The sequence below is a fragment of the Melopsittacus undulatus genome, chromosome 3 (genome assembly GCF_012275295.1).
Source record: "Melopsittacus undulatus isolate bMelUnd1 chromosome 3, bMelUnd1.mat.Z, whole genome shotgun sequence".
In the NCBI taxonomy this organism is placed as follows: domain Eukaryota; kingdom Metazoa; phylum Chordata; class Aves; order Psittaciformes; family Psittaculidae; genus Melopsittacus; species Melopsittacus undulatus.
Genome location: NC_047529.1, coordinates 106,079,744 through 106,140,691, shown reverse-complemented (window position 1 = coordinate 106,140,691; position 60,948 = coordinate 106,079,744). Strand labels below are relative to the sequence as shown.

Below are 60,948 nucleotides of genomic sequence, written 5' to 3'. Positions count from 1 at the left end.
CATAGCTGAGCCATTCTGGAAAAAAAACCCACAAACCCAAAACAAAAAACCAAACCCAATTGTGAATTCGTGCTCCAGACCCTGGACTTTACACACACCAAAGCACTCCATGGCAAAGCCAGTTGCCAAAAGTGATTTAAAGAAACATGCTCAGCACAGTTTGGTACAAAACTGATTCTGGGGTGGAGGCAGATTTCCAGGATCCAGATGGGAGAAGAAGCAATATTGTTGCTCTGCAATGCACAAGTTTTTTATTCAGAATCCTTTCCTTCTGCCAACATGATGTTTTAAGTCACAAATTAGAAGTACCAACGAAGCTAATGGGGAGAGTGATACCAGGATCTGGTTAACTAGTACTTTCAGTGACTGCTGCATTACTCACAGCTGTAGTAACCCTCTGATCATGCTACCTGCTCTGCCGCACTACTGCGCACACCCACGTAGCCTCCCATGCTTCTGATCCCTCCTGCTTCACCCTTCGCTACCGCCTCTCACCCCACACGCGGAGCAGTGCCAGCCCATCTCGCCCACCCCAGCGGCAGAGGAGCCAGCTCCCCCCGTACTTTCTCGGTCCCTCCGCTCTGACACTTATCCTTCGAGAGCCTGCATCCTCCTTACCGCCCTCAGCCCCTCTCCAGCCGGGCGCGGACAGACCCGTGCGCACCATCAGCTCACTACACACCGAAGTGAGCCCGGCTCCACCAGCCGCCCGGGTCACACCGACAATGAGAGCACCCCCACCAGCCTGTGCACACCCGCGGTCCCCCAGGGCCTGCTCTGAAGGCGACCTCCGCCTTCGTTGAGCCCGAAGGCAGGTACGAGGCGGCGGCGGCAGCACCGACCGGCCTCACCCTACCGGAGCTACCACAGCGACCGGGGCCGCCACTCACGCCCTTCCTGCTCACGTGACCCCACCTCTCCGCCGCGCAGGCGCATGGAGAGATGTCCCTTTTCCATCATGGCGGCGGCATTGCCTACCGCCCCTTTATAGCGGTAAAGACGCGCCTAAGCAAGGCCGGATGCTCCTCCCGGGAGCTCCTCCTTCCAGCGTGTGCGGGGCGGCCGCTGTTAACCCGAGCTCTGTTAGGGATTGGCTGGCTGCTGGTGTTTGGCTGCGGTAGCTCAAGAGTGGCCCGTAGTTTCCCTCGTGGCGAGGTCTGCCTGCCGGGCCAAAGATGGCTGCTGCCCGAAAGATGAATGGTGTCCTGCAGGAGGATGGGGTGGTGAAGAGCTCTGCCCTGCCGGCCAGGAGCGCCCTGCTGCCGCCCTTACACCTGCCCTTCCTGTCGCCGCACTTCTACCGGCCGGGTAAGAGCGGCCCCGACGGCTTCCGCTTGTCCCCGCACTGCCGCGGCTCCCCCTCCTCTGCCCGCCCCGCTCCGGCTCTGAGGGAGGAACGCTCCGCTGTGGCCCACCTGCTCCCCGCCTTCCGCGCTACCTGTCGGTCTGCCTCTGAGGAAGGGGTTGGGGTTCCCGATGTGAGGTGCTTGGAGGCGGCATGAAGGCTACTAGTAAAGTAAAGGCCGGTGAGGTGGCTGATGATAGAAGTTTTGTGGCTGCAAAGCCTTTGGAGAAGGTATTTCAAAGTGGCTTTGTACTGAAGTTTTACTTCCATCCTGTCTACATCGTGTCACTTCTCAGCAACTTGCTTAGTAGGAGGTATTCAAAGCCCGGTTGGACTACGCTTGGATCAACCTGGTCTAGAGGAAGGTGTCCCTGCTTGTGGCAGTGGGTTGGAGCTGGGTGAGCTTTAAGGTCCCTTCAACCCAAACCAGACTGGGATTCTGACTTCCCTGCAGTAGCCATGCTCCTTGTATTTTATCTTATGGTGTTCACTGTGGTGTGTATTATCTTAGTACTTTGAAACCTTTAAGGTTAGAAATAGGCATGAAGACTAAACCTGTAGGTATGTTGGTTACAGGCAGTTTTGTAGAATTATAGAATAGTTAGGGTTGGAAAGGACCTCAAGATCATCTAGTTCCAACCCCCCTGCCATGGTCAGAGACACCTCGCACTAAACCATGCATTGCAATAAAATTGCTCCAAACCAGGATTTAAGTTATCCTTTACCTATAGCATCTAGGTGATTCAGTGAGCCTTGCATGTCCTGTGCTGAACGCTCTTAAGGCTTGAGCATTGTAGGGGCACGTTAGCACGTTAGACCATGGCATACAGATGTGGAAAAGAGGTTTCAGTTTTGTGCTGTAACACACATTTAAACCACTGTCTGCAAAAAAACGTCAAGTGGTTTCTTTCCAGCCTTGTACTCAAATGAGAATAATTCTCTTATGTAGTGGGAGCTGCTTAGCCTTTGATACTGGAGTAGCCTGTTTGTATGTATGCATACAAATCTTCAGCACATATAGATGAAGATTAGTAACAGAAGAGAGTGGTCCCCAAAATACAACAAACTGCTGTGATGTTATCAAGACACCATGATCTTCTGTGGTAGGGCAGTAGTGTGTGTAATATTTGGCTCTTTGCTGTTTCAAGTGTTTGCAGCTGTGTGCTGCTTGTGGAAAATGCCTTTTCATATTTATTTTCAGCTCTAACCATAATCTTGCTGCCTTGGAGATTAGTAGGTGTCTTTAATTCAAAAGCCAGATAGCTGAAGAGCACTTTCTGTAGTGCCTGAGACAAATGGTACAAGAGGGAGACTGAAATGATAGGTGCATTGTTATCTACATAAGGGCTGTGCCAGTTGTGGACTTGTTGATTTGTTTGTTTGTTTAGCATCTTCTCATGAACACAAGTTAAACTTCAGGAAGAGCAAGGAAGCGTGTTTAAGTTACATTCAGGATGCCATGCTACAGAAGCAGTGGAAAAGGGCTGCAGAGTTTCTAACCTCCTATATTGAGTCACTAGAGAAAGACTATTCCACAGAATACATGGGTCCATCAGAGGTAAGCCAATGTCCTTATCAGAGTTCTTTTGCAGTTGAAGAAATACTTGCAAGAATCAGCTATAATACTTCTGGACTAACATTTATCTGAATTAGCTAATCTCAGGCTCATTTTTTTTTCTGTTTTAAAAAGTATTAGAAATAAAGCCAGAAAAGTGCAACTTTTATAAACTAAGCCATTTTCTTTAAAAAAAAAAACCAAAAAAAAGGAGCTTCCAAACTCAAATAAGCAATTATTCAGGTGCTGATGTAGAAACTCATGGATGGCAGGCTGAAGAAAGTCCTCCAGCCCTCATCCCCAGTAGTGTTCCAGGCACCATGCTGTCAACTTACCACAAGTCTGACTCTGCACAGGCCTGCTTTTGCTATGGGGTTAACCAGTCTTGCTGGAGCTGGAGTTCTGCTGAGGGCTCACTTTTAGGGGTGCTAAGAATATGCAGTGCTGTCTGATCTCTTTTCTGAGAGAGGGGAAAAAAGCCTGACTTGGCTTGGTATAAGTTACCTCCAAGTCATTTTAAAGGAGTCCTCTAAACCAGAAAAGCAGTAAGTGTGTTTGCCATTGGTATGCCATCAGACAGAACCTGTTGGAAAGTTAATGGCTTATTTAGGGCTTTACCACCTCCTCCAGTACTTGCAAAACAGCAGGCAGGAGGAAAGGGATCAGAGCCTTAAACAGACTGAGTACTTGAATATGGCTAGTCCGCTGTAGTACTTGGTTACATTGTGTAGGCAGACCTTAAAAAGACAAATGCATGTGGATGGGAAATTATATCTAATTGGAAATAATCTTTATTACTAAGTTCAAAGAATTATATATACTTCATGTCTCAGTAGAGTCATATCAAAGGAAAATATAACTTCTTTAGTAACAGCAGGGGAACCTTCTGACAGCTGCAGTTCTAATAAGCTTTGCTGGAGAGCTGCGTTTGTAATGAGCAACTGTGAAGCACCCTCTGAATGACTGTAAAAGTCCTACTGGTGAGTGTGTAGGATACTATAGCAATAGATAATACTTAGTATTTTTTATTTGCAATTCAAATGCGCCTCTTTTTCATGTGCTACAGTGACTAAATTTGATAACACTCTATATGTGGTGACTTGCCAGTTTTGTACCAAGGTTGTTCCTGAATCTCTCTCTTCCCATTTATAGATGATTTGGAGAATAGGAACTGAAATTTTGTGCCATCATTCCCATAGCAGCATGAAAGAGTTCAACTCTTTCATGGAACAGATGAAGGTTTTAGGAGTAAAAAGGCATTTGAAGGTGAGTGTACTTAATACAGATATGTTGATTTTCCACTTTTAGCTGATCACTTAATTGAGTATTAGTTTCTGAACCTCTCTTTTGAAATATATTGCTGACAATAGTGTCAAAATCGACAGATGACACATTTGAGTTACCAATTGCATGATATTTTAAGGGTTATTCTGTACCTAACCGTATCTCATTTAGTCTATGTGTTTGATCACAGATGTGTATTGTCAGTCCTTAGAAGTGCCTAGACCCTTTAATTTTTGAATTTGAAACAGTTAAATTCTTTCATATGTGCCCCAGTAACATCAAATTACACTTTAGCACTTATCTTCTTGTCCTTAATTTGCTCATTGACTAAACAGCTATCCTTAATTTTTGCTTTTGTTATCCATTAACTTTTCAAGTAGCTAATCCGTGTACAAAACAATAGGCCTTACACTGTGGACCCTGTGTCACCCACGGGTGACACCCTGTGATGGCTCATTCCAACCTGTATTGTTTTGGTTTCCTTGACAGTTACTTGCTTGGGATGAATCTTCTGTCTTTCATTCTATTGTATTTGTTCAAGAGCTTCAACTGATAAACTCTGTTCTAGAGTTTGCTAGAGTTAACTAGAGGTTTAGACTTGTATCCAGTGCCTAATGAGCATGATAGGGTGGGGTGGTAGGACACCCCTCTTTCAGGTGTTCTGCAGTTGGGTAATCACTTTGAAGGTACCTGAATCCCCTCAAGTAATTTCTGGGCCATCTTAAATAGGTACAGTATTTGTTAACAACAAGTGGGTTTTAGAGGCAACTGCTTTCTGCTGCCTTGCCACGTATCATTAACTACCACCTGATGGGTGACTTTCTGCCTCATGGACCTTAATCTGTGAAGCATTATCTGTATATAATATATGCTTTTAATTACTAATGTTTCTCCAACATCTTCAGACAGGAAGCATTACTTAGATTCTTGGCTCATTTCCCTGCCCCCAGTGACACTTGTATTCTCCTATTCCTGCATTTTTCTCCAAAATTCCTTAGAAAGATAATGTTTGGATAAAAGGTGTAAAATGCTTTTCTAATTGAAATACTTTACTACCCATGTTTGCAATAGTTTCTATGCATGTCAGTAATGAGTCTCACCTTTCCCTGCCCAGCTGTGTAGACCTTTGCTGTATTGCTGTGGTATGGTCTGTTTGAATTGCAGATTTGCCTAGAGCATGCCTTTCACCTCCTTTGTCATGGATTCATAGATGAAGCTTACCAAAACCTGTCCCTGGCAGAAAGCTGGAGGTATGGAGAACAAACAATCATTCAGGATAAAGAAATTAAGCTGATTCAGGCTTACAGGGGACTGTTGGACTACTATAAGTGGTCTAAGCAGAAGAACATCTTACTAGAGCACGGTAAGTGTTACTGCATTGAGCTGTAAACTTGCTTGCCTGTGCAGACACTATAGCTTGCAATGGTGCCTTTTCCTTTACTAGACTTCAGAATTGGATGGTAAATAATCAAGTATCATAAATGGTGGTGCCGAAATGGCACAAAGACTTGCACTTTCTTGAAGTGTCCTGAAATGCCTCTCTTCTTAAAAGCTGGCTGGAGTCCTTGCTTAGCAAAATGTCATGATCTTAGGTGCACCACTTCAAGATCCCTTTGGATGAGCAGAGCTAACGGTGGCATTCTTCATGTTTTGGTAGGTGAGGATGGATTTGAAGACTTGTCTGCTGAACAGGAAATGCACAGTTGCTTTCGGAACGCAGCAGTGAACTTAAAGGAGATCATTAAAATACCTGGCATCTGGGATCAGTTTGTGAAATGCTACGTGGATGTAAGAGCATGTTTTACAGATACCTTCCTTTTGTGTTTCCCTACCTAACTTTCATGAAGATGTGTGTGGATGACAGCAAATGTGTACATGTATCTCACTGGCTTTGATTTAGAGCACAGTATACTCCTGGTAGAACTGCAGAGCCTGTACAGTGTACAAAAAGGACTATCTGTGCATTGCCAAGAAAAAGAAATAGCCAGACAGCTTGCATATTTTGTTTTTGTGATGCTAGGATAGAAAGTAAGTGCTTAGAATTTGTAATTAAGAAATACAGTTAATAACTCATCTTTGAAATTATTTACTCCTTGTAAAGGTTGGTAAGTGCAGTGCTGCCAAGTTCTCTCACTGAGCTTTCTTTAAAGGCATGGCTGCTTCAGTGTATTTCCAGTGAGCAAGTGCTGGTAATTCTTTGACAATTAAGTATGTGCTCAAGCAATTTTCTCCTGTAGCAGCTTCTATGTGTGAATTTCCACCCCTGTGTGATGAGAGTAGCAAGTAAAATGAAAATACACTACTCATAGTCTTACCTAATATGCTGCACTCTTAAATCCAGGCTGTTATTGGATTGTTCTGTGACAGCCCAAAATGAGTTATGAGAGTTTGATTGTGATTATGTGGTAAACTAACAACAGACTTAACTTCCCTTAGTTGTTGGAGTTCTACGGAGATCATAACGAAGCCCGCGAAGTATTACGTGACTATGCTTACAACTCCAAGTTTCCTGCTAATCCCAATGCTCATGTTTACCTCTATCAGTTCCTGAAGAGACAAGGTGAATCAAAGAAATCACTCATATCTGCACTGAAGGTATATATTCTATAGTAGAAGCAGTCCATGGTCACTCCTATTGCATGCTGGTCTGAGAGTTTGGTTCAGTTGTAATGCTATTTACCCTCTTTGTTTCTTTGTGGGAAGTAGAGGGTTAGAGGGAAGTTAGTAGAAGGGGTGCTAATAATGAACAATATCCTTTGCTGTCTTTGAATTCAAGTCTTTGTTTTGCCTTTAACTCATATATTATATAACTTCTCAGAGTCAGTAAGTAAGCTCAGAGTGTGTGTTTACACGGTTCCAGAAGTATGTATGAGCAAGTTGGTACATAACATGCACTGATTTCTGTTACAGCTTGATCTTTGCAATACTGAAGATGTTACTAGATGCCTGTTCTTCCACACATTGCAATTAGTTTCTCTGCTTCTGTTCTCTGAGCTGTGCACTTAAGCTAAAATGGAAGTCAGTGTCTGCTGAAGTTGGCAGACAAGGTCTTCCTTTATTAAGCTTTTCTACAGTTGCTTTAAATTCCTGCTTTCCTTGCCCTTGCTCATTGATCTTTGTAGCTTCTTGCAAACAATGTTTTGCAGTCTTGTTTTGCCACTTGATGGCACTAGGTGCTTTCGTTAGGGCAGAGCTTTTAAAACTGCTTCATAAAGTTTAGGCTTTTAAACTGTAGCATAAAAATTGTGATATCTTGTATTACCTACAAGATAGTATCAAATCAAAGAACTGATCTGTGATCCAATGCACAGAGCAGTATACAGGGGAGCTAGAACTGGCCTAGGAAGGAAATACTTTTGCCTCTCAAAATGGGGACACTGGATATGGATTTGGGTTGTTCCTTGAGCATGCTGTATTTGTCACATGCAGTCATCAAGGTGTTTCATCCATTGTATCAGAGTAGGGACACAGATATGCAAGATGAACCTAAATATTCATACTTTATATTAAGGCACTAAGGTATCAGGTTGCTTGTTTCTCCTCAAGAACCCCCAGAACACTGGAGCTTGTGCTTCTCTTGAGTGGGCAGAAGTCTGCAGAAGTCTTCACATTAAAATAATGCATCTGGGTTTTGTGGTTTCCTTTTTCAGATCTTGCATGATACTGTTCCTTCCCATGAACTGATGATAGATTTTAATCTCATGCTTCAAAAATCAAGTGAGTCTTCAAATATCTTTGTTCTTTCATGTTAATCTAGACTAAGGGTCTGAAATTATTCTGCAGTTTCCTTTCTGCCTTTTGAAGTAGTTTTGTTTGTTGAAACCTACCCAAACCCCCAACTTTCCAATCGCAGGAACCATTAAGTTGGATGTGTGAGCAGGCATTTACAAACTTATTTAAACAAATACCTTTTTCATTTTAAAGGTTGATCAAAGCAAACTGTCATAAGGCACAGCCAGGAGCTTAAAAATAGAATCATAGAATAGTTTGGGTTGGAAGGGACCTTAAGATCACCTATTTCCAACCCCTTGCCAGGGTCTTGTTCCCTTTTCGGAACCTCCAATGTAGTGATTCTTTCTCTTCTGAAGGAGCTGAGATGGATCTGTGCTTTAGATCTTTGTTACTGATCAAAGAACAAACTCTTCCTCCTCTTTAAGGGAGTTTTATCTTCAAGCTGGTAGAAAAGTCTTCCCAGTTGGAGACTGTTTTTTCCATGCTGATCAGTTGTAATCCAAGCTGTTTGCTTGCCACCTGGTATGTTCTAGCAGGTCAGCAGATTGGTCCTTGAATGAAGACTGGTTTCTCTTCTCTCCTTTTTTGGGGGGAGGGGAAAAACCAATCTCCTGGCTGAAACCTCCTGTTCATTCATGGTGCATTTACCAACTTTTTATAGCTAACGAGATCAACCTGAATTTTTTTGAAGAAATTTATACTGATAAATGCAACTTTTCCCACTTCTATCTGTTGTGCTACAGGTCAAGTGTTGCTTTAAGAACTCTGCTTGTATGCGGCTACTGCTGTGAAATAGCTGGTTTTTATCAGTCCCACATCTGATCTTTGGCACCTCAAGATCTGAAGTGTTCCAGAGGCACTATGTTCGCTTCCCATGGGATAGAACATGTTGATTAGAAGCACTGGGTAGCGAGCTTTGGAAGCTGACTGTTGTAAACAAGGCAGTGTGAGATAAGTGAGCAGTCCTGTGTGTGCCTCTCTGAGTCAGCAGATTCTGGGCAGGATGGGGATAGGAACAGAGTGTCTCTGATACAAGTTATGCTCTAGAGCTAGGATGTATTCCTTCTTTCTTAGAAGAGAAATCATTGAGGGCTCCCATCCTTGCTAGGAATAGTAGGAGGCAGAATGGAGAACTTTCACTTGTTGGCTACTGATGAGTTAGTTCAGCCTGATGTAAGTAACTTATTATTCAGCCTGATCTTTTTCCAGAGAAGAGGAAAAAACGTCGACTGGGGCTAGAAGTTATTTTTGCAGCCTTGGATTATGCTGGCTGGAAGGAGAATGTAAAAGCATGGAGCTGTTTGGCAAAGCAGATGAAACAAATTGTAATGTAAGTATCTCTGATGCCATGTTCTAAAACCAGTGTGTCAAGTCTCTGTTGGGCAATTGATATAGTGACACTCTGTAGCCTTTCTCTTGCTGCTGGTGAAGGGCAGCCTCATGCCCCATACTGAGTTCAGTGGCAGTGCTTGACTGCAGTGGCTTTCATTGGGAAGAAGAAAAGAATTGGAAATTAGAAATTAGTGAGGAGAATTCCAAATTTCCACTACTGTCATTGGCTGAATACTGTTAGTTCAGGTTTGGGGTTGTTTTTTTCCCAGGTTATGTGTTTATGCAGCAAGAGTTACTCAAGTGTTCAGGTAGTGTTTTCTTCCCATCACTAATCTCTCTCTTTTGGGGAGGGGGGAATAAGTTGTTGAGCCTTCTGCTCTGTTACTGTGTGTGCATTTGGAGCTGGTTTGAGAATTGCTGGGCTGCAGTAAGGGCATGGCTGGTACCATACAGACTGGTGTGTTGTGTGATGCTGGTAACTGTTACAGAATGCAGCCAGTGTATTCTTAAAAGCTGAACCAACATGCCTGGGGATTGATGTGTCCTTGCCAACACTGACAGACATGGCCTCTGGCTTCAAAAGAAGCCATCTCAGGCAGTCTGTGCCTAGAAGGCCTACAGCGTCTGAACTTTATTCTAACCAATGAACAGGGTGTTGTGGTTTTCTCAACTCTATATATTTTCATTGAATTAATTCAGAGTTTAATTTGACTCATTTTGCTGTTATTACTATTTCCATTTCTACAACATAGAATCACAGAATGGTTTGAGTTGGAAGGGATGTTAAAGCTCATCCAGTTCCAACCCCCTGCCACAGGCAGGGACATCTTCCACTAGAGCAGGGTGCTACAAGCTCCTGTGTCCAACCTGGCCTTGAACACTGCCAGGGATGGGGCAGCCACAGCTTCTCTGGGTACCCTGTGCCAGCGCCTCAGCACCCTCACAGGGAAGAATTTCTTCCTAATGTCTCATCTCAATCTCCCCTTTGTCAGGTTAAAGCCATTCCCTCTTGTCCTATCTCTACATGCCCTTGTGCCATCACCAGTTTGTCTGCTGTTAAGGTCTAGAAGCTGGTGAATTACGGCTAGGAATGTTGTTGCACAGAGCTAGTAAAGCCAGTATGGTTCTCTAACTTTGCCTGCAGTTTTGTTTTTGAAGAGACAACTTCAGATGATCTTGAAATACACTGGACATGTTGGCAATTTTATGGGAATACCACTCCCTATTATAGGTAGTTTCTATTTCAAAACGTTTGGTTTAAGGTCTTTATTGCCTAACAGGTCTTGAAATAAGTATTTGGGATAAGTTAGTCTTTGAGTACGCGTAGAGTAACACAAGCCTTTTCGTAAAAACAAGCCAACCCCTTCATACTACTAATCTGTAGACAAACTCGAAGAAACTCTCTCATTAATATTGACAAACTGGCACGCAAGTAAAGGCTGGCTTCATTTCACACTATAATCTGTGTTCTTGCCAAGTCTAAAGATTGCTGGAGCTCATCTCCTGCCTCATTAGTGCTGCCAGTCATTAAATAAAGTTGTTTCTGTTTAGTGTTTGCAGTGTAAGGTCTGTGTGCCTATGCTAGCATCTTACAACACTTGTAGCGAGTTGATTATAAAATCCAGTGTCTCCTAATCATATTTTGATGTCAATTTAGGCTTTTTTGTAACTTTTTTTACCTTTTTCCAGGTCGGAGAAACATCTTGACTGGCTCAAACAAGAGTGGAGCTCCAGAAAGGACTGGTGGCCAGCCTTCCATTTTAGCCGTTACTTGGGAAAAAGGAATTGGCAGGAAAATCAAAGCCTTTCCTATGAAAAAGCTCTGGTGGCTGGAATCTTATTGGGCAAGGGTAACATCAAATGTTCTTTCCTTTTCATTGCACAGAACAGAACAGAACTAATGTTTAGTTCTAGCCCTAATCAGATGGCATGCAGCTGATCTACTTCTTGGAAGAAATGCAGTTTCTTCCTTCTAGGAAAGATTGTCTTTGAAGCATGAAGAACATGAGAAAAATATTTAAAGTGGTTTGATATTTGACAGTGAGGCATATTTTGCATCCTGGTTTAGAATTCTGTTTTATCTGTCTGTGTTGAGCAGTCACAGTACGATTTAGCATGTTGTTTTACCTTCAAACCACAATTTCAAACATGCACAACACGTTTCTGAGTGAACGTTGTTAGGGTTTGCTTTGCTGGATGCAGCTTTGGCAATGTCTCAGCAAATACTGGGGTCAGTAAGGACCATGGAGATGGTGTAATACAGGAGGAAAGGGGTGGTGGTGTCTTGAGTGAAACCACCAGCAGTTTAAGATCATGACCTCTTTAGTAGCATCCTTTTAAAGTGCTGTGAAACTCAAGTGGAGTATCAGGGCCAAAAAGCAGCTGCTACACTAAGAATAAGAGTATGGCATGGAGATAATGGTTCATTCCCTCTTGTGAGCTTTTGGTTGATAAGCAACTTGCTTGTCACCTTTTCTGGAACTTTGTCTTCTGGGCTTCCTAAAACAATCTCATATTGGAAGCATTTTGTCTTTTTTTCCTTTTTTTTTGCTTTCAGTAATATTTTATCAAATGTCCCCCAGTTTTTATTTCCTGATGGCTAATTGTTCCAGCTGTAATCTTGTTTAATGCAGTTTCTATGCTTATTGGTGTCAAAAGCTTCTATTTTCCTTCTCCAACAAAGTAAGTTCATGTAAGAAATCAGTGCTGCTTTACGTTGTCAATTTTCCTTTCTGATCTACATGAAGAGCAAAAATTAGAGAGAAGAAAATATTGAAAACTTCCTGAAATACTTGTGTGTTACTTAAACAGTAAAAGCATTTTGTATTTGCTTATATCATGCTATAACTTACAATATCTTTGTGTTTTCCCCTCAGATGACAAGTACTTTAAATACATATCCCATCAAGGCTGCAAAGCTCAGATGAAAAGATTTCGGATACTGAAGAAGTTTGTGCATAAGCACAATTCCGTCTACCTGAGAATATCTGGTCTTTGAATCTTCTGTACAACCTTGATTAGAAGGCATCCTTAAGGTTCTTGTGCTTTTTCATCTTTGTGAAACTGACTTCTGTAGCTGGCATTCTAGAACTTCCAGGCAGCACCTATTGACTCAGGACTAGACTTTAATATATTTCTGTAAAAAATGCTTTGAGTTTTATTTATTTTATAATAAAATGAATATAAATCAACTGATAAGGTTGGGGAATTTCTTTAAGATTAGTCCCATGAAATGCAAACAGTATTGATTTCCAATACATATTGAAAAATATTTAGTTGTATGGTGTGGAGTTTCTGTGTCAGCAGTATTGTAGGCCTGATCCTCATGTTTAGGTGTGTAGATGGTGACTTAAATGACTGCTGAGATGTAGTTTAAAATCCATTCAGGATTAGCAGTGGCATTCACAGATGTATTGTCTTAACCTAGGAGCATTAAGCATGTGGTGTACTGTAAAAACACCTTGCCCTTTGCAGGTTACATAGGTTGCTGCTTTATGACTGATCATTTCCTGAAATCCATGAAAAATTGAGGTTTTTTTTTGTTCATTGTATATGAGAAGAATTCCATGTCGTGAAGATCTACTGCAGCTTCTTTAAAGAGATGATTCACTTCAGTGTATCCAAAAGCAATATTCCATGTGTCCAGTTCAGGGCTTGTTTTCATATGACTGGTAGGAGAGTTAAGGGTTGCTGTAGCTGCATGGCTGCAGAGAGAAGCTAATGTTGCAATGCTTTGAAGGAGCAAAGGCAAAGAACTACTGCAAACTTCTCTACCTGGTGGAAGAGACTTACTGAATCTTCTTACAGTCTTGCCTATGAGGTGAAATATGCAGTGTTGGTGTGTTTGGAAAGCAGATGTTAATGTATTATCGCAAACTGGTGTTTCAGGTTGCTTGAAAACAGCAACAAAATGGTTTCCAAATACTACTTCTGTTTTAATGACAGGTCTGTAGAACCTTGGTGGATGAACTGCTTGAACTGCTTCTGGGAATGAAATAAAGCTGTCTTTGATAGTGTGGTATTATGTGGATAAGTACAGCTCAGCTTCTAAAAGCTGAGTGTTTATCTGGGATTTTAGGCTGGGTTAATACAGGTCTCATGAAATGTGCCTTAAGACAAAGTGTCTTAAACATTGAGCTATTTGGCATACATGTGTATTGTACCAAAAAAAGGCTATTATTCCTTGCTCCTGACCTGTGCTATTGTGGTGTTCACAGTTTTGACTTCCTAAGACAGCCTTGTTCTATAATAGCTAGGGTTGTTTTTTCCTGAGGATCTTCAACTGAGCTTTGACTATTTTCATGCTGATTGTGAGGTCTCAAAACGCTATTGCCAGCATCCTGTAAGGTGTCCAGCACCCCTCGGAAGCAGTGGCTTCCCCTGAGTCTAAAAGGTGATCCACATTGTTGCTCCCAGTGACTCACCTTGATGGGTTTTCTGCCTGGACAGTGCAGCTAAAGCTGTCCTAGGAGGCAACCAGGCAGGGTATCCCTTCCCTGGAGTCATTTGTCTCCCTGCCTTCCTGCTCTGCTCCTCAACCTGTAAAGATGGAACTTTGATGGGCTGGTGACTCTCATGTGATGGGCTTGGAGCATCCCAGCAGGGTGTATTTGGGTTTCCCCTTCCATTGTATCTTTGTGTTCCTTCGTGGCCATGCAGAGGAGTTTTTATCATAAAACCTAACACAAATAGTATAAAAATGGAATACTAGAGCCCCTGCTGCTTGTTGAGAGCTCTTGTGTTATTTCCCTTCTGTCCCTTAAGATGCCTGTAGGAGGTGCCTGCCTTACAGCAGCTCAGAAACCATCTATTGAGGAAGAAAAGTGAAACAAAGTAGCAGAAATTGAGGTGGAGGTAAGAAGGATGCTGTAAGGACAAAAAGAGGACAAAGAGAAGCTTTATGCCTTTGTAAAAGCTGTTAATCCTTTGTGCTTGCAGTTGTCTCCTGTGACCTCTGAAAGCAGCATTGCTGCCAGGGATCCTGCTCTGTCCTGGTGCTGGAACTACTGTACCACAGTCAGCAAACAGAAGAGCAGCACAGTCCCAGCTTTCATGTAACTATGTTTAGCACTGCTTATTGCTTTCATGTCCTGAGAGAAACTTGCTCTTTCCTGACATCAGAGTACTTACACTTGAGACAAAATTGCACATCACAAGTCCTAAGTGAATTTTCTTGTGCAAACTCTTCAAAGCATACGGACTTTTCAAGCCTGTGTATTGTTCTTGGAATACAGTAACTCTAAGTGGATCAGAGTATTTGGTAACTCTAAGTGGATCAGAGTATTCTGCTTTGGCTCCAAATTCTGCTCTAGGTTTGGGTTTCTGACAAGTTGTGGTCTTCATCCTCTGAAATGCAAAACTTCCATGAGGATTTTCAACCGCCTTCCATGAAACAAATAACATGTCTTGTCTTTGCTGTTCTACTTTATACTGAGGCAAGGAACTTGTTCAGGGAATTGTATTTTCTGCTCAGACCCAGTGTCTGGTCTGTTGTCCCTCTGTTTTCCCACCTCTTGTTCTGGTATTTTTAATACTAAAACCTAATGTAACAAGAAGACAAAATTACAAATCACTTCAGCTCTACTCTGCTTTCTCTATCATATTTTCCATGCTCCTGCTGTGCTTTCCTGTTTTAAGAGTGTCTTTACTGATGTTCAAGAAAAGCAAGCTAATGAAGTATCAGCTGCTTTTTAGACCATGCCAACCCTATATGCTCTATCCCTCTTGCTTTTCCCCACCAGGTTCTCTGTATTCTGAGCAGCTGTCTCATTCTGGAGACCTTGGGAGGATTTGCCTCAGCCTTTAGAGCAGTGTAAGCATATTGTCAGCACAGAACAAGTGTCTACATTACCCTTGGAGTACTCCCTGTGGAATCAGAGGATTGATGTGCTATGGACTGGTTTGAATTTACAGTCCTTCAGGGGTTTCTGTTATGGGTGTTCTGATCCACTGTGGTAAATGCAAAGTTCCACCTGGTCTTTTGTTGCATTTAAAGAATGGCTGGAGATGGTTTGTTGACCAAGCAAAACCAGACTGCCACTGCAAGGAGTCCTTGGATAATGTAAGGAGTAAGCTCTGTGTGTTCTCTCATTGTCAGAATGTGCTTAAGGCTTTGCTGGCTTTTCTGTCCTCATCAGGAGTGCAGAAAGGAGTGTTCTTGCCTCCTGATCAGAAATATCAAGTAACTAGTAATGTCAATTACCCAAATTGCTCTGTAATGCTAAAGGAATTAGAAGGATAGGGAATTCTCAGACTGCAGTTACAAATGAGGAGTATGCAAATATCCTCACTGATCCTGTTTGTTGTGGCTTCAATATAAGACAATTGTTACAGGACACTAATGCCTTAACTTCAGTGATTGTTTGCAAGGTAAGAGAGCAATAACTGAGATAAGCTGATGCTTCAGCAGATTTAAATACTTGGATTTAAAATGCTTTATCTCATGTCTTGTGATTGGTGTGTTTCCAGTTCATTGAAGTCTAAGCAGAGACAGGATTATTGGCAGTGCTGTAAGTTAGAGCCACAGCAAAAGAGAAGCATGTTAAAACCCCAGAGGTTTTTAAAACAAGTATTTCCTAATAACGACTCCATAAAACACAGGTGGTCTCAGCTGTCACATTACACTGGTGGTTGCATTTTGAAACTAGGACTGGGAGTTATGACTTTTTTGAGTTACAGACAGATCCTGTATGCATATCTGTGCATTGGGTTGTTGTAATTTCTCTCAAGATTTGCAGGGAGGAGAGACTCTAATTGCCTTTTCAAAAGTTGCTTTATTCCTCACTGATGTCTCAGAAGCAATAGAACAGATCACAAAGCCTTGCTCTCTAGTAACTTCGGTTGTATGGAAATGTTTAGTGAGTGTGTGCATGCTAAAGCCTCTTCCTAGCAGCATCAGGCTGACAGAGCACTCCAGCAGCTGCAGAGTGAAGATACTCCTCTTCATTGGATCACTGCTCAGCCTGAACTCGTGGTGCAGCAGAGTGGTGAGGAGTGTTCTGTTGGCCTTGTTATAAGTAGTGATGTCTCTGTCAAAGGAAAACATTTGGTTTTGGTGAGTGATAAAGGAGCTTGGTTGTGATTAAACTGTGGGAGAGCAGAGCTGCGGAAGTGTCATTCTCAGACACAGGCTGGGTACAATGTGTACACACATGGCTGTCCTGCACAGAGAGGTGATGCTGTGCTTCACTAACTGCAGGGCTTGCTTGAGCATCCTTCACCAGAGGGGAAAGTGGGCAAGAATCTTATGTGTCCTTAAATCAGTTTAACATCAACTGCAATCAAACCCATTAAAATCAATGAGTTAATTTGGTTGTATTTTATGACCCTTCTTCAGTCCATATGAAACCAAACCCAGGTTCGGTGCATCTTAAAAGCTGAGTAAAATGGTAGTTAGCAATTGAAAACTATTCACTCATGTTTGTAAATGGGGAAGGATTAGAGTGTTCTGTACATAGATATCATAGTTCCTATTTTTATTATTTGTATTTCTTGGTGAAGGATTTCTCAGCCAGTTTAAACCAAGATGTAAGGATTAGACCTGTGAGTGCTTCTAAGTATCTAAGAGATGCCCAGAGAGGAGGGTTCAGCTATGTGACGTGTGAAATACCAGAGAGACAGCCTGGAGGGTTTCTCTCCTGCCAAGTAGTAAACTTCAGAGAGAAAAAGGGAGAGAACGTAAGCAAACCGGAGTGAATGCTGAGCTTTGTGGCTGGCAGTTAATAAAATGCAGAGGATGAATGAACCATACTACGAAGAGGTCCAGGATTTCTATACATCTGACCCCAAGAAAGCTGCATTGAAGGAAGTGAATGTTTGGCCATGCACTGGAAGGAGCAGCAGCAGCTCTGGAGTTTCCTTTCCTTGCCCACATGTCTTGCTTTACCTCTCCTTATTATGCCTCATAAGCTGTCTGCTGGCACATCCTCAGTGTCTGGATTATGGACCACCCTTCCAGCCCTCTTTTCATCTGGAATTCTGCTCTGCCTATGAGAATTTTGGCTGCTGTGACCAGGAGAGAGACAACAGCATTGCAGCAAAATACTGGGATATCATGGATTATATTGATCCCCGGAGGCATAAACTGTGTGGAACATATATCAAAGATATCCTCTGTCAGGTAGGGCAGAAAAACAGTATCTGTATCCTAGGCTTTGGGCTGACTTGGGGGTTAGTTGTGGTTCTGATAGTCTCTTACAGCTAGTTGTGTTGCTGTGGGAAGAGGTGTTGGGAGCAGGGGAAAAGTGGCTGACAGAGTAATGGTCCCTAATCCTCGGCATGCATTTTGCAAAGTGCTTTGTGTGAGGTACATCCCTTTGTGGTATCTGGCGACAGCTGGTGACATTGGTGTGGCTCATGATGGCAATCAGGCAGCTCTGCTCACTCTCATAACGAAGGGGAGTTACAGATCAGTATTTATTTGCTTCTTTTAGCTCCTAGGTGCTGGATTACAAAGTCTACAGGGTCAAATGATAGCTGGGAATTATCAGGCTGAGTGTTTGGATCTCTGGACTGTGTGAAGGATGTATGTTGATTCTGTTCCTGGCAAGGATGCTCCAAATGGTTAAAGTCGAACAAACCTTACCAGGCAGTGGTTTCACACAGCTGAGGCTTCAGACACTGCATTACCATCACTGCCCTATCTTCAGTGTCCAACAAACTCAGGGAAACGGGCATTATGGAGTGAGAAAAGACCAAAGACACTGCTCTTCCTGAGCCTTCCTGGAGTCAGAGAGCAGAACTGAGCTGCCTTTTTAACAACCGTTAGTCATGCAGAGCTGGAGTTACTGCATGACAAAACATACAACAGCCAAAAGACACATTTAATCTTATTAAGGACATGTAAATCTTTTCCAATTAATGTTTCCTTAGCCCTAAAATATTGTCTGTGTACTAAAATGTTTCCACTCTTTTTGGATGCTGGCAAGACTGTGGCATCTCCTCAGGGTAGGTGGGACACTTTTCAGCACCAGGGCTGGAAAAAGCAGCATCAGGGTTGGTTGTTACTTTGCAGTTAGTAAACCAGGAAAAGACAGGTTACAGCTCCTGGCAGAACCACCAGTGTTGGTTTTAGGAAGAGTTTTCTACATGTTGTAAGTAGAAAAAATCCCTCTATGGAAATGACTATTGCTGCATTGCTCATTCTGCAGGATATAATGTATTTAACATTTGTTGTGTATTTTGTAGCAAAAAAACCCTAAGCTACCCTTATATTTTCTTTTGGATTTTTCAAAGTAATAAGTTATTGCTCTTTTCATATTTTTTTTGAGTCTGATTGCTGTTAGGATTTCGAGCTTGTGATTGTGTTGGGTGTTGCTCTTCATGTTCAGGTTGGTGACAGTGAGGTTGGGTTCTCTGGGAGATCTTACTTGGCTGTTAAATCAGTGGAGGAGCAAAGATGTACCAAATGTTTTTGCTTTAATGAAGTTGCTTTGCTCAGTCAAATTCTGACTAAAGGGATGGAAAATGACATCCCTGTTTGATCACCTCCACAGTATCCTAGTAGTTTGTAGTCACTAAGTACATGTTGCCTTAGTGCTGTGTCAAATACAAGAAGGCAGATGTTGATAGGTAATCAGGATATAACTGTGCCAAGTGCTTTTCTGCTGTGTATGGCAGGATTTCAGATAAACTGCTGCTGTAACAAGTGCTTTTGTTGCTGCTTCAGATAAACTGCTGCTGTAACAAGTGCTTTTTATTGCTGTTACTCACATGGAACTTGGGACACAAAGATTAGTCTCAGAAGCAGTGGTAGACAAAACAATAGTAACAGCTTTTGTCTTTAGACCAAAATGAGCTTCAAGAAAGAGGAGGCTTTTTGATAAACCAGAGTTATTAGTTGATGCTCTAATTTAGCAAGAACGGCATTCTATCACATCTTTGGGTGAGATCAGAGCAGTAGCAATGCATTGTAACAAAGCAGCTCATTCAGTTAGGTGGTCCTTCAGTGCCAAAACCAGCAGACCATAAACCCAGACAACTTCCCAGCCTTCCTGGTGGTGCTGAGCCTTGCACAGAGGAACCTGGTTTTGGAGACTGCAGCTAGTCCTGCAGAGCCCAAGAAGGATGCTATGGAGTGCACCTCACCTTGGCCTTGGTGTGTTTAACAAGTAGAAGATGATTAAGTGGGGATGTGTTCTGAAACATGGACTTTCTGCTGTTCACTAGAAACCAGATATGTATCTGCTGAAAACTAACATGCTGGAAGAGGCATCTAAAGCATTCTGGCCCTGCTGGTAGAGCTGCATCTGTTTGCATCAGGCAAGATCTGGGTTTATTTTTGCTAGCTACACTTGTTCTAAGCATTTGCAGGTTAGAGTCTGACCTTCAGCTGAGCTGTTCTAGGATTTAGCCTAAAAACTGAATATTGAACTTTGAATACTGCCTGAAATGTTCTTAAGTAGGTGCTGTACAAGTTGTGTGGCTATAGAATTTCCCTGGGTGCAAACCTTGCTGCATCCACACTAGAACAGCTCTTTGGCTGATGGCTGAGAGGATGCTTCTCTGTTCAGGAAACTGCTACAAGAGAGGCTTAAAAACCCAAAAAGGCCAATTAAATCTTGTTCAAGCTGATTGAAAGCCATAATATTAGCATGGGATAGGAACTAGTGCAGGGGAAGTAACATACTTGTTAAACTGCTTTAACCTGAGGCCCGTGATTGCTGAATGCACACTCTTTGGGGAGATAAACAATTACAAAAGAGCACAAAAGTATCATCTTGATCTTAGCAGCTTCTGCTGCATGTGCTCTGTAAAGTAATAGGATTGTGTTGTTTCATGCACAATGAAATGAAAGCAGACAACAGTGATTGGCAAGGCCATGTCATCCTGGGAGTTTATGTAGATCCTGAGGACTGACCACCATGCCCTGCTAGGTCTGTGTGCTGCAGGCATTGTTTGCCAGGCAAACACCATGTGTGGAGGTGACTCATGTTCTCTGCTTTACTGAGTTTTCACTTTAGTAACCAGTTTGTTTCCATGAAGGTGTCCTGGCTTCTGCTGGATGTGTGTACACAGCCACATATTCCATTTCTTTTACTTCCCAGGAATGTTCTCCATATGCTGCACATCTCTATGATGCAGAAAACCCGCGGACACCTCTGAGAAACATCCCAGGGCTTTGTTTTGACTACTGCTCTGAGTTTCATTTCAACTGCCGCTCTGCCATCAGCCTGCTGACCAGCGATAGGCACATCCAGGAATGCTGCGAGACAAACAGGACACGCTTTTGCAACCTTCTTCACCTCCACGATGAGGACTACTGCTTCCCCAACGTGCTGAAGAACACAGCCCTCAACACCAACCTGGGCTCAGTGGTGGAGGACCACAAAGGCTGCCTCCAGCTTTGCCTAACAGAGGTTGCCAACGGCCTGAGGAACCCAGTGCTCATGGTGCATGCAAATGACCATACCCACCGCATGTTCATAGCGGAGCAAGTGGGAGTCATCTGGGTCTACCTACCTGGTGGTAGTCGGCTGGAGGAGCCCTTTCTGGATGTTAGAAGTCTAGTGCTGGCTACACCATGGCTAGGGGATGAGAGGGGCTTTTTGGGGATGGCTTTCCACCCCAAGTACAAGGACAATGGCAAGTTTTATATCTATTACTCATACATGGATAAGAACCGAGTGGAAAAGATCAGGATTAGTGAACTAAAGGTTTTGGCATCTGATGCCAACAAAGCAGATCCACGCTCAGAAAGGTAAAGTTCATCCTGAATGCTACTGCTTGCCACCAGGAGAAAGTATTTTCCCCTGTCCTTTCCACTTGCAGAACCTTCACATTCCCAGTTGCCCTGGTACAGCTGCATGAAGCTATTGAAGACAAGGTTGGCTCAAGGTCACACAGCAAGCTAGGGATGAAACTGAAAACAGGATTCAGGATCTAGGATTCCAAGTTGTCTTCTCTCCATCTTGTACTTTTGCTTCTAAAGAGCAGCAATAGCCTCAAGCCTATTGTGGAAATAACATCTGCTCTAAAAGTCTTTTGGACTGTAAGAGAACAGGGATGCTTCACTAAAAATAAATGTACTATACATTCATTTAATCTGACACATGCACCTGCCCTAACTCCCCAGGAAGAAGCTAAACCTCAGTTATGGGGAAGAATTTGTTAGTAGCAGACTTATTTCCTCTTGAGTTTCACATCAACACAAGATGGTTCTGAAGCCCTCAAATTCACCAACTGCTTCTCATATAGGAAAGCAGAACTCCCCTGCTGCAATCAAAGATCTATACAGCTGGGAAGTCTTGCTTTCTTCTGTAGAAGCAATGCAGTATTTCTGCAGCCTGATGCAGTATTTCTGCAGCCTGCCTGAATGTTCCCTCCTTTGCAGTAGCTACATCTGGACTTATTTCTCCCTCTTTTTTTAAGGAATCTCCTGGAGCTTGAGGAACCAGCTGCAAATCATAATGGTGGGCAGCTGCTCTTTGGAGTGGATGGCTACATGTATCTGTTCATAGGGGATGGAGGGAAAGCGGGAGACCCTTTTGGAACATTTGGGAATGCTCAGAACAGGTAAGTAGGAGGGCAGGTAAAAGCTTTGAGCTTGTTCACCAACATACAAGGTTTTGCAAATGACACAATGTGAAAGAATAAGAGTGCTTCCTGAAAGTGCTTGTGCATCTGCTCTCTGGTCAATGCAGTAGTTCAACATTAACATTCTGCATTTTGAAAGCTGAGGGAAATCCAAGATGTCAGAGCAGCTTCCAGTGTCTGAAGGGAGCTACAAGGATGCTGGAGAAGGACTTTTCATCAGGGACTGTAGTGACAGGACAAGGGGTGGTGGTTTTAAACTGAAACAGGGGAAGTTCAGGTTAGATGTAAGGAAGAAGCTGTTTACTGTGAGAGTGGTGAGGCACTGGAATGGGTTGCCCAAAGAAATGATGAATGCTTCATCCCTGGCGGTGTTCAAGCCCAGGTTGGATGAAGCCTTGGGTGACATGGTTTAGTGTGAGGTGTCCCTGCCCATGGGACAGATTGGAACTGGATGATCTTAAGGTTCTTTCCAACCCAAACCACTCTATGATTTTATATTTAGAGAGCAGAGAGTCTTCAGGGACTTGAGCAGTTACAAAACATACCAGCCACTGGTTGCTTTATTTGGAGAGAGAACTTTCCCTCTGGAAAAGGAGAATTGTGTTTTCAGTTGGCTCTCATGCTGGGTTTCTTTTTCTGTCATTCTCCTCAGGAGTACTTTGTTGGGGAAAGTCCTGAGAATTGATGTGGATGGAAGGAGCCCTGATGGAAAGCCTTATCGCATCCCTCCTGATAATCCATTTGTGTCTGATCCTAAGGCCCGCCCTGAGGTTTATGCATATGGGGTCAGGAATATGTGGCGTTGTGCAGTTGACAGAGGGGACCCTGTCACAAAGAAGGGAAGAGGAAGGATATTCTGTGGAGATGTTGGGCAGAACAGGTTTGAAGAAATTGACATCATTGTTAAAGGAGGGAACTACGGCTGGAGAGCAAAGGAGGGATTTGAATGCTACGACACAAAGCTTTGCCACAATTCCTCTTTGGGTAAGGAAGAAGTGTCTCATAGAAGATTACTTTATTATACAAATGTATTCAGTGGGCTATAGCACCATTCTTCCAGTGAAGCTAAATAATCCATAGTTATATGTTAAATGGAGACTGTTTACTTCTTAAGAGCAGAAATCCCTTCTCCCCATCCCTGGGGGTATACCATGCTGGTATAAAATGATGCTCTGCTTATTCATGGAATTCCATTCCATACACTGCACTGAACAAGGTGTTTAGGTCAAAGCCCATGCTTTCTGCAGACAGGCAGAGCCTTCCCAGTGAAGTCAGGAAGGCAATGGCTTTGGTGTAAGTAGGGGAGCAACACTGTGTTTTCTTCAGAAGCTCTGAGCCATGGCTATGTTTTTTTCAAAGGCCCAATCCTCATTTACCAACAAATCTGAATTAGATTTTGCTGTTAATCTACAGTTGTTACTGAACTGCATTTGTGGTCTTCGTCCTCATCATTAAAGATCAGAGACTACTTGATCCACAGGAAATAAGTGAGGACAAGACTAGAATTTTGTGGGATCTGATATTCAACCCAAGAAAGGGTTGGATGTTAACATTGATTTTAATGTTGCCAGAGTCAAAGCCTTTATTTTATGAGTCTCATGAGTTATGAGACATAAAGTGGCAGTCACACATGTGTTCTGTGCTGAGAATGTCAGCAAACCCATAAAAATGTTAACTTGTAGTTTGATGTTATTCCTTTTCTATCAATACTGGAATTTGTAAAGACAATCCCTGCTAAAATGATTAGTGCAATAATAGACCTCTAATACTGACTTCCTGCAGGCTGATGCCTTTCTACATTGCTGGCTTGATGCAGAGAATCTTGGTCCTATGTGTTATGAAAGTTCATCATGGACAAGTCTTGATAAGGAAGCTCCTTAAAGCCCCTGGGTCTTTTCTGTCCTGGAGTAAATTACTGTATTGCCACAGAAATTGCCACTAGACTCTTAGAACACCAGTTTGGAAGGGACCTCAAAGGGTCATCTGGTCCAACCTTTCTGGCCAAAGCATGACCTAGACCTGATGTCCCAGCACCCTGCCCAGCCAAATCTTAATTAAATGTGTCCAGTGTTGGGGGATCCACTAGTTCCCTGGGGATACTGTTTGTGCATCTGTACTGGCCCTTCTAGTAATGTTTATGCTTATCAGTGTCATTGACCAATTGGGTTTTGATGCTGGATTTATATCCATACATTTTCTCATTTCTTCTTCTGTGTTTAACAGATGACATTCTTCCAATATTTGCATATGGCCGCAGCGTGGGGAAGTCAGTTACTGGAGGTTATGTGTACAGAGGATGTGAATCACCCAACTTGAATGGTCTTTACATCTTTGGTGATTTCATGAATGGGTGAGACTGTCTTCTCTGCAGCTCCTGTTCTGCACCCACATTTGCCTTATCTGGGTAAATAAGGATATCAGAGTATCCCAAAACCTTCTGAACTGGAGTAAATGAGATTCTTGCATGTCTATGTACTAGGTTAAGTTCTCTGTTTGACTGTTATAACACCATGTTTGTTGGAATCCACATTTCATGGAATCATAGATTGGTTTGGGTTGGAAAGGACCTTAAGATCATCCAGTTCCAACCCCTTGCTGTGGGCAGGGACGTCTCACACAAGACCATGCTAAACCCAAGGCTTTGTCCAACCTGGCCTTGAACACTGCCAGGGATGGAGCATTTACCACTTCTTTGGGCAACCTGTGCCAGTGCCTCACCACCCTCACAGTAAAGAACTTCTTCCTTGTATCTAACCTGAACTTCCCCTGTTTCAGTTTGAACCCATCACCTCTTGTCCTATTGCTGCAGTCCCTGATGAAGAGTCCCTCTCAATCCAATACAGAGTTCTAAGGATAAGTTTGCTTTTGTTCATGTCTGTTTTTCCAAAAGATGATCATTAAAGCAAATCACCTCACTTTTTTCAGTAATAATTTTGACAGGAACTGATCTTGATAATGGAAACGTAAAATGCAGTTTTATTTTTCATCTAGTCGACTTATGGCTTTACAGGAAGATGAGATGAGAAATAAATGGAAGAAGCAGGATATCTGCATTGGCAGCACAAGAACTTGTGCTTTTCCTAGAATGATCAGTTCTTACAGTAAATTCATCATCTCATTTGCTGAGGATGAAGCAGGTAGGTATCGTGCTAGCCATACTTTTACTGGAAACTGTACTGCCAGTTCTTACTGTAGGGCAAATATACAGGGTTATGTTGCTCCTCACATACTGGGAAGCCAGCACTGCAAACAGGTTTGTGTCTAACTCAGCATTACAGGTAGCTTTGGTATGTAGTTCAGAGAGGTCTCCTGCCCTGAGAGGCTATTGCAGACAGGCTTGATGGAGAGCTCAGCAGGCAGATCCTCATGTGAACTTGCAGTCTGAGCACTCCAGGTCCTTTAAGGAGTCTGAACTCCTGTTTCATCCTTTCCCTGTCCTTTTGCTGTGGTTTGTTTATGCTATTTCATTAATGAAAACACTGTATCCTGCAGTTTGTTCTTTAACTCATCCTCAGTTAAATTCCTACAGTTTATCTGAATTTCCCCTACTTGATTAATATGAATTCCTCATTCTTACAACAGCAGCACTTCACACTGGGGATGATTGACCAGGGCTTCTTTTTAGGGGGGGATGAGGAAAAACCACTCATTTTAAAATGCAGTGGAAATGTCTCAGTACATGGGATTATTGCTGTGGTCTTGATGACCAGATGTCTCACCAAGGTAAAAGTACCAAAGTTCACTTTTGTGCAGTCTCCTGACAGAGCTGTGTAACACAAAAGCAGCTGCTGGGGTTTTGAGAACACAAGTGCTTTAGTGAGCTCTGATGCTTCATGATTCAGCAGAAAAGAGATTTGAATGTAGTAAGATCCTGGATCACCTGGCCAGCATATCCCACCAGAGATGCGGGGAGATGCAGGCTGCTTTGAAATACATACAGTTTTTAACTTCCACAACATGTGGAATGGGTGCATGGTAAATGTCTCTTCTACTGGTTGTTCTTTTAGAAACCACTATGGTGTTGTCATGTAACCTCAAAGACAACAACTTTTTCGCCTCTTGCAATCCACTATAGTTTGCCTGGTTATTGTTCTAGTGGGTGCTGAAGGGAAGGCAGCTGAAGGGAAGGCTCTCCTTAGCAACCATACAGGAATAAGAAGCTTCTGTCTTCTGTGGATTAGCTAGTTTGGCTCTTGTGGGATTTTTTTTGATGACTGAGATGGTCAAATATTTGATGTGTATTCTTCCCCTCTATTTGTAGCTTCTGGCTGCTGCTTTGGTACAAACAGGCTTTAAAGAATACATATTTATACAAAGAAAAGTAACCTTTTGGAGGGCTGCTCATGGGAGGTAATAGAGGTCCTGCTCAGGCACTCTGTTTGAGAGCTGCTGGTTCTGTGTGGAGCCCTGCTGCAGCCAAGAGATCATTTGGTGCCCCAGGAGTCCACTTGCATAGGCCAGAGGGAGATCAAACCCCACTTTTTGGAAGTAAGACATGACTGATGGAGTGACTGAAGGAGCTTCCTGATATTCTGACCATGTGAATTAATGAAGAGCCAGGCAAGAGGGAAATGGAGAACTGTGATTTTTCTTGGGCACTTGACCCTGAGGCTGGATTTTCTTTTTTCACTTCCATCTAGGTGAGCTGTATTTTCTGTCTACTTCTTATCCCAGTGCCTATGCACCACATGGATCACTCTACAAGTTTATTGATCCTGCAAGGTTAGTAAAGATGTTTTTCCATGCTGAATTCTTCTATAATCACCATACATTCTCCAGCTATCACAGCAGAAAGAATAAGTATTACTGATAATCTCACTGACCTTCACATCCAGTCCTTGTTTTTTGTTCATCCACCATACACCTGGTGCAACTTCAGTCAGTTTTGGTGAATTTATTCCTCACTCATCATATTTGCTCACCCACAGACAGAATTCAGGTAACTTAAAGGTCTGGGACAATAAGGATCAAAATGATGTCTAAAGTATAGCACAGAGGTGTTTTAAAAATGACAGTCTGTAATGACATCAAATATCTGTGATGCACTTTTATAATACATAAGTAATCTGCAGTCTATAGTTTAGTTTTCACAGAGTGAACCCTAGTTATGCAGTGTTCAAATAATAATTGGAGCCTGAAGCAGAGTTTTTCCAAGCAAAACGTTTCCTCTCCCCATTAAGCAGTTATCCCTGCTAAGGTCTATATTTCCATTAATAAGCATGCTTATGCAAGTGTTTCCCCTCCCCAAGCTTTTGGGTCTTGCTAAAAAGCATTAAATGAATTTCAAATCACCCTGTAATTTAGCTAGAGTGCTCATATGTGTGTCTGTGCTGTTGCTGAGATCTTGGGCACCAACAAAATGAGGAAAACCAGTTCTGTTTTCTTGGGAAGTTAAATCCAAAGCTGCATGTTTAGCTCAGTCCCTGTACCAAGGTGATGGGAATAGGAGATCTGGTCTTTTATTTGTTGCAAGTACTTGAGGAGACTCTTGCCTTTAACAGCTTATTGTCTGCCAGGAAGCTTTTGAACTACACCAACTGGGGCTGCCAAAATGTACTGTTTTCAACTACAGAAGATAAATTTGTGATCTTAAGCACCCTGTGTCACAAAAACCTCAAAATAAAACCCCAAGCCCTCTGCAGTCCCTCTGTCACTCCTTACTGTGCTGTGAAGACTATTGGGGTGATAAATCCTCTCTTTTCCCACTGTAAAGAGAAAAATGCAGCTTTCTCTGTCACAAGCAGCCATGGGAGCCTTTGCTGGAGCCTGCCTACCTGAGGACTGATGTGCAGCAATGCCCTACATCACAGTGATTCCTGCCAGGAGTGCGATGGCTCCAGTGCTGAAAGAGCCTTTGTGGAAAGGAGCCAACTCTTCCCTGTGCTTTTGGAGCTTCATATCCTTCACTTCCTGAGCAGGACCAGGCATTTATTCCCTTGGCTGTTTGGAATTTATTCTTTGGTTCTCCTTGCTTACCTTAGCCTGGATGCTTCTCTGCTCAGCTCTACCCTTGTCTGCTCTCTGAAGCACTTCACAAGCTTGTCCAGGGTGTGCAAAGCACTGATTGCTCCTCTGAGGCCAAGCTTGATTGGCCCTGGAGCAAGGTCCTACACCCTCCAGATCAAAGGTTGTATTCTGGCCTCCTCCTGTTGTATTATAAGCAGAGATTTTCCCTTTCTCCTTTGCATTTTAATGCTGTTTATAGGATTCTTCCATTCTGTCTCACTGTGAGCCTAGGCACTCCCTGCTTCCTGCCTACACTTCAGCAACCATGCTGGCAAGGGCAGCAAGCCACACAATAACCTCCTTCAAAATGCTGGCAGGGCCACTGACAACTACCTAATGGCAACTCAGACTTTCCTAGGAATCTCCCTGGAAAACTGATGGCGGCAGTGCCCTGTTTCCCCACTTCAGCTTGCCTTAGAGACAACAGAATGCCCCCTGCTGGATTAGCATCAAATCCCTTCTGTTAGAATGAAGAAAGTCCTTTAAAAGTTAGAGAGGAGAGGGAGGAACATTCCCTCTTGCCCAAGCATCACAAGCAATGCCAATAACCCTGTTTTGGTAACCTTTTTAATTGAAATGGTATGGAGGACCTACTTGGCTGTTGCTCCTGTCTGAAGGAGAATGCTAATCACAAGAAAACGGGATGCCTTAAGTCATGCTTTGCTTTGTGCTGTCAAGCATGCCAAAGTGGAAGAGCCTATTTTCCTATTTGTCCCACAGCAGTTTCCTTGGTGGGTAACAAAAAGCACAGGTCTGTTAATCTTCTTTGTGCCCCCCCTTCCTGTTGTTTAACACGTGGCAGCTTTACCTCAGGGAAAATGTGCTGTTCTTTGGATGCTTTTGTACTGTGGGAAGTTGTCAGGGAACAGTAGAAGATGAATGTGGATACACTTCCTTTGCAGATGTTGCTTCCTCCCTTTTAGCCTGTTCCTTTTCTACCCCACTGCTCTTGCTGCAGCACTGTGTTGCGTCCAAAGCAGCACCCTCTGAAGGTCACACTAACATTTGTGGGCTGTGTGGGGATATTCCATTGGATGTACAGGGATCCTCATGCTGCACTCTGAGTGAGCAGAAAGCACTGTCATGGACAAGCCTTATGGGCAGGAATGAGACCCCTCCACTTCAAAGTGGGATGCATGAGCCAGTATTGGTGAGGACAACTCAAAGTGACTGGTAGTCTGAAGTTCAGCCAATGCATCCACTAGTTTTCTAGAAGCAGCATTGTGCTGTGCCTCCAGCAGCAGGACATGTAGCTAAACACACCTAATCTGCACCCCTGAATTTGGTGGTGGGTTACGAGTTCATGCAGGCAAGCCCTCATGCCCCACACAAACAAACCAGCTATCCCTGTTGGATCAAGGCATTCTGGCCAACTTTCCTGATAGCAGGAAGTTGGCCAGATGGGTAAGGCAAGAGAAGGTGCAGCATCCCAGATGCTACTGCTAATCAGACAAGGATTTTACGGCTTGCAGCCCTGAGTTACGCTCTTAAATACCATCTATGTTACACTCTGTGTGCCTAAAATGCTTCCATGCCTCTTCCAGCAGAGGCAGAGGACAATGGGGGATTTATGTGTGCCTCTGGAATAAGCAAACTTCCTTAACAATTTCTGATATCTGCATATGGTTTTCTGTTTTTGAAGGAGAGCTCCACCAGGGAAATGTAAATACAAGCCCATTCCAGTGAAAACAAAGAGTAAATGGATACCATTTGTTCCACGTGCAAGTAAGTTGCTAGGCTTTGATTTTACTGTGAAGCAAAACACAGAACCATCTTAGAGGCATGTTACTAAAATCTTCAGCAGAAGACTAAAGCACTGAGCAGGAGTCATGTTGAAGTTAGGTTACCACATGTAATGTGGGCTTCTGACATCTACTACATGCCGTGCTTTTGATTATCTTTTTTTCCCCCAGAGTGTTGCTATGCAATAGTGTAAATGGGCACACAAAGGAACTGATGGCTTTGGTTCAGGCATTGGATTTGGTCTGGGAAGTTTTGAGTGCCTGGCTCTGTGACAAGGTCCTTGAGCCACCTGATCCCTTCTCTGTACATCTAGGGGACTAAATCTTCCTTCTTCCTGGCCTTTTTCCGTCTTATGATCTCTAATGCAATAGAGCAGGGGTTGCATCTTATGGAGTAGACACAGTGTTTAGCAGGTTGAAGTTGTCTTGTATGGGATTTCCAGATACTAGTGTAGCATGAAAAGTTCATATTGTTCAAACGCCAAAAGTGTGCGGGCTTTTGTCATATTCTGTCTGCATTTATTTCCCTTAAATACCCATCAACCATTTCTAAAATTAAACAAATTTTATTTCCTAGAAACCCAGGCCTCTGTTGATGGAAAAGGTTTATACAGTGTGTATGTCTTCTTTCAGAATGTCAGCTACTTCTCCTAACTGCAGCTCTAATAAAGGTTTATATCAATAATAGCTTTGAATGAGCCTTTTGCCTTAAAGCATGGGGATACTGAACCATGTTAATTACTTTCCTCAGAGACAGTTCTTGAGCTGCTTAATGAACCTTCAACAACCAAGCCTCTGAAGAAGTCTTCTGCCCATACTGCAGCCACCCCAGCAGCTGCTCCTCAGAAAGGTAAAAAGACCCCATCCACCAAAATGAAAGCATCAACAGCGAAACCAGCTCCATCTGGTAAAAAGAGACAGAAGGTCAAAGCTAAGGCCAAGCCTCACAAGCCGAAGCAGAAGAAGGTTGCACATGTTGACAGAGCCACATCAGCAGCACCTTCACCAAAGAAGAGCAGCTCCCACCTAACCAGAACCAAGAACCTTCTTCCACAGAAAGCTGCATTCACGAAGGAAAAACGGGAGAGGAGGAAGGAGGGCAGGTTACGAAGTAGCTCTTGAAGCTCAATGATGTCACAATGAAAGCAAGTAGCTTCTAAGATGGGGAGACAAATGTTTTGAATAGTGACCAAATAAAAGAGAATCATCTGCCTTGTTTCAGTGCTCCTGGGGCTGGAGCATCCACGTCAGTGTTAGCAGCCCCTGTCTGTGTCTTAGTAAACCTCAACATCACCAGCCTCCCACCATTAAATGTCTTTGCAAATCCTGCTCTGATGTCCTCTTCTCATGTAAGTAGAGTTTAGGGTGGACATTCACGGGTAGGATTTGGCTGTGTAGGACTGCCCAATAAATCCAAGTGCCTCCAACTTTCAGGACTTGCAGCTTTTTTGGTGAGAATACAAATGGGCATTCCAGTGACCTCACCTTCTTGTGTCTTCTAACTAAAACACAGTGAAGAGTATATGTTAAGAGTAGTTGTCATTCAATCAAATTACCATCTCTTAAGCAATGTTTTCTCCAAGGTATGGGTGATGGGCAGGTTCCAAAGGACGCTGGAAACCATCTCTTGGCCTACACGTGAGAGATGGGTGAGGCCTCTTCCCTAGTGTGGCCTTGGAGCTGAACGGGAGGGGTGCTCCTTCATGTCCTGTGGAATTAACATGCCATGGGCTGCTGCTACCTGCAGAATTGGGGAGCAAGGCCCAGGGGTTGCATTATCCATGCTGGAAGAGGGCAGTAACAGCCCTCAGATGTCCTTTTCCACAGAGGTGTATTTCTTTGGCTTCCTACCCTTGCTCTAAGAGGGACCCAAAGCACATGCCGTCCTTTTGCAGCGCACATTAACGTTTAGCAACGTCCGGTAACGTTTATCTCGTACCGCCACCCTCTGGATGCAGCGTTTTGGCATGCAAAAAGCAGCGGCCTCCTATCGCAGCTGAGACTTTCACCCGGCGGGGAAGGATCCGCGGCTGGCCGCTGTCTCCTCCCCTCTAACCGCCACGCTTCCTCAGGGCAGGAAAAAAGGGGGAAGAGAAATAAAACCAGAGAAAAACTCAAGAGGCCCCAGCGAGGATCGAACTCGCGACCCCTGGTTTACAAGACCAGTGCTCTAACCACTGAGCTATGGAGCCACCTATCACTTCCATGCTTGCCGACAGCCCGTGTCCCTCTGCCGCCGGAGCCGCCTCACGGGGCCGCGGGTCCCGGTGGCACAGCCGCCGTCTCACAGGGCCGGCGGGTGCCGCTGCTGCCGTCTCACGGGGGCTGCAGGTGGCGGTGCCCGTGGGGCTCATCAGCCCTCCTAAGGCACGAACGCACTATGGCGGCTGAGGTTGTTCTGTGCCTCGCTAGGCCTCGGGCCGCACCTCGGGCCTCGGCGGTGAGACTAAGGCCGTGCCCGAGCCGTGTCCCGCTGTCCGCCCGCCTCGGGGCGCCGCCAGCCCCGTTCTCTCGCCCCCATGCAGCGGAGGGCAGGGGCGGCAGGCCCCAGCAGGGCACCTGCCCCATGCGGCTGTGAGGGCTACTTCCCCTGCGGCACCTCCGGCTCAGAGCCCGGCCCCTGGAGCTTCCCCCACACCCGTTTCCTCCATAGGAGAAGCCACAGTGATGGCCGAGGGACGTGTGGGTCCAAATCCCAGGTCTGCTGAGTGTTTCCCCCATTGTCAGGGGTGAGCACACCTGAGGGTAAAACTGCCACTGCACTGAGATGTATTTCAGTGGCCACTTGAGGCTCATGAAAGGATGGCTTCAAGGACTGCTGCTGTGTTCTCCACCAGTGTCTGCAGCAGTTGAACCCTGTAGTAGGATTCAGGATTTGGGAAGGTAAGGCTGTACAACATAGGGGTTTGCACCAAGTGTTTAAAAATAAGTGTGTTTAAACGGAGAGATTATGGTCAAATTGGTAAATCTTCTCAGGTTTTGTGAAATAAAGTTTTACAGAATGGGTGTAATTAAGTTGAAAAGTAGGTTGACTGGGGTATAAACCCAATGGCAGGATAGGCAGTGTGTAGCCTTAGTTTCCCATTACAGCGTAAGAAGGTTCGAAACCAGCGAGGATTCCCTCCTTTTCTCTGCATAAAAGAGCTAGTCTGGCCCATGCAGTCCCCCTTAAAGCTTAGGTGAAGAGGTAAGCTAAGGGGAAACCGAGAGGCAGTCATAAATCAGAGCTGTTCTGCTGCACGCTGCAGGCACGTTCTAGCCCAGCAGGCATGATTTGCTGGGTGCAAGCCTCCAGCTGTGTGTGAGCAGGAGGAAAGCTCCTTGGAATGAGAACGGACAGAAAAAGCTGCATTAAGGAGTTAAAGACCTTTCATCCAGCCCACACTCAACAAATCATGAACTGGGGCAACTTCCTCTTGTTTTACGTCTTAATTCACCTTCTCTTTAAATAGATGTGAGCTCTCTGGACAAAGTAGATTGGTTCTGGTGAACTCTGTCTGGTTGTTTATGTAAAACTCTAAAATGAGTTTAAAATACCTGCTTTTGACCCTAATGTGGCAGCTGATAAACTCGTGAAGTTTCACATTTCTTTGGTTGCTTTTTTCCCCCCTTCACTTTGAAGATGGTGACTCTTTAGAGCCCTTCCTAAAGGGATAAAATGTCTGTGGTGAGTGTTGTGCCTCAGGGAACTGAAATACAAGTGTAGCTTGTTCTGGAAGCTTAAAGTAGTCAGGAGCAGAACTGTCTATGAAATAAACCTACCCTGGTCACTTTCATATGGCTGAGCAACCGGGTGAAATGTATTCTGAGAACAGAACATTGTCAAATTCAAGCTTTCTCTGGTAGTAGGTGTACCTGTTGCTGCTGCTTTTTAACTTGGCTGCACTCTGTAACTAACTGCTGTGGTTGCTTCCAGAGTCCTTCTGCTGCCTGCTTAGATCTCACTACAAGGTGAGCTACACTGTGTAGTGGGGTATGAAGTCCTACACCTTGGGTGGGATTCACGGTGGAGGCATCATGCTGTCAGCAAGCCTTATAACTTCAGTTTGTAATGGAAGCGAGGAAGGGAGACACTTGTAGGGTGCAGTTCAACTCGTCTGAAGTTAAACCTCTAACTCACCTGAATCACGGTCTACAAGTGCTTGTTTCTCAGTTGACTGTGAAAGGAGTCGATGCTGAGGGCGTCAGTGGTTAAGTGAGATGTGTCTCACTTGGTTCCTACCGACCAGGTTTGCTATTGAGCAGACACCCTGCTGGGACCTGGCTGCGGAGGGACCAGCCGCTGCTTTAACAGCTCCATCAACACTGCTTATTGCTTGTCTGCAAGCTCCTGATGCTCTCAGCTAGCCCATACTCGTGGTGCTATTTGCACAACAATAAGCCTTAGTTAAACTTAGTACCCGTGTGCTTTAGATGCTTAAACTAGAGTAAATGTAGCTGGAAAAGTCCCATCGGAGGACCAAGAGAATTTCTGGGGAGATAGCAAGAGAAACTATATATCTAAAGAAGACTGATTCTTTCTGCAGCTAGACACACAGGTTTGAAAATGAAGCGTTTAGGCAATAAAATGCCTATCTAGTCTGCTGTTCATTGCTGTTGAAAGCCACGAGGTGGAACCTAAGTACTGCATGAAGAGATCAGAAAGCCCAGTCTTTGGATGCTGGAAAGTGGATTTTTACCACACTGATTGCATAAATCTAAAAATCTGTAGGATGATTCACCTTTAAAGATAGGCCAGACATGTAGAGATCCACGTTTCTATACGCTGTGTAGAATTCCTTCTGATTTGCAGTGAGATTACACTTGTGTAGTGTGTCCCCCTTGATAAACTAGGGCTTTCTCCAGCACATGTTCTTTCACCTGGTTCTCCACTGGTAAAAGTGGAGAACTAGCAGCAGCTCTTTAGTAAAAGCCCTGTGCAAGCAAGTACGTGCCCTTTGCAAGCTGCATTTCTGATACAACCCATTGGGCTTTTTATTTCAGTTTTGCAAGACATGCTCCCAAGGTAGGAGGGATGCTGAAGGTTGTCAGGAGCAGCATGCAGGAAAGTTTCCCTTTCCTGAGGAAAGTTGTTAAGAAGGAGCAGGATTTGAAAGATATGCCTCAGATCACCTCTATGCCAAGGATAGGCTAAAGCTAGAGAACAGGGTGGGTACTGAAAGAAGGCAAGATACAGCCTTGCACTCAGTCTGGGCCAAGGCTGTTAGAACAGGACTTAGTTGTTCCTGACTAGCTCCTTGCCTGACTTTACCAGCCCCACTGAACAAATATGTGTGTACCTGTATGTAAAGCTGATGTCAGGCCACAGATGTCATACAATCATAGACTAGTTAGAGTTGGAAAGGACCTCAAGATTGTCCGGTTCCAACCCCCTGCCATACATAGGGACACCTCACACTAAACCACGTCACCCAAGGCTCTGCCTAACCTGGCCTTGAACACTGCCAGGGTTGGAGCATTTGCCACTTCTCTGGGCACTCTGTCCATACCTCACAACCCTAACAGTAAAGAACTTTTTCCTTACATCTAACCTGAACTTCCTCTGTTTCAGTTTGAACCCATCACTTCTTGTCCTATCACTACGGTCCCTGATGAAGAGTCCCTCTCCAGCATCCATGTAGGCCCCCTTCAGATACTGAAATATAGCCCATTCTAACTTACAAATGATTTTGTACTGGCTTAGGGGGGTTCATCAGCCACTGCACAACTGAGCTGGTGCTCAGTGTCTTCTTGTACAGCATCACTTCAAATCTGAACAAATAACTTGAGAACTAGGATCAACTGTGTTACCGTGAATTCACATCCGTCTGAAGAACAGTGAGCTAATCTCATGCATATTCCATATGATCTTATTGCCATATCTTGCATTCAAATGCTAACATGAGAAGCAAACAGAGGGAATGACTCTTCAGGCAGCTGGTTCATGAATTAACCCTAGAAATTCTCTTACGCCACAGCATTCTCTTTTCTAAACTCCATTGCCCACCTAGACACCTAGTTCCCTGCTCAATTCAGTTGTACTGGTGTTTTCCAGGGTTCAGTTCTGTTGCACAAACCAGCTACCAGCTTTGGGCTACAGAGTATGAAATAGATAGCAGTGCTGAGTGTCTCCCAAGAGGTTGTTGGGGCTTGCCTGCCTCTGCCCTCTTCACATCTGATCCCTGATCACTGCAGCCTGGTGCACTTGGGCTTATTTCCGCACAAGTACAGAGCAGCAGAATGGGCCTTTCCTTGCCATCCTCTCAGAGAAAGGACTTGCAGCACAGCTCCAGGCCTCTTATGAGTTGGGATGCTCTGTGGGGCTTGTTTGACAGCTTCAGTACTGTTGGGTTTATTTCCTAAAGAAACTCTATAGTAATAAGGGTGTCTTGAGTTTAATGTATTCATTTTACTTAGCAAGGTGGGTTAATTTGTCTTGTACAAATGCAATGTTTTCTTTCGAGTGAAAGGTTACTAAAATCAGGGGGATGCTTCCTGCTGGGTTTGGGTCGCTTTTGGTGCTGGTCCTTGAGGTATTTTAGGCATGGAAGGCTCTCAACATGTGGTTGAGGCCTGCCTTCTCTTCCGCATGTGAATCTTTAAGTCCTGTATGGTTGAGGTGTGCCTGAAGAAATGTCCTGTTGTTCCACAGTTTTGACCCAATCGATGCTTATAAAACCACTGTTTTTGAATTGCACAGGAAGGATCCGCTTGTCCTTGAAACATTGGATACAAAAGGTGAGCTGGAACTAGATTAAAAATCAGCACAAATAACCTGCTGTGACTTTTCCACTAACTGTTGCCATTTGTATCAGAGGCTGGATAAGGTGCTATTCAGGCTGATTCCACCTTTGAGCTTGCATCCCTACTCTATCCTAGCCTGAGATACTGGTGTGCACCCTCCCCTTGCTCTGATACTCTGCTTTTCAGAGGGAAAAGTTCAAACATGCAATAGATTCAGTCCCTTTCAGAGTGATTTTGGTAGTCTCCGTACTCTTCTGGACAAGCATGTGCATGAAGCTAACATTCATTTTGTGTGGTTTTCATAATGTGAGGGATCCAAGCAGAAGGGATGTTGTCTTCACTGCTTTATGATTTGATCTTCCTGAAACAAGAAAGAAAGAATCTGATTTTGTTTGCTTCAGAGTTACTTTTCCAATCCAGATCAGATTTGAAGCTATGTATTATAATAAAGTGTGTCTGATTGTGATAATAAGGTAGCTGGTGATCCTTTGGACCTTTGAAAATTCAAGATACTATTGGCTGCAAGTGAAAGATGTTTTCATGTCTGGGAAAGAGCTCCAATATTTGTTTTTTGTTGCCCTGGATTAAATAAATTGAGTCTATCTGTGTTGCTATCAAAAATATATCTCCTTGTTGAAAACATTTAGGAGGCCTGTGTCTTAGCTGAAGGTGATAATGTTCTTCAGAGCATCCCTGTAAAAGTCCACAAGGAAGGAAAGAGCTGTCCTGTGCATATGCTGGCCGGTTTGTCACTAGACCTGCATGTTGATGTATGTACATACACTTGTATGTACATTGGTGCTGCCAAGCAGAGTGTAGAGCAGCTCTGTTCTCCTTCTCTGAAGACACTAACCATGAACCATTTTCCAAGGAAAACCAAGCTGAAATTGTACTGATCACATTTTCCAAGCAAGTTTTTTAAGTTCCTTGGAAAACAGACCATTCAAGAATGAGTGTGAGGCAGAGGAACCAGGAGATCCAAAGTGCCCATCCTTAACTCCGCTATGGACTCTGCCACTTCACCCTGTGCCCTGTTTCCACAGCTATCCAGCACTTCCTTCCCAGACTCCAAGAGGAATGGCGGATGTGTGTGTTTGTAGCATGCTCTATAAATGCAAAGTATTATTATCAGCATAAAAATAAAAGATGGCAAGTAGGCTGGAATGGAATAAAACCTCCCTGCCTCTTGGCAACAAAACCCAAACAGGTTCATTTCTCTGTTGCTGCTTAATAGGCATCAGAATCCTTGTTTTAAAGAAACCTTCTGTGATGGTTTCTTCCAAGCTGTAGGTACTAAGTTCCTTTAGGTACTTGGTGGAAGGTAGGGAAATGGGAATGTGTCCCCATGTCATCAGCACTGCTGTCCATGGGAGGCTGTTGTCTCAACAAAGGTTTGAATATTTGGCTCATTGAGGGTGCAGCTACCCAAGTGATCACAAATGCTTGGCTCTGCTCTGGGTTTCAATTCCTGGGAAAGGCAAAAGACCTGTCACAGCTATCAGGATCCCTCTTCAAGTGCTCACATTCCCTCTCCTGTGAAACACATTCAAGTCCCAAAGGCAGACAGTCTCTATGCTAATCAAGGAATAAATTGCTATTTGTTCTGGAGCTCTCTTCAGGTAGATGGAGGAATGATGCATGTATGATAAATAATACATAAACTGTGTGTTGTGCTGGGCATGATAACTGAAGCTGGGTGATTTGTTCTTTTCCTCCTGGGATAGATCAATGAACTGAATGTATAGGTTTGTTCCCAGCCCTGTTTCTGATTTTGCCATACGTTTGCTGGTAAAGACAACAGTTTGTGGGTTACAGGTGCAAAAGTGGCCACAAATTAGTCTTCTGTGCTGTTAGTTCAGAGTATCCTGCCCCCATTTCCTGTGTGCTCATGGTCTGAGCTCCAGGCGTTTGGAGACCTGTCCTCACCACCCCAGGATGGGCAGCCTGAGGTACCTCTGCTGAAGCAGAAACGTGCTCTGTAACAGTGACTGGGACCAGGCACTTCAGGCCCCAGGCAGGGAGGCCCTGGAAACCAAATGAGAATGGGAATTTACACATTCCCTTCTCTGGTTTTAGGTCTAAGCTGAATGGACTTGCATGGTCCTACCTACACATAGGCTTAATGGTTGTTCTGTGGGTGAAATGTGTTGCTCAGCAGCTCTCTTCTCTCCCAGGAGAACACAATCATCTTCCCACTTATTGGACTGGACCAACATACGCCACAGAACAAGCTGAAACGTTGGATGGAAGGTTTCTGTGTACTTTCCCACTTGTGAATTGTTGTGTTGTGTTGAAGCCCTCCTCTGCAACCCATTCCCTTGGTTCCCATTGCTGGTTGGGGTTTGGAATGTGGATTGCACAGGCAGTTCTGCATGCTCTGGGTGTGTTGTCTTCAGCTGCCAAACTGCTGAGGGTCCTGTGTACAATCTGATCAAGTTATGAATACCTGCAGCTTATGAACAAAGACAGCAACTAGTAATGCCAGGTTTACAAAGAGGGGAGTAATTGGCTGTTTCCAAGTCCTTCCTTTGCTTCTGAAGGGCCAGACTATCTGCAGGCCCTCGAACTTCCTTTCTTCTGAGTAAGCCTGGACCCAGAGTTCAACTTTGGGATTGGGTTTGGGTTTATGTCTCCTTTGTCATTTTTCCTGCCTTTGATTGCATTGGAAATACTGAGAGTACAGCCTTCTTCGGGGTAATGACTATTGTCTTTGGCTTTCCTGATGTAACACATTGTGCAGAGCTGGAAATGAATGGGAAGAGAATGAATGAAAATGTTTTGGATCTTGAGGATTTACATTAAGCTTTGTGTAAAGCTTTTAGCTTGAGGTTTGTCTCTTTTAAATTAGCTCACTATATAATAGTCCTGATCAGCTAATGAAGGCTAACACAGGTGATACTACATCCTTCTGGTATCCAGCCTGCACTCTAATGGCTTTGACAAATCCCCTCAAGCAGAATTACCAAGATAACTCCATGATCAAATGTGCCCAAAAGCTTTAAAAGCACCATTGAGAATGTCAGACAGGACTGATGAGGTTAAACTCACATCTGCATGAAGGGATAAGTTGTTCCTGAGTGTAATTCACACATCAGAGCATTAGACAATTGTAATCAAACTCCAAGTGAGCCTCTCTGTAGGGCATAAATATCAGCAGCTGTTCTTCATACATGACAGATCTCTTTCAAAGCTTATACATGTGTATTAATTCTTCTCCCAACCAAACTTTAATAAAAGGGTAGCTCAACTTGCCATAGGGCACAGAAGTTGCATCTTAATTCATGGAGGTAACTGGTGTATTAATGCTTTTAGTGTGTTGGGAAATGTCTCAGTTTACTTTGCTATTATGTGAGTAAATTTAGAAGTGACTCATTCGTAACCTCCAGCCAGGACTGGGTGAAGGGCAGTGGATTTGTCAAGCGCATGAGTTCTGCAGTGTGGAGTGGAACTGATTCAACCCCTGTGGAAAGGCTGGGTCAGGATGTGATTAGGGTCAGCGTGCAGAGGTGCTTCTGCCAGATATATGATGAACAGATCAGTGTACAAGTTACATTAGTGTATACGTGAACTTTATCCAGTGGGATGAACTTTATCCAGAAGGTGATAGCCACCTGACCTAGTTGAAGATGTCCCTGCTCATTGGACTAGATGATACTTAAAGGTCTCTGCCAACCCCAGTGTATGCTCTGATTCTATGAAGAGTTTGTCTATATGAATTGAAGCCTGTTTAGAATGCAGAGCAGCAAAATACTAGAGCATTGTCACTTTCAGTAGTGTTCAGAATTGTGCTGAAATATCTGCCTTCTACCGGTCCATAGTCTTTTTCTATGCCTTCTAGTGTGTCTTGATTTGAGTGGTGTAAAGTCTTGCTGCTCTTCAGGAATTTGTTATTGTACCAGTTGGTTTTCCTTTTTCTTGTAATCTCCCACTGACGAGGGAGTCACTCTATTCACTGAAATACAGGCTGTAAACCAGACCTGGATCATCCTCTGTGATCCAGAGCATGAAACCCAGTGTGTTAAGACCACATTCCTTATCAGCAGGGCAATTTGAGTATAGATTATGTGGAATATCCTTTGCCTGGTGTTTGTTAGGTCTTACAGTTGCTTTATACTTTCTGGGTTATCAAAAACATCTTACCTTACAAAGCAGGGAATAATTTAGCAGTTTATCTATGAAATAGAGTCAGTTGGGTTGGAAAAGAACTTTAAGATCATCAAGTCCAACCATCATCCCAGGACTGCCAAGACCACCACTAAACCATGTCACTGAGTTCTTAATCTTCCAGTTAGGACATTACTGAATTGTGGGATTGTGCTGTGTTGTTGTTTTTTTCCTGGAAAAAATACTAATTTTCATTTAGTTCTACAGTTGAGGCAGAATTGTTTTAGGATTGAAGGCATTGGTGCCTTGATATGGTACAAGAGATTACAATTGGGAAATAGATCTTCCAAGCAGTTCTGGAAAGAAAATGGTCACATTTTCAAGTAAATAAAAATTGATCCATTCAGTTTTCTGGTAAATAAATAAGTACTCTATGAAGGAAATAAAGCTAAAAAGAGAAATGCTTTTAAAGACTGACTCAGCTATTATGGTTTTATAGGACAAGTGAATGAAAGTTGTTTGGATTCTTCCCAGGGTAAATATACACACTTTTAAAGTCCTCTGGAGAATAGAAGCAGCAGCAGTAATACAGAAGCACTAGTTTATTCTGTAATCCACCAGATACTTTTGTGTTAATATGCAGTGCACATGGCCAGTCCTAAACCATTCTTTTGCCTCGCACATCTGGAGTCCTTGAATGTGTCTATGAAGCAGGAGTAGAGACCCACATTGTTCTTAGTGCACTAAGTTGGAAGGGAAAGGCGAAGCTTGGGTTTGTTTGTACCCATCCCCTTAGATATGTCCTTGGGCTCAGAGTTCTCTGTAAGGGCTAATGGTATATATTGTGGGATGTCTGGAAAATAGATAGTAATAAATACATCATTTTATATGGAAGATGGATAATGCAGTGCCTGAGAATGTTAACTGGAGAATAAATCAATACAAAGAGACTTTCTGTTCTTCAGTGTTCATTTCTCTTTTTTCTTTCCCCAGTGAATGTTCCTCAGCAATCCCAGCAAAAGGATGGTTTTACAAATATCTTGCTGAAGATCTCAGCTATTACTGCCTTTCCTCATGGGAACTGAGACTTGCAGACCGGAAAGCGGAGCGTCGCAGCTCATATTCAAAGCAGCAAGTAGCAAGTCAAGGTAATTTCAAGACTTACGTTGTTGTTTTGAGCTGAACTGATGGTCACTTGTATATCAGTCAGATGTGCTTAGTGAGAAGTAACAGCACACTGCTGGCTCCTTTGAGCTCCTGAATTTACAGGGGTAATTGTGCAATGTGAATCTAGGTTTAAGTTAATCTCTTTCTACCCCTTCCATTTTCACTTTATGCTTGCTTGCTCTGCAGTGACCCCTTTTAGACTGCTGGTATAAATCCTTGTCACAGAGGGTCACCAGGTTTGAGGAAAAGGAGATAAAAACTGTGAACAAAAAGAAGCCTTATGTTTTTTCCATTAGATACTGTGCTGGAGGTAGGTGTGCTCGCACCAGGCTGATTTAGCTTGTTCAGATGCCATGCTAAATGTATAAACTAAATACAGTCTAGTAGGGCTTTGTTTGTTAGTTTATTTGCAGAAGCACTTACAGAAACAATTTCATACAGCAAGAGATGATCAATCAGACTCTGGCTGAAGATCAGTATGATCAGTATCTGAAGGGAATCTGTAAGGATGTTGGAGAGGGACTCTTCATTGGGAACTGTAGCAATAGGACAAAAAGTGATGGGCTTAAACTGAAACAGGGGAGGTTCAGGTTAGATCTAAGGAAGAAATTCTTTACTGTGAGGGTTGTGATGCACTGGCTCAGGTTGCCCAAAGAAGTGGTGAATGCTCCATCTCTGACAGTGTTCAAGGCCAGGCTGGACAGAGCCTTGGTTGACATGGTCTAGTGTGAGACATCCCTGCCCACGGCAGGGGGTTGGAACTGGATGATCTTAAGGTCCTTTCCAAACCAAACCAGTCTGTGATGCTATGACCCTTTCCACCTGACCTTCTGGGGGACAGGTTAGAAAACATCAATAGCAGCAGCTATTGACTGCTGCAGTGTTTATTTAGTGTACTGTGTGTGTTTGGGGAAAGCAGGGGAGGACTGCATTTTCTACTTTAGTTGTAATACTTCTCCTTTTACAAACACACCTTTGCCAAGAGGAAAAAAAAAAGGCAAACCCTGAAAACTCCCCAGTCTAATAAATTTGAATGTTATGTAGATGAAAATCCCAAAGCCCATGGGCCCTGACCACAGCAATGTTTAGATGAATTAGCAGTCTGAAAACCTTTATCTCATCCCTCTGACCTAGGGTTAGCCCCTTCAATGCCTTCTCCAGGCTCGTCCTTCCAGTTTTCATTTTAGCATTTCTCCTGTGGTGCAGTAGAATGAAGCTTGAAGCTGATGTTCTCTTTAACTGCTGTTTGGGAAAGGAGCATCAGAGGCTGATACTCTTTCTGTGGATCACTATGTTGTGGCTCAGGCTAGGGTGATGTGTAGATGTTTTGGTACATAGCACCCAAATACAAAGCCTCAGAGGCTGGAACAGTGTTTCCAGGAGTGCATGTTCACCTCCCAGCTGTTTTGAATGCTGTATCATTAGTTTTACTCATGTTGGTGGGCACTGCCTGGTGCAAGGAGTCCCACATTCATAGTATCAGTCCTCACTCATGGGACACCTCAGAACTTTGTCCTTCATGTTTCTGCCTTAAGTGCTCCTTATCATAGAATGGTTTGGGTTAGAAAGGACCTTAAGATCATTGAGTTCCAACCCCCCTGCCATGGGCAGGGACACGTCATACTAAACTGTGTCACCCAAGGCTTCATCCAACCTGGGCTTGAACACTGCCAGGGATGGAGCATTCACAACCTCCCTGGGCAACCCATTCCAGTGCCTCACCACACCAACAGTAAAGAACTTATGCTTGGATGCAGCTGTTGAATGTTAGATGATCACTGTATGTGACAGTGTCTGCCTTGCAGGTCCCTGTGGGTGTACCCTAGACTCCAGGTTTTCCTATGACAAGCACAGGTGAAGGCACTTCGTACTCTTGGCAGCATGAATTATGTTGCATTGTGGAATCTTGCACTCAATTAACATTAGAAGTTGAGCTATGCAAAGCTCTTCCAGCTGATCATGAGTTAACCTACTGCCTGTATTGGACACAGAGCTATGGTACATCCAATTGATGTACTTCATGGAGGAGGAGCAGTTTACAGAAGTTGTACAGCAGGTCAGAATAGAAGTGAAGGACATGGAGTTTCTTTCTTCTAGCAGCAAACTGGAGCAAGTTGTCTAGTGTGTTTACACTGGGAAGCCCAGATCCTGCTTTATACTGTGCTGTCCTAATCTAGGCTGGATGATAATAGGCTAGAGTCTGTGACATATAAGATGATGACTTTAAATGACAGTTTGAGCAGTGTAATTCAGTATCTGGACATGCTTTTGAGGTGCTCATATTTCAAACTGGACTCCTTATGTTTAATATCCTTTCTGTGTCTCAGAGCTGCTGTTGGATGGAAAAAATCATCTGATTTGTGGGATGCTGCTAATAAAAATAATTCTTTATGTCTGAATTTATATGCTGTGGTCAGTCCCAGTGAGGAAAATTGGAGGTGATCCCATCAGCAGAATCTTCATCAAGTGCTCCCCTCTGGTTTTTATTTTGCCTCAGGAGCATGCAGATGAAAGTGAGACCTTTTTCAGAGCTCTCATCTGCAAGTGTCCAGTGAAACGATGAGATCCTAATTATGTGCTGAGGTTGAAATGTCATTGTGCAGGAAAGGACATCTTCTGAAACTGTCAAGAGTTGGAATATATAAAACCACACAAGCAATAATTTGTCCAAAGTTGCTATCAGAAAGAGAATGTCAACCAAAATGTCCCACCTTGCAGGTCTAGAGCAGAATGAAGTGATTTTCTGACCCCAATAGTACTCACAGGGGCAGAGTAAGTCTTTCTCCTGTATAATCCCACCTGCCTTTCTCTGACACTCCATCCAGGGCCTGGATGCTAATGTACAGTGTCACTAATCCTCTGGGTCACATACAGAATGAAGCTCAGCGATTGCAGGCTGCTGTCAACACGACACATGATGACTTTATTTGCCTTTTACTATTTGTCTTATCATCCCACTGACTTTCATCAGTAGTTCTGCTGAGTAATATCAGTAAGAAAACATTATGGAAGTGTACCAGGGGACCCTATCTCTGAATTGCCAGTTATACTACCTGATAGATATATCCTTCTGGTAACACAGACTGTTTATCAAAGCATCTGTAGACATGAATTTCTCTGAACTAGCTGTCTAGGGAACGTGTTTTTCATGAGTCTGGGAGCAGAGGGAGTGTAGCAGGTTGAGAGTGGACCTGGGGCTGTGTGTAGGGGTTTTTAACAAATGTTACATGCAGGATGAGATCCTGTGAAACAGGGTAAGTATGTATTGGAGAAATGGGAGAATTTATCTCAGACTCTGCCAAGGGTAACACTAAAGTTCATTATCTCTTGAACTCATTTGTAAATAATCTGCATGTGAACTGTAATGTAACACTGCTTGACAGCTCTAAAGAGTGGCTCAGCTATAATGTTATAAGAGGTCACTTCTCACCCCTTTAAACCTGCCAGCCTAGTACAGCAGTGACTGAAGGAGAAGCATGGAAATGTCTTCTGGTTGGAACAGTGATGCTTCAACTGGTATGGCTGCTGCGTCTGCCAGCTTGAGCAAAGTGTTGTGGATTTGCAGTGTAGGAACTGGAAGGAAGCTTGTATTATGTAATCTTTGAACTATATATAATCTGAGTTTTGAACTATATAATCTGGGACATCTTGGAACTTGTTTGAGCAGGTTTTGACTAGTGACATCATTGCGGGCTCACTGCAGCATCATGCAAGGAGGCATGCAGTGTCCCTGTAAGTGCTCTTCTTGTGTCTCTGTGCACTTGCCTTGCACTCAGCAGTAAATGTAGCACCCTAAACACTGGAAGCTCTGTCATATCCTCCCGGCATTCTGAAAGAGCTATAAAACATTAAATCACTAATGCATGTGATCATTCCTGTTTTGATGTGCCACAACCCCCTGTTTTTTTAGGGCTGAAAAGTACCCTTCACTAGCTCTTTCAGGCTTGGCTATCCTATTTTGCTAAGGTTGTACTGACTGAGCTGGTTTGTGACCTTCAGGACATTTGGCAGATGGGGTCTTCCACCCTAAAATATATTCTATGACCTGTTTGCTCTTTGATTGTACTCTAACATCAGATTCCAGCCTCTATTTTTAGAGGCACAATTTCCGTTTATTATACATATATTATAAATATGTAGCAGGAGGTTTTCACTTGCTTTTAGGTATGTTGTCACATAGTACACAGCCATTTACCCAGCCATAGCTACATCAGGAATCTTGCCCAATGGAAGAGGATATTCTGTGTATCACAGAGGAAAGCCTGAAGCAGAAAAAATGTATGAAAACAAACAGCAGGAGAGTGGTGGTGCAGGAGCTGAAGCTCATCTGGAAGGTGTTAGTTTGTCCATCTGAGCATATGCAGCCAATACAGATCTCAATAGTGTTCTCAATTGCACAGGCACATGGGTTTTTCCTCTCTGGTTGTTGAGCACTGGTAAGTGTGGTACTTGTGTGCCTGCACAGCAGCCACTTTCATGAGCTTCGGGGTCAAAAGAAAGTGTTCTGTGCTGTGAAGCTCAGCCTAGAGAGGAGCCCATGGGTCTTGGCAGAAGAACCTGCACCTTTATGGCAGGATGAGTCAGACCTGTTGCCCTCACAGTGAGTGTGAGGGGTGGAAAGTCACATGTATCTTTTAAAGGCAGATGAGTTTAATTTGGGATGACAATGCCACAATCATTTCCAGCTTTTCGCTCTTGTCTCTGCTTCTCCAATCCTGCTACTGGTGCTGGCACAAGCATGAACCAATACAGCTTGGTGCAGCTCCCAGTTGCTGGTGTGAATGGGAAGGAGTGACAGGAATGGGAAGTGAGAGAGTTGTTTTTTGGCAGCAGCTGGTGGTTCTGTTGGCTTATGGAACCACAGCATATGACTCTAAGCACTCACAGATTGTAGTTGTAGCCATGCAGTTATTATCTAGTCTTTCCAGATTCTTTAAATTGAATATCCTGGATTTTCACTGCTTGTTTTGGAAACACATGTAATATGCTTTCTATACAATGCACCTCAAGTTACTGGAAGGACTCTTAAGTTCTTCTTGTATTTCTGTTTGGAGATCAATGTGGACAAATCCCTACCTGGAGTGCAGGGGTTGATTTGACCTGCCCTGCTATGGTACGGCATTGTGGTCATATCCCTGCTGCCCTTTAACAGATCACAAAGCACACCTAGAAGCAGGCAGTCACCCATGGGTGCTAGTTTTTAGCTTTGACCTATAGCAGCTCAGCCATTCCTCAGCTCCATCCATTTCCTCTCCTTTTTCTGACTCTGGGTTTATGTTTTAGGCAGTAAGTCCCTCCACAGCAGGCAAAATACATGTCAGAGGTGTCACACGTGGAATGGTTGCTACCAGGTACCGAGATGCTCTTGTTGGTGTGATGACTTGAGAAAGGGTACTTAGGGTCATGTGGTGGTGTGGTTGACAGTCACTCCCCAGTGACAAACTTGCAGTGAGAAGTGTGAGCTTGTCCCCTCCACTGGGAGTCCTCTGTCTCTCCTGGTGTCAAAGGCAAACTGTCTTCCTGAGCTTGGGAAGTTGTCAGGGCTTTGGGAACTGCTTCCTTAGGCTGATGGTTGTACAGATGGAAAGCAAAGAAATGGAGAAGAGGGTGAGTAAAAAGGAAAATGCGGGTAGACCCAGTATGTACTGTTCTCTCACCGTCTCCTGGATGGAGACAAGGTATGTAGGGATGTGCCTCACATAGGATGTTTCCTATTTGCACATCAAGTAAAATTGCAAGTCTTTGAAGAGCATAGAGAGAATTAATCTTTCTATTGCTTGGGTGAGAAGCACTATGCACACAAAGTGTTTGCTATTGAGAAACTGATCCTATTTCATGATGCTCATCAGCAGTCAATGTTCTGTTCCTCTTGCTCATTACAGGGGTGAGAAGGCATTAGCAAGCGTTGGGTAACATGGTCTAGTGTGAGATGTCCCTGCCCATGGCAGGGGGGTTGGAACTTGATGATCTTAAGGTCCTTTCCAACCCTAACTATTCTGTGATTGTATTTGCTTCCCTTACTGGCTGATTCCCTTGCTGTTGGCTAAGAAATAATTAAGCTTGTTCAGAAGGAGACTGCAGATTTATTTCTGAAATCTTTATAGAAATATGTGGACAAATTGTCTGAGCCCGGGGCATTTCCAGATTGCATATTCTTAATTGTATTAAACACTTCAGAGCCATCTGATGTACTGTCTCACAGCTCAACCATCTGCTCTGGAAATGTAGGCAAGCTTTGCTTTATGGAGAAACTCTGAGTCACTCATACTGGAGTGTCATTAGATGCCCCCTGGGCTGCTCTTTGATGGAGAAGGCTGCTATAGTGTCACTGCTGATGGTGTGCTGATTGAGAGAAACATAAGGATGTAGGGGCTCATTAGTTTTGATTTATCAGGCTAAAAATGTAGCTCTCTTGCCTTTGGCTTTGCCAAAGTACTAGTTACCCCCCCAGTCCAAACCATTACAAGTGGCATTGTTGTTTCAGTTGCATTGTATTTGTTATAAACCTACAAAGCCCACTCTGCTTTCAGAACATATTCTTGTGGACTTCTAAGGTAAGACCTTTTTACTTAATTACAGCACTTAGAGGCTTTGATGCTTTTCCTCTTGCAAAACCCACATGAGGCTGGGAATATGGTTACCCTCATAATAGTAATGGGAGAATATACAGAGAGATAAGGTTAGGTAGGAGAAGGTGCCTTGCAGTAAGGACTACACCAGCTGCCACTTCAGTGCTGGTTTTATATCTGCTGGTTCCTGTGTGCTCACTCTCTTTCCCCAAGATGAAGAAACTCTGCGAGTAACTTGTTAAGAGATTCTGTGAAGGAGATGGGGTGTTTTGGACATTATTTTGGCCAGTAAACCAAGCATTTATATTTACTAGCAGATTATTTGTGCATTTTTCAGTTGTTAGGTCCAAGAATACGTATTTCCCAGAAATGCTGTGGGTCACAGAGGGTTCTATAGGTCTAAGGCTCAAGAGCATCACACTTACATTTACAGGAGAAGACTAACTTTGATTTGGTTAGAAGTAAAACCCTGAATCTTCCCTGTCTTTGAGCCTGAAACCATATCTGGAGGCCACCCCATTCCTTCCCATTCAAAAATAGGAAGTGAGTCCAAATAAGGAATTAACTGTGCTAAGTTACAACTTGTGCTCCACAATCAGCCTTTCAGCAGTGGCAGAAGGGAGCACTTTTCTCCCTTCTAGGTTTGCCAATAAGCCCTTCACTGGCAGGGTTTAGAATCCAGGAGACTCTTACAGCTTGTGTGGAGCACAGGAGACTTTGCAGCTTCCTGCTTCAGTTCTTGCGTGTGCACTGACACGGGACAAATGTCAAATTGCTTTTTTCCTTCTCTCACCCCTTTTCCAGCTCTTCCCATTGAGAGCATTTATTAAGGAAAAACAGTTTTCTTTACACAGCCAATCTAGTCTATCGGACATGGGCAGTCAGTGTGCTGTGCTTGAGTAAGGTTCATTACTTGTAAGAGGAATTCTTTGGTTGTTACTTGTTTAACCCTCTTCCTCTGACTAGTCAAAGTCCCAGAGTGATTGCTCTGACTATCTGGGCTGATCCCAGGATCACAACTCAAATTGTGATCAGTTCTATATGCTAAGAGGGGTTGACTGCTCCTGCTTTCCTAGGGGTAATTCAAAAGCAATGCCATGGAAATGAAATTACATTATTCAGGAGCAGAGCTGGGATAAACATGATGAGAAACTAAGCCATTTCCCTCTTCCTCATCTTTATTTAGGTGACACAGCAAGCGGTGCCAGCTTGCAGCCGGGCTGCAGCTTTGGGGGTGGTTTTGGTGTCTGTAAAAGGAACTTTGTTGGGTGAAGAGGCTTTGTTCTGCCCAGCTTCATTCCTGGCTCTCTTACAATCTGCTGTTCTTTTTCTGCTGTGCTTCAGAAGGTGCGGTTTCAGGAAGTGAGAGTACAACAGTGGCTTGAGGCCATCTCCGCTTCTATTCCTCAGATTCTCAGCTGCTCAGGGGCCAGTTTAAATTAGAGCAGCCCCTGTGGGGGCTCTTGCAGACGCTTTACCCAGCTGCTTCTTTTCTGGAGCACAGAATGCTTCCATCACACCCCCAGTCCTGGCACTGCCCTTGGGCCAAGGACAGGGATGGTGGCACTGTACAAATACACGCAGGCCCTATGCTGCTCTGTTGCTGCTGTTCTACTGCTGGAGCGGTGTGGGAAGAATGAAAGGGGTCTATATTAGTTCTATACAATGCCTTTATTATTTCTTTGGGGTGTTGCAAGAGTTGGAGTATATGAATTTTGGTGTTACAGAATCCACATTTTAATATATTAGGGGGCAAGATTTGCTGCCTGTCAGTGGTGGAAAAAGCAGGGTGGAGGCATTCCAACTATGCTTGAATCTCCTGTGCTTTTGTACAGCTCAGTATATAACTAAGTCCAGCCTTTTTTTGCAATAGCTGCATTCTTTCTCCTTTCTCATTATATTGCAAGAGAGTGAATGCCTGGGAAAATGGATGAAAATATGGCCCTGAGACACGCTGCTGTTAGGGCGAGATCCTGTTAGACCTTGCCCATTGTATAGGGTTAGCTGAGGAGCACATCAGAACAGTAGCTGGGGTTGACACACTGCAGTGATCACCAAGCAAATCTATAGTGGCAGTGCATGCCTGAGGTTGAATCAGGGTCCAGACTAGTGAGGTACATGGCTGACATGGCTATGTGCAGCATAGCTCTGGCAGGGCCAAGGGTGAAAACCCTGCCTTAAAAGGGGCTCCTATGAGAAAGATGGTTTATACTTCATGATGAATCTAATCATAGAATCACAGACTGGTTTGGATTGGAAAGAACCTTAAGATCATCTAGTTCCAACCCCCTGCCATGGGCAGGGACACCTCACACTAGACCATGTCACCCAAGGCTCTGTCCAGCCTGGCCTTGAACACTGCCAGGGATGGAGCATTCACCACTTCCTTGGTCAGCCTGTATTTCCTTGGCTCATGCATATTCATGGAAAGGGGTCATTGAAAGAGCTGCCAAAACAAGGTGCCTCACCACCCTCACAGTAAAGAACTTATGAAGCTCATGGGGAAAAGAGGGCCTTTTGGTTCTCTGACCAAAAGCAAAGAAAACATGGGAAACGGAGAGACAGACTTTCCTGGAAGTATTTATTAAATTAAAGAAGCCTGAAGCCTCATTTCCTTTCCCTCTCCTTTGGTGTCTCCATTTTGCAGTGCACTGATACTCTCCTGCTCAGACACCTCTTACTTTGCTGGCCACAAAACAGCTATGAGCAGGCAGTAGTAGCAAGGCTACAGGAAAGCTTTTGATTCCTTATACAACTCCTAAGAATAAAGTTGTGTTTGATTCCTGAGTCCTTGTTTGCTGTTAGAAATGCACAATCTCATGCCAGTGTTTAAAATAGCTGATGGTCCGGAAGTACAGAATTCAGGTTCCAGTTGCAGGTCTGACTCACAGTCTCATTGCACACTGCAGCATAGTGTTTCAGTGTATAAATGGGTGGTACAGCTTGTCCTATTTTGGGATTTCTTCTTCCAGTTCCAGATGCCAAGAGTGGAATAGAAGTGATAAATAATTAAAATTAGAATTAATAGAAACAACAACACTGACTATGTCTAAACTTTGGCATGTTTGAGTCCAAATCTGGAGCTGGGTTTGGCTGTGACCCAACATGAATGAATATTCTGTGAACATCTTTTATATTACATTGTTCTATCAGTTCCTCTATATCATTGAAAAGCACTTAAATAAAACCAGAGTTTGAGTTGCTCTTTAGACCCATTTCTGGTAAGCTTTAAAGAAAAAAGAAAATGACTACATTGCTCCAGTGGGAACATTTGGTTTAGTTTGGTCTGATTTGTACATGACCTTTTCATCCCCATCAGCTGAGCTGGTGTTTGTCCTTGTCACTGATGTTTTCAGGGGCTTCAGTCTATATTTTCCTTTTTGTCCTAGCACATTAAATACCTTATGTGAAAATAAAATGCATCAAGCATTGCTGTACATTCATTCTGTAAACTGCATGTATTTGTGATGTCCGTTTTTTGTTGCAGAGGGATAAGACTGCTGTTAAACTTAAACCTCAAAGTCAGAATTCCATTTAAGGGCACTTTTCTTAACCTGTGAGGGTGAAAATCTAGTACAGACACACCAGTGGTGCTAGGTTTCATTCCTGATGGAAAACATTAACTTCTTCAAAGGATGCCTTTGCTGTTGTTACAGAATCATAGAAGGGTTTGTGTATGTACTACAGAGCAAAAGGTTTACAATGTTGGGAGTTCTCAAATGGGTGAATATGACCCTTAGGCTGAGTTTGACCATGTTTACAAGTGCAGAGCTGAGAGCAGAGGTAGCCCTGTGTAACTCTAGGTTACTGTTCCCTGTCCTTTTTCAGCTGAGCACTACATTAGAGCGTTGGGGGGTTTGCTGCAATAATTGACATAATTTGTATCTGTGGAAGAGTAAGATAGTACCTGGAAAGTATCTCACAAAGAGCCGTTTCAGTGTCCAGTGCCTGCGCAGGGCATTAACAAGCACTCAGGCAGTCAGCACCATCTGAGCTGGCCATAGCTCAGTGCCGTAGATGGATGTGTCTGCACTAGCACATTCATATGTTATAATGAGTTGTCTTGGTTCACCACAGGAAAGACAGTGCTCAGAGTGACCTCAGCCTGTGGGCATAGACGAACACATGGTTTGTAGCTCACTCCCTGTGTCTGGCCCTGTCCTGGGATTCACAGGCCTACCTTAACTGTCCTTCTGATGATGTCCCTAACCTTCTGCATGCATCTTACAGGCTAGCTTACTTGCTACTCCAACATGCATTTCCTTGGCTCAAACATATCCACAGCAAGGGGCACATTAAAAGGAACAGGACTATTGGCTCTACCAAAACAAAGCTGTCTCCTGTATTGGGTTTTTTTCTGGACCTGGATGGAAGGACAAACCATGGGAGGGTAAATTTGGCACTAGTGAGGAAGGGCTTAGATGCTATAGCAATGACAGTAGTGTAATGGCACTTCTATGCTTTTGTTATTCTGTACTCAGAATCTACCATGGACTGTGCTGGTGTAGTTACACCAGTGTAAAGGCTGTTGCTGAGCAAGCAGAGGACCAGAGATCTCTGAGCTCCTGAGAAGTCTACCGGAGCATCTCAGGGAACCCTTAGGCCAGTCCACTGGTGCTCTGGGAAGAACTCAAGAGAGTGGAGCTGGTGCTGAGAGCAGGTTTTTCTCATGTGGAGCATCAGCATGGAGCTGTGAGAGGAAGGTCTTTGAGAGGCACTCACTGACTGTCTCCATCTCCATTCAGGGTGTAGACAACCATACTTTCATTACAGGGTTCTCAGAAAGCAGAATAATTCACACTGTCTGGGAACCCTTTCTACTTTTTCTTACAAAGTGTTCTCCACCCTTGTTCCACCCGGCTGGATTTGGAGAACACGCCATTGGTAAGAGCAATGAAAGATTAAAAATGACCAAAGTACAGCATTAACAGCGAGAAAGAACCATGTGATTCATTAGAAGTGCAAACGTAATGCTTAGAAGGCATAAAAAGGGATTGAGCAACTCCTCACAGAAGGGGAAAACATTCTGAGTGCTTTTAAGAGTAAGGGAATGAGACAAAGGAAAGGAAGTAGGAATTTGGTGTAGCTGTGGGATTCATTAGACCAACAGATACTTTCCCAGGACATGAGGTGGAAGAATCCATCGCTTGAGTAATTGGAAACTGATGAGTGGATAAGCCCAGGGGAATTATTCTTCTTGTTAGAGTGGGAGATGGACTTGGACTTTCCCATCTCTCAGTTCAAGGACTCTGTGTTTGAGTGAAGAGAGTAACAGGACTTTTTCTCTGTGCCAAAAGGTCTTGGCTGTATTCTGAGGTTCTCACACCCACAGAATACCAGGCTCTGGCGTGTGAAGGTACCTTGGTGGCTGCTTTTAACTGTTTTCTAAGTATTTTAAGAACTTTTAGGACAGTCATAAATCGCCTGAGTGTGGGCTGACTACATGGAATATTTCAGACAAGGTCAGAAGTTGTTCTGGGCACACCACATACTAAAGACTTTCAGCACACTGAGAAGTCTTCCCTCACATGGGTGTTTGAAGGGGGTGATTGAGCATTTTGAGCAGCTTTTCTTGCCTGATGTGTCATGTATTGTACAGGGAGAAAGGTGGGACTTAATAGTTACAAATTTGTTGAATATGGAATGAGTATCAAGGAGCTTGGTCTCAGTTACTCTCTCAGCTGGTGCCTTATGGTTGTAATCAGGCAGAACATGATGATCTGGGGGAAGAGGAAGAAGGTTTTAGTATCAGTCAGTCTGTGAGTGGTGATTTCAGATCAGGATACGTGTTTTGAGCTGTCCAAGCGACACAGAGGGCCTTTAGTGTAGATGTTCAGGAAGCATAGAAGAAACCCCCCACTAAGGTTTAGAACAATAAGGAAATAGATGAGGGGAGATGGTGAGAAGACCAAAATACCTATGAATGTGAAGTTGTCTCTGTGGAAATTCACCTATATGTTCATTATTTATCACTTCTCCTTTTTCAGACTGAAGGCTACAGTTGCAAATTTGAGGACTAGAGTGAATCCTATTTGTCCTAGGATTTGTGATCCAGGATAGCAGCTCAGAGGGACTGCCAGTGAGCAAACCTTTTATAATTAGCACCTAACCAGAAAATTAGTAGTCCCTTTGAAAGTGATACTTCTGAGCTTTGCTTTCCCTACAGTACTGTGAAAGGGGTGCAGGGGACATGGCCTGGGGTGCAGGAATGATGTGATATCCCAATTCATGGCTGCTGTTTGTCATTCCTACATGGTGGGCATGAATGATGCTGAAGACATCTATTGACAAACACAAATGTAACATATTCATGTTTGGTTTTTGAAACAAGGTGTTCATATTCACACTTTGATGCATTTCTTCTGCAGTTTTACCTACCTAAATTTGTTATGCATGACACTAACTTTTCCTGACCAGAGGCAGTATTTCATACTTCCATTTAGGTACCATTACCTTGAGCTGTCTACATCTGGGCAGCTGAGCGCAAATGGAGTCATTTCAATAGCTGCAGAATGGGGATAGCTGCTATAAACTTCAGCTGTGTCTGGCTTTTGCTGCAGCCCAAGCCTGGAGCCGGAACTGCTCAGGCATGGCAGTTATATTTCAGTGGAGATAGATTATTTATGGATTCCTGGTTGTCCCCATATTTATAAACATGTGAAATCTGTTGGTGTGCAGAAAATACGTCTGGGAGAGGTCAGCCAAGATAGCAAAGTGTGCAAAAACTATGGCAGACATCCACTTAGTGCTGTAAATCAAGCACTTTCCCTGCTTTTCAGGCAGATACTTGATTCTGCTGGATTTGTCATATGATGGTCTCTTAATCAAATAGGAATTTGAAGCCATCCTATATAGCTCATTCTTATCCGAACCACATGTGCTGGTTTATTATTATTGTTCCTTATTATTAGGGGAAACAAATCTTTCTTATAAGGGTGCTGAGGCACTGGCACAGGTTACTCAGAGAAGCTGTGGCTGCTCCATCCCTGGCAGTGTTCAAGGCTGGGTTGGATGGGGCTTAGAGCAACCTGGTCTAGTGGAAGGTATCCCTGCCTGTGGCAGGGGGTTGGAACTGGATGACCTTTCAGGTCCCTTCCAAACAAACCACTCTGTGATTCTATAACAAAAGCAAAGGCATGCTTTGAAAGAAGTGAATTTCTTCATCAGGAATGAAACCCAGCATCCACAGGGGTGTCTGTAGTGGATTTCTGATGATTCTGTGAATTACTGAGGCAATTTGGACTGGGGGAATCTTGGGTCTCTCTAAGTGAGCCAAGGTTGAGAGTTCTCTCTGTTGAACAAACAGGCAAATGTGTCTGAGACTCTTCAATTTAAATTTCAGTTTATTACATTTCTTCGTGTAACAAACTTATCATGCTGTGATCTCTTTGTTTGTGGTCATGTACTCACTGGAGGGTAACAATCGTTTGGCCAAATGCAGTTTCAGATAAAACCAGTCCTAGAGTTAGAGGTGATCGGATGAAGGGACTGATTTGGCTCATCACATTATATAGTTGTATAGTTGTCTGTAGCTGTGGTGAAGGAATCTGGCTCCCAGCTAAATGTAATGTTTTGCATGTGCTTATTTTTAACACACTCTGAGGAGCTCTGATGCAACTTTGAAAGTATTTCAGTTAATATTAGTTTTTAATATGGAACATCTGCACCCGGTTGCAAGAAGGAATGTCACAGACTTTATCTCGCTCAGTACTCTTTCACCCTATGTGAAAATGTTGTCTGAGCTGAACAGCACAATTCTCTTTCAGATTGTACAAGGGAGGAAAACTGAGAGAGATCTGGGTTCACCCTGCCTGATTTTAGGCATTAAATGGACATTAGGATTTCATGGGTACTTTAACCAGGGAGGAAGCCAGCACAACTACTGATAGAAGCAGCGGGACCCCTCCGCATCATTCAGGCCCATCCAGCCTCCTGCCTTGTGGCAGTGCAAGTGTAATGAACAGGGTTGTTTTAACCCCACTCTCCCCTCTGGTTCCCCACCTGCAAGCAAAGCCTGTACTGGCAGCACAGGAATGAGATTAATAGCTGGGGCAGGGGGCACAGAGCTTAAAATGCTGCCAGCCTAAAGCTCCAAGATTTCTTTTGAGCTTTCTCTGTAGTCAACACACTATCTCATGCCTGGTATCTTCCACATTACTTTTTACTTAGGATTGGTCATCACAAGTTGAGCAGCCAGCAAGTGCTAACCAAGTACCAGCTAAGCTGAATCTTGTTTCCCATCTGAGAGCCATTAAGACCATGGGGGAAAGTTTAAGATAAATGTGCTCAAAACCAGCACTATTGATCCAGCACCTTTCAACAGTGCTGAACTTCACTAGAAATCCAATGGAAACACAAACCAAACTTAAACCATTAATGCATTTAGCTAGTATATTATCCTCCAAAGTGTCAGCAGCCTGAAGTAAAACTGCCAAGAAGTTTAAAGTAGGCCTGTGTCTCAATGTGGAGGCCATATATTACTTTACCAGGTCAGGCCTTTATTTATGCTGCTTTTTGTTGCATTAGGGTTTGTGGGATGGAATTGCTTAATAAACTGTCACATTAATGTTTCCACTTAGCCTATTGCTGGCAATACTTGCCTTTCAACAGCAATATTAATGTCAGAATGACATTGAACAGGCAGACAAAAATCCTGGGTGTAAATTAGGCTTTTTAGAGCCTACTGCTTATGTAGGATGGACTGGAGGTGAGTGTGTTTTACCAAGGTACAACTTCTAAACCTTTGCCTTTCTCTGAACCAAGTCACATAAAATGAAAACTCTTTAGAGATGGATTTTTGAAGATCCCAAGGGAAAATTTCTGTCAGTATGACACATGCTGGGAATAATGCCTAGAACAAATGGTCTCTTAGATGAAGACAATACTGAAGCAAGGGAATAAATAAAAGGAACTGGAAGTAGTGATATGTGCTGAACAGTATGATTTACTTTCCGGTCTGAGACCTCTTGGGAGAACTGTATGTGAATTGGGATAAAAAGGAACATTGCTTGCTTAGAAAAGTGAGATGTGACAAAAGAGGAGGCTTTCCCCTTTTTATCAACAGTATGTATACTTGCTTTAAAATCCAAAATATGAAAGGAGTTAGTCTCATGGGCATGGAAAGAGGGAAGAGCGTGGACACTTTGAGATGAGGACCTGCTCGAGTTTACCACACCAGAAAGATCAGGTAGAGGGAGATCTGTGGGTTTTTTTCAACAATGAGGAGAATGCTCTGAAACACAGGGTTGGTGGAAAAGGAATTTGAAGGAATCAGAGCTATTCAGAGGTCTGGTGAGAAAGGGATGAAGTGAGAGCATAAGCCATCCGTGTACTGAGGAAATAATGATACTTGTAAGGGAATAGTATCTTCTCTACATCATTGGGCCTATCCTGCAATAAGAAAGATTTAGGACAGGTACTAGGTAACTAGGAAAATGGAGCAAACAGATAACTGCATGAAGAGGCAGTGAGGGCCAGTGGAAGACAAATTCACTAGGCAAACATTTGTCAAAAAGGACAAAGGTACAGCTTGGGACAGTACTTCCTTGGGCAGAATGTGGAGTAGATGGTCTCTTCAGATTGTTCCCAGATGCATTTTATGGTGACTGTTACTATTGCAGGGACTTTCTGTAAAATAAATGCATATTAGACAGCATCAGCTAATTTGAGAACAGTACTGGCTTCTTCCGCCACTTTGAAGATTGCTCTCCCGAGCAGTGCATTCTGATCTATGTGCTCCTTCCCCTAGGAAGTGAAGGAGGGGAAAAAAGCAATTGATGGTAACAATTGTGAATGCACTGCGCTATGGTACTTGGGCCTTAGATGTGTGAGTACAATGTGAAAACCCCCAAATGACAGAATTATGTACTGTTACCACCAAAAATAGTCAAGACATCCTTCTATGATAGCTGCTTCTTTGGAACAGTAAAAAAAAACAAATAAGGAAACTAAATTCAGGCAATGAATCCGTATCTGAACCTGCGTCTGCCATGGAGAAAAAAGAGTCTTGACATTTACTGAAATACAATGTTGAGGCATAAATGGTCCTCTCTGAGGTGCCTCTCTGAGATCAAGAGACGCAGCTTGAAATCTCTTCACTATGACCATACTCTGAAGAAAATGAAAAGCTCATTTCCCCTGCAGGGTATTAGATATGAAGATAAAGCTGCATCTGTAGAGAACCTACTATTCACTGAGTGTTGAATAGGTTTAGCTGAGAAAATGACTGTGAGTAGCATACTGTTTGTCCACTTCGAGCTGGGTGTTGTGTATAACCCTGAGAGCAGTCCATCTCCCCATTTAGAAGAGATTTATTTTCATATGCATTTTGCCTGGGCAATGTAGTTTTTTTCCATGGTATTGTTAGACAAGCAGTTATTTTCTGTTGAGCACAAAGTTGTTTCTGGTGTGTTTTATAATATATATGCATGGAAAATATATATAATAGATATCTGGGAAAAGAGCTTAAATGTTTATTCTTTGAAATGATTGGGAGCATTCAGTGATTCACGAGTCCAAATTCAGTAAGAAATTCCAAAATCAGAAATCCTCAGTAGGACACTAAATAATTAATTCCTACTGAGTTTGAATTAGTGAAGATATTTAATTACACCTGAGCATTAAAAATACTATGAGTGTCTGTGGCTAAGGGCCATGTCTGAGTGAAAGGCTAGAGCTGAAACCCCACTGGAAGCTGAGGAATCACAGAGCCTTCGAGGAGCAGCTTTCTAGGTACTTTGTGTTGTAATGTGCTGCAAGTATGTGTGTGGCAAAGCTCTTTGCTTATTCTAGCAGATGGTTAGCAAAGACCAACCCATAACCCCCAGTAATAGCATTCACATTGGTTATAGGATTGAGTCAAACTTTAGTTTTTATTGCTGCTTTTTGTTTAGTACTTCTCACTTTCCTTACCCGTGTGCTTGTGTCTGGGTTTGGATGCCTGGGGACTTTGGAGGCGTTGAGAATGAGAGGCGAGTTGGGATTGTCAGGATACTGGTGATGGTGTTCAAGGCCAGGTTGGACAGAGCCTTGGGTGACATGGTCTAGTGTGAGGTGTCCCTGCCCATGGCAGGGGGTTGGAACTGGACGATCTAAAGATCCTTTCCAACCCAAACCTGCTTTCCTTTTTTTTTTCCCTTTTCCTGCTTTCCTAAAGATCCTTTCCAACCCAATTTCCTGCTACATAGAATTGCGCTTTGCAGGTTGTGCATCTTAGAAGATTCTTTTCCACCCTTCCAACCTGACATCGCAATCATTCAGGAGTGAAAATGACACTAAAATAAAATAGCAAATTTAAAGTCTTTGTATTATAATAGAATAGCATATAGTACTGTTTATTTTAGCAAGGCTAAGAATCTATAGAATTCTTACTATAATTATGTCATTTCTCTTGTTAAATATTGAGAGTGCTGTGTTAGTGCTGGGCACTGATGATAACTCCATGCTCTGGTTCCACGGGACATGGGCAATGACAGATAAGCGGGTAGAGTGATGCTACAGTCTGCTGATCCAAGCAGTCGCTGCCAGGCTCTGCATTTGCATATATAGGATAAGAATATAGATCTTCCTTTTTTTCCAGAGAAAGGATGACTAGAAATGCAGTTTTTACTTCCATCACTAATCCACAGTAATTGTCCCTTAGGAAAGGGGGTTTCTTCCCACTTCCCCTCCTGCCCTTTCCTTCCTTTCACCAACAAGAGCAAATGTTTGTCCTCCAACAACTTTACTACATGGACCCTTTAGATTAAGTGATGCCCAAATGTCTCCTTAGGAGAAAAATGTTGTATGGCAACAGCAAAATGAGCATGATGCTGGATGGCAAGTACATATTTTGAGGAAAGCCACATTCTGTGGCTTCTCGATATGATCCAAAGCCTATTTACTATGCTGAGAGGAAGAGGCTTCCTATCTTGGAAAATCATTCCAGTGTGTCACTCTGCATTGTGCTACCTGCAAGTTGTGTTGCCCTTTTCAGTTCTCTTTTCCTGACAGTTGCCAGGTGACTGATGTGTGCAGAGATGTCCACCACCTTGCAGGCTAGGGCTCCTCAGGAACAGCTTCTTCTTGGTGGGAAATCTACACTGACGGTTTGAACCCATGAAGTCAAAAGTGAATGCAAATTTAGAACCAGTGTAGTTAAACCCTGACATCTGTTACACATCTGTATGGCTGTCTTGTGGAAGTCTGGGTCTTTGGATAGAATTAGAAACCCTGTAAAACACTGGTGAATTTGAGCTTTGACAGTTAATACGACTTCATTCTTCCAGCACCTCCACGCTAAACATCAATACCGGGTTACAGCAGGAACCCCAAAGCTTCTCTGTATCTTTCCAGTGTTCAGATCCAACCAGTCAGAGCTGAAGAAAAATTGTATGGCATCCTAAAAGTAAGGGAGAGGCTTTTGTGCTTACTGCCATTTCTGTTTTGGTTCATCATCAAGTGGATTATGAAAGCCTCATATTTACCAAAGTGAGGGTTGTGTCTATGGGTAAGAGAGAGGTTGTAGAAGGAGAAGGCAGGATAAAAGCTGTGGTAGGAACAGACACAGACTTGAGAGGTGAAGCATTACAAGATCAATACCGTGTTTCCAGAGCTGTTCCTTCTTAGTACTGGAGAGGATGTCAAGAGATACATGCATGTTGTGGCACAGGCATTTTGGAGGATCTTTTTTCTAGGAGATGTGAAACTGGAGATGCTTTCACAGCAGACACCCGTGGGTGTGTTGTGTCACATCAGCTCTGGATGTAAAGACTGATCAAGTGCCTCTAGGAGCTAGAAATGGACATGACAGCAGGAGCTGCTGCGGGCTTGGGATTGATTATGAAAGAAACTGAATTCATCATTGCAAATCTGTGT

General features: G+C 43.5%; 2 protein-coding genes and 1 non-coding gene across 3 annotated transcripts; 2 read left to right on the top strand and 1 right to left on the bottom strand.

Annotated features, from left to right (window-relative positions):
- The first annotated feature begins 957 nt into the window (after positions 1 to 957).
- TAF1A (TATA-box binding protein associated factor, RNA polymerase I subunit A) lies at positions 958 to 13,221 on the top strand. Its single transcript, XM_031051661.2, has 10 exons — positions 958 to 1,308; positions 2,734 to 2,903; positions 4,053 to 4,166; positions 5,349 to 5,547; positions 5,842 to 5,972; positions 6,621 to 6,779; positions 7,835 to 7,901; positions 9,126 to 9,246; positions 10,938 to 11,098; positions 12,125 to 13,221. Exons 1-10 carry the CDS (start codon positions 1,176 to 1,178, stop codon positions 12,244 to 12,246), a joined length of 1,377 nt encoding a protein of 458 aa, XP_030907521.2. The 5' UTR covers positions 958 to 1,175; the 3' UTR covers positions 12,247 to 13,221.
- Positions 13,222 to 16,983: 3,762 nt separating this feature from the next.
- On the top strand, positions 16,984 to 30,756 carry HHIPL2 (HHIP like 2). Its single transcript, XM_005152073.3, has 9 exons — positions 16,984 to 17,367; positions 20,294 to 20,946; positions 21,618 to 21,761; positions 22,435 to 22,766; positions 24,006 to 24,132; positions 24,774 to 24,919; positions 26,423 to 26,504; positions 29,431 to 29,513; positions 30,282 to 30,756. Exons 1-9 carry the CDS (start codon positions 16,984 to 16,986, stop codon positions 30,650 to 30,652), a joined length of 2,322 nt encoding a protein of 773 aa, XP_005152130.2. The 3' UTR covers positions 30,653 to 30,756.
- An 893-nt stretch (positions 30,757 to 31,649) lies between these two features.
- On the bottom strand, positions 31,650 to 31,722 carry TRNAT-UGU (transfer RNA threonine (anticodon UGU)). Its single transcript has one exon. It is a non-coding gene; the product is annotated as a tRNA-Thr (tRNA).
- Positions 31,723 to 60,948: the final 29,226 nt, after the last annotated feature.

Excerpts from the sequence above, each read along its gene's own strand:
- TAF1A (XM_031051661.2), top strand. The coding sequence starts at position 1,176 with ATGGCTGCTGCCCGAAAGATGAATGGTGTCCTGCAGGAGGATGGGGTG. Across the intron at positions 2,904-4,052 it reads AATACATGGGTCCATCAGAG|ATGATTTGGAGAATAGGAAC; the intron begins GTAAGCCAATGT and ends TCCCATTTATAG. Across the intron at positions 6,780-7,834 it reads CACTCATATCTGCACTGAAG|ATCTTGCATGATACTGTTCC; the intron begins GTATATATTCTA and ends TTCCTTTTTCAG.
- HHIPL2 (XM_005152073.3), top strand. The coding sequence starts at position 16,984 with ATGAATGAACCATACTACGAAGAGGTCCAGGATTTCTATACATCTGAC. Across the intron at positions 20,947-21,617 it reads GCAGATCCACGCTCAGAAAG|GAATCTCCTGGAGCTTGAGG; the intron begins GTAAAGTTCATC and ends TCTTTTTTTAAG. Across the intron at positions 24,920-26,422 it reads ATTTGCTGAGGATGAAGCAG|GTGAGCTGTATTTTCTGTCT; the intron begins GTAGGTATCGTG and ends ACTTCCATCTAG.